Genomic DNA, 72089 nt, shown 5'->3' with positions numbered 1-72089 from the left:
CTCCGGCTACCTCGACGAACTCCGGCCATCCTCGGGTTCCATGCTGCTACAGTGCCCCGATCCGGATCCAGATCTGGAACCCTAACCTCGGTTGACTTTTGCCCTAATTTCAGTAATTTTATGCATTTTTCATCGCATCATATCTCTGCAATCGTTGCTCCGTTTCAGGCGTGTAGCGTATCAAATTGTTCGTCTCGATGAGTACTTCATTTCATCTCATTGCATCATGTTCATTTGAGCTCATCTTGATGCCCTAAATGTTGTTGGAAGAGTGCTAGTTTATATTAGTTTCAGATTCTTATCAGTAATTGGACATTTGTCATTTTTGCCATGATTAATGTGTGCCTCCTATGAACTTGAGCCCTACATGAGTTTTGAACTATGCCATGCCATCTTTACAGGGGTGTATGCCATGTATTTTTGTGATCTTTGTGGTGACTAGCACAAGCATGCAAAGTAGCCCTCGTAATGTTGCTGATTTCAGGGACTTAGAAATCTTCTAAGTCATTGCCCTGATAATATTTTTATGCCATGTATTCATGTTGCTACATATTGATCCATGCCTCTTTTGAGCATGATCAGTAATGATGTTTTGTAGATATTGTGGTGCTCTATCCATCCATGTCTTTGTTTGCAATTATGGAGCACCCTAGGTTGACTCAATCGAGCTCTACTTTTGCTATAAAATGTTCCTGACAGAATGTTTACGTGTTAAGCATTTTGCCGAGGTTGTTGTAGTTGATCCGTGCATGCTATGAGGTTGTTCTTGCCATGTTTAGCTTCTATGCCACGTCCATTTGTTGGGTGTATGCTTAGTTTGTCATGCAATGCCTTGTAGTGAGTGCATCGAGCTTGTAAACATGCCTACTTAATATCTGTTTTTCCATGTTCCCGTTTTCTACTAAGTCTGAATCTGTTAACGATAATTGCTATGTTCACATGGATGCCATTGTATTTTGTGATCCCTTTTGGCTTATGGTCAGTAAGGGGCTTTTGTTGTATACTTTGAGTATATTCATGTCATTCCTTGCTTTGCCATGATATGTTCCTGCAGCATATTGTTGCCTTGCTCTAAACATTGCTTCCTGATTTTAAATTGCTGACATGTTGTTAATTTCACCAAGTCTGTAACCTGATATCTTTTGCACTTTTGCCATGCTTGTTCGAACCTGCTATTGAGTGAATTAGCCGTAGCTCAGTGTTCATCTTTTGTCAAGCATCTTGAGTGGATCCCTGCCATGTATTTTGTTGCTATGTTAGAGTGTTGTAGCATGTTGTTCTTGATGCATTTAGATGGCCTCGTGCTGTTAATCGCAGATCGGTGCCATATTTGTTTTGCTTGTCATTTCCAAACCGTGCATCCGATTCCGGCGATCTTTATATCGATTTTGACCGAAATCAACTCACCTTTCCAGTGGCACTCTTGGTTTTCCAAGTTGTAGCCATGTTCAATCTTTCCTTTCCGAAACATGCATATGCATCGCATATCATATCCCGCATATCATGCCATGTTTTGCATCATGATGCTTGTGCATTGCACGTGGTTGATTGTGTCTCCCTTTGCTTTTGTTCTTGCTTTGGGTAGAGCAGGGAGACGAGTACGTGATCGAGGAGCCCGTTGAGTACGTTTACGAGGATCAAGCTAACATCAACTCGGAGAACTTTGCAGGCAAGATGACCATACCCTCGAAATCACTTCTATCTTTGCTTGCTAGATGCTCGCTCTTTTGCTGTGCCTATGCTACGATACCTACCACTTACTTATCATTCCTCCCATATTGCCATGTCAAATCTCTAACCCACCTTGTCCTAGCAAACCGTTGTTTGGCTATGTTACCGCTTTGCTCAGCCCCTCTTATAGCGTTGCTAGTTGCAGGTGAAGTTTGGAGTTTGTTCCTTGTTGGAACATGTTTATTGTTGGGATATCATTATTATATCTTGTCTACTTTAATGCATCTATATACTTGGTAAAGGGTGGAAGGCTGGGCCTTATTCCTGGTGTTTTGTTCCACTCTTGCCGCCCTAGTTTCCGTCATACCGGTGTTATGTTCCTTGATTTTGCGTTCCTTACACGGTTGGGTTATAATGGGAACCCCTCGATAGTTCACCTTGAATAAAACTCCTCTAGCATGGCCCAACTTTGGTTTTACCATTTGCCACCTAGCCACTTTTTCCCTTGGGTTCCGCAGACTCAAGGGTCATCTTTATTTTAAACCCCTGGGCCAGTGCTCCTCTGAGTGTTGGTCCAACCTGTCAGCTGCCGGTGGCCACCAGGGGCAACTCTGGGCTGGCCTATCGGAACCTTGGACAATCTGGTGTGGCCTGAGAACGAGATATGTGCAGCTCCTATCGGGATTTGTCGGCACATTCGGGTGGATTTGCTGGTTCAGTTTTACCATTGTCGAGATGTCTTGTAACCGGGATTCCGAGTCTGATCGGGTTGTCTTGGGAGAAGGAATATCCTTCGTTGACCATGAGAGCTTGTGGTGGGCTAAGTTAGGACACCCCTGCAGGGATTTGATCTTTCGAAAGTCGTGCCCGTGGTTATGGGCAGATGGGAATTTGTTAATGACCGGTTGTAGAAAACCTAAAACTTAACTTAATTAAAATGAATCAACAGAGTGTGTGGCCATGATGGTCTCTTTTCGGCGGAGTCCGGGAAGAGAACATGGTCTCGTGTTATGCTTGAACGTAGGTTGTTCTAGGATCATTTCTTGATCATAGTTCATCGACCGTGCCTTTGCCTTCTCTTCTCGCTCTCATTTGCGTATGTTAGCCACCATATATGCTAGTGCTTGCCGCAGCTCCACCTCATACCTTTTACCCTTCCTTTAAGCTTAAATAGTCTTGATCGCGAGGGTGTGAGATTGCTGAGTCCCCGTGACTCACAGATTACTTCCAAAACCAGATGCAGGGACCGATGATACCACTCCAGGAGATTCAACTGAGCTCAAGTGGGAGTTCAATGAGGACTCAGGACGATACTACGTTTCCTTTCCAGACGATCAGTAGTGGTGCCCAGTTGGGGCGATCGGGGGCTTTGTCGCATTTGGGGTTGTTCTTTATTTTGGTTCCGTAGTCGGACCTCGAGTGTATCTGGATGAATGTAATGTTATTTATGCTTTTGTGTGACGTGGCGAGTGTAAGCCAACTATGTACCTCTTTTCCTTATTCATTACATGGATTGTCGTGAAGATTACCTCACTTGCGACATTTCTTACAATGCGGTTATGCCTCTAAGTCGTGCTTCGACACCTGGGAGATATAGCCGCATCGTGGGCATTACAGAAGCGCACAATTCTCTTCTTTCCATTCATCCAAGCGGTTCGAATATGTACCATGACCTCAAGCAATCATATTTGGTGGACTCGAATGAAGCGAGAGATTTCTCAATTCATGAATGAAAGTGATGTCTGTCGAAGGGTGAAAGTAGAACACCAATGACCAGCTGGTCTCCTCCAACCTCTTGTTATTCCAGAATGGAAGTTTGATCATATCGAAATGGATTTTGTCACTGGATTTCCCAAGTCCAAGCATGGGAATGATGCTATCTTCATTGTCATTGATAAGCTTACAAAAGTGGCTCATTTCCTTCCAATCAAAGAATCTATCACGGCAGCTCAGTTGGCAGAGCTATACACCTCTAGAATGGTCTCGTTGCACGGTATTCCGCAATTGATCTCTTCAGACCACAGAAGCATTTTCACTTCTAAGTTCTGGGACTCCTTCCAGAAGGCCATGGGCACCAACATTTGCTTCAGCACGGCTTTCCATCCTCAAACAAGTGGCCAAATCGAGTGAGTCAATCAAATCCTCGAAGACATGCTCAGAGCTTGTGTCATCTCTTTCGGTATGAAGTGGGAAGATTGTATCCCATATGCCGAATTCTCCTACAACAACAACTTCCAAGCAAGTTCGGGCAAGGCCCCATTCAAAATTCTATATGGCAAAAAGTGTTGTACTCCTCTCAATTGGTCTGAGACTAGTGAACGCCAACTTCTTGGCAATGACTTGATCACAAAAGCTGAAGAAATGTGTAAAGTCATCCATGAGAATCTCAAAGCCGCGCAATCGCGCCAGAAGAGTTACTATGATAGCAAGCACCGTGACTTGGCTTTCGAGATCGAAGACCATGTCTACCTCCACGTCTCTTTAATGAAAGGCACTCAACGCTTCGGTATCAAAGGGAAGCTTTCCCCTAGATACATGGGTCCTTTCAAGATCATTGGCAAAAGAGGCGACCTCGCCTATCAACTCCAGCTTCTGTCTAACTTCGCAAATGTGCACGAGTGTTTCACATGTCACAGCTTCGCAAGTGCTTCGATGAGATTGACCTCCAAGAATATTTGTCTTATCATGAGCATCCAGTTGCTATTCTTGAAGAAACCGAGCGCAAAACTCGCAACAAGTCGATCAAATTCCTGAAAGTTAAGTGGTCTCACCATTCCGACCGAGAAGCCACCTCGGAGCGCGAGGATCACCTCCGTTCCGAATATCCGAAGTTCTTTCAGTCCTAGATCTAGGGTCGAGATCCTATTGTAGTGGTGGAAAGTTGTAACACCCCGGATGTATGATCAATGAATTTGGTAGAATGTACCAACATTCAAAAAAATTGTAACTCCAACTCTTGCCATTTCCGGCTATGTGATATATTTTTTTCCTTCGTGGTTGTGTTTTGTATTCGTTTTGCACTTTGTTCATGTCATGCATTTCATCTCATGTCATCATGTGAATCTCATTTGCATTCGTGTTCGTCTCATGCATCTGGTTATTTTCTCCGTTGTCCGTTTCGGAATCCAACACTCCCACATGCACCCGTTGCACCTCTCAGATCTCGTTTCGTGAGTGGGAGAAAAACGTTCTCGAAGTGGGTCGAGATTTTTCGAGTGGCCTTGGTACATCACCAGTAGGTCGCCTATCAAATTTTGTTCCATTTGGAAGTCCTTTGATGCCCCAACGGTTAACCATGTAACCGCAAAAGCCCCTCTTTCTCATTGCAGCCCAGCACCCCTCCAAAACAGCCCACTAGCCCATCTAAACCCCCTACATGCTCCCCGTCAGTGTATCATGATTGTGTGGGCGAAAACCGCACCTCATTTGGACTCTCCTAGCTCCCCCTACCTATAAATATGCCTCCCCTCCTCAAAATCCAGGTGAAACCCTAGCCCCACCCTCCTCCGCGCCGCCGGACATGTCCGGGCGACGCCCTGGCCAATCCCGTCGCGCCACATGGGCCACTCCGCCGCCCCGCCGCCGAAGCCTGCCGTGGCCCGCGGGAGGCCCTCCCAGCCCGCTCGCTCGTCACCGCCTAGTGCCCCGCGCCGCCTCCGCCCACCGGCGACGCCATCGCCCATCGCCGCCCCGCCGCCAACTGTCATCGCCACCGCGTGCCTCGCCGCTGCTGCACGCGCCCGACGCCGCCGCCCGTCGCCGCCGCCGCCTCGCCGCGGATCCGGTCGGGCCGGACCGGATCCGGCGCCCCCGAGCCTCGCCGACCCTCTCCTCCAGCTCCGGCTGCCGTCTCCTCCAACTCCGGCGACTTCTCCAGCCGCCTCGTAATCCGCGCTGTCTGAAACCCTAGATCCGGAGGGGTATAATTTTTCTCTAAGTCCTAGAATTTTTCATCTCATGTGCTCATCTTTCACAAGTCATATCTCCATGCATATAGCTCCGATTTGCGCATATGATATATCGAAATGTTCATCTCATGATGCTCCCAATGTTTGTGTCATTTGCATGCATGTTACTGTCCATATTGATGCCCAAATCTTTGTTGCAATAGTGCTATATGATGTTGTCTGCTGGAATTCATCATAACTTGCTGATTTGTCATTTTCATTGCATTTTGTGTGTGCATCCTATGAGCATCATGTCTACATGTTTTAGAAGCATCTCCATGCCATCTTTACAGTGGTGCAAGCCTTGTACTTTTATGATCTCTGTGGTGACTAGCACAATCATAAAAAGTAGGCTATATGATGTTACTGATTTCAGACATTTAGTAATTTTGCTGTCTTTTCCTGTTACATTATGATGCTATGTTGTCTTGTTGCCACAAGTAGATCCATCCATATTTTGATGAACTTCAATAAGAGTGTTTTGAAGATATGGTTATGCTCTATCCATTCATTCCTCTGGTTGCAATTATGGAGTACTCTAGTTTGTCATCACCATGCTCTATTTTTGATAAATATTGTTGCTGGCAGATTGTTAACATGAAGTTCATTTTTGCCATGTGTCTTGCTAGTGATCCATGCACCCTGTGAACTTGCTCTTGCCATGTTTAGCTTCATAAATGTGTCTAGTTACTGTTGGGTACCTTGTGATGCCATGAAATGTTTTGTGGTGAGTGGCATGAGCTTGTAAAGTTGCTATCATGAATCTGTTTCTGCCATGCTATGTTTTTATTCGAAGTCTGAAACTGATCATATCACTTGCCATGTTTGCTTTGATGCTACCATCTTTCCTGTGCATTTTTGGCTAAAGTTCAGTAAGGGAGTTTTTTTATTTGTCTTTAGTACTAGCATGCCATGCCTTTGTTTGCCATGATATGTTCCTGTAGCATGTTGTTTGCTATCTCTAAACATTGCTACCTGATGTTGTTTATGACATGTTTAGTATTTTCACTAAGTCTGTGAAGTTGTTATCATTCGCATTTTTGCCTTGCTATTCTAGGCTTGTTCTGGTGGGTTCTAGCGGGAGCTCAGTGTTCATGATTTGTAGAGCTTCACCTATAATTCACTGTCATGTGCTTTGTTTCTATGTTGGAGTGCTGTAGCATGATACGTCTCCGTCGTATCTACTTTTCCAAACACTTTTGCCCTTGTTTTGGACTCTAACTTGCGTGATTTGAATGGAACTAACCCGAACTGACGCTGTTTTCAGCAGAATTGCCATGGTGTTATTTATGTGCAGAAACAAAAGTTCTCGGAATGACCTGAAACTCCATGGAGCGTATTTTTGGAAATAATAAAAAATACTAGCAAAAAATCAATGCCAGGGGGCCCACACCCTAGCCACGAGGGTGGGGGCGCGCCTGCCCCCCTGGGCGCGCCCCCCTACCTCGTGGGCCCCCTAGAGCTCCTCCGACCTCAACTCTAACTCTATATATTCATGTTTGGAGAGAGAGAAAAATCAGGGAGTAGGATTCATCGTGTTTTATGATACGGAGCCGCCGCCAAGCCCTAAAACTCTCGGGAGGGCTGACCTGGAGTCCGTTCAGGGCTCCGGAGAGGGGAATCCATCGCCATCGTCATCATCAACCTTCCTCCATCACCAATTTCATGATGTTCACCGCCGTGCGTGAGTAATTCCATCATAGGCTTGCTGGACGGTGATGGGTTGGATGAGATTTATCATGTAATCGAGTTAGTTTTGTTAGGGTTTGATCCCTAGTATCCACTATGTTCTGAGATTGATGTTGCTATGACTTTGCTATGCTTAATGCTTGTCACTAGAGCCCGAGTGCCATGATTTCAGATCCGAACCTATTATGTTTTCATCAATATATGAGAGTTCTTGATCCTATCTTGCAAGTCTATAGTCACCTACTATGTGTTATGATCTGGCAACCCTGAAGTGACAATAATTGGGACCACTCCCGGTGATGACCGTAATTTGAGGAGTTCATGTATTCCTTATGTGTTAATGCTTTGGTCCGGTACTCTATTAAAAGGAGGCCTTAATATCCCTTAGTTTCCGCTAGGACCCCCGCTGCCACGGGAGGGTAGGACAAAAGATGTCATGCAAGTTCTTTTCCATAAGCACGTATGACTATATTCAGAATACATGCCTACATTACATTGATGAATTGGAGCTAGTTCTGTGTCACCCTAGGTTATGACTGTTACATGATGAACCACATCCGGCATAATTCTCTATCATCGATCCATTGCCTACGAGCTTTCCATATATTGTTCTTCGCTTATTTACTTTTCCGTTGCTATTGTTACACTCACTACAAAATACCAAAAACATTACTTTTGATATCATTACCTTTTGCTACCGTTACCACTACTATCATATTACTTAGCTACTAAATACTTTGCTGCAGATATTAAGTTTCCAGGTGTGGTTGAATTGACAACTCAGCTGCTAATACTTGAGAATATTCTTTGGCTCCCCTTGTGTCGAATCAATAAATTTGGGTTGAATACTCTACCCTCAAAAAATGTTGCGATCCCCTATACTTGTGGGTTATCAAGACTATTTTCTGGCGCCGTTGCCGGGGGGCATAGCTCTATTCTTTGAGTCACTTGGCATTTATATCTGCTTATAATTATGAAGAACTTGAAAGATCCAAGAACCAAGATCTATCCCTCAACTACGAGGGGAGGTAAGGAACTGCCATCTAGCTCTGCACTTGATTCACCTTCTGTTTTGAGTAAGCTTGTGACACCTAAACCTGCTTCTGTTATTCAATCTGATATGTCGCATGTTATTGATGATGCCACTTCTGCTATGCATGATACTTATGATGAAACTACTTCTATGCTTGATACTACTGTGCCACTTGGTGAATTTCTTGATGAACAACTTGCTAGGGTTAGAGAGAATGAAATTATTGAAACTGATAATATTGATGAAAGTGATGATGAAGACTCTCCCCCTAATAAATATGAATTGCCTGTTGTTCCTGAGGGTTATTTTATGGATGAAGAAGCTACTAGAGCTATTTTAGCTTGTAATGATAGAAGTGATCTTAAGAAGTTATAAGCTAAATGGAAGCAGCAATCCCTTAATGCTAGAATGAAACCTGACCCTGCTTTTGCTACTTCACATATCTGTGTTACTGATAAGGATTATGAATTCTCTGTTGATCCTGATATAATTACTTTGGTTGAATCTGATCCTTTTTATGGCTATGAATCTGAAACTGTTGTGGCACATCTTACTAAATTAAATGATATAGCCACCCTGTTCACTAATGATGAGAGAACTCGCTACTTTTATATCCTTAAAATATTTCCGTTCTCATTAAAGGGTGATGCTAAGATATGGTTTAATTCTCTTGATCCTGGTTGTGTGCGTAGTCCCAAGGATATGATTTATTACTTCTCTGCAAAATATTTCCCTAGTCATAAGAAACAAGCTGCCTTAAGGGATATATATAATTTTGTGCAAATTGAAGAAGAGAGTCTCCCACAAGCTTGGGGGGGGCTTCTCCAATTACTTAATGCTTTGCCTGATCATCCTCTTAAGAAAAATGAAATACTTGATATCTTTTATAATGGATTAACCGATGCTTCCAGAGATTACATGGATAGTTGTGCTGGTTCTGTTTTCAGGGAAAGAACACCGGATGAAGCTGAAATTCTATTAAACAATATGTTGACTAATGAAAATAATTGGACAGTTCCTCAGCCTATTCCTAAACCAACTCCAAAGAAGAGATGTGTTCTATTTCTCAGTCCTGAAGATATGCAAGAGGCAAAGAAATCCATGAAAGAAAAGGGTATTAAAGCTGAAAATGTTAAGAATTTACCTCCTATTGAAGAAATACATGGTCTTAATTTACCACCTGTCGAATAAATGCATAATTTTAATCCATCTCCTATTGAAGAAATACATGGTCTTGATAACCCGACACAGGTAGTAAAGGTAAATTCTCTCTATAGATAAGATAAAGCTGAAATCCCATTTACTAAGTTTGCTAGCCCATGCTTAGATGAGTTTGATAAATTTATGGTTAAGCAAGAAGACTTCAATGCTTATTTTGGTAGAGAATTAAAACGCGGTGCTGATATGCTTGAACACTTGGGTGATTATATGGCTAATGTCAAAGGTGAACTTAAACTTATTAGTAAGCATGCTTCTATGGTTACCACTCAAGAAGAACAAGTACTTAAAGCTCAAAATGATTTGCTCAATGAATTGAATAGAAAGAATAATGATTTTGCTGTTAGAGTGGCTACTATAACTAGTAAAATGACTCAAGAACCTTTGTATCCTAAAGGCCGCCCTAAGAGAATTGAGCAAGATTCTGAGAGAAATAATATAGATGCACCTAGTCCTTCTAAAAGGAAGAAAAAGAAGAATGATAGGACTTTGCATGCTTCTACTGAACCTATTACTGAAACACCTGAGAATCCAAATGATATTTCTATTTCTAATGCTGAAACACAATCTGGTAATGAACCTGAAACTAGTGATAATGTTAATGATAATGTTCATGTTGATACCCAACCTAGCAATGATAATGATATAGAAATTGAACCTGCTGTTGATCTTGATAAGCCACAATCAAAGAATCAACGTTATGATAAGAGAGACTTTGTTGCTAGGAAACATGGTAAAGAAAGAAAAAGGATGACGAGGATTTTGAGCGCTTTGCTGAAATGATTAGACCTATCTTTTTGCGTATGCGATTAACTGATATGCTCAAAATGAATCCTTATGTTAAGTACATGAAAGAAATTGTTACTAATAAAATAAAGATACCAGGAGCTGAAATTTCCACCATGCTTGCTAATTATACTTTTAAGGGTGGAATACCAAAGAAACTTGGGGATCCAGGAATACCCACTATACCATGCTCCATTAAAAGGAATTATGTTAAAACTGATTTATGTGATCTTGGAGCCGGTGTTAGTGTTATGCCTCTCTCTTTATATCGTAGACTTGATTTGAATAAGTTGACACCTACTGAAATATCTTTGCAAATGGCTGATAAATCAACTGCTATACCTGTCGGTATTTGTGAGGATGTGCCTGTTGTGGTTGCAAACGTTACTATTTTAACGGACTTTGTTATTCTTGATATTCCTGAGGATGATAGTATGTCTATTATTCTTGGAAGACCCTTTTTGAATACTGCAGGGGCTGTTATTGATTGCAACAAAGGCAATGTCACTTTTCATGTTAATGGTAATGAGCATACGATACACTTTTCGAGGAAACAACCTCAAGTCCACAGTATCAATTCTATTGGAAAAATTCCATCGATTATTTTTGGAGGTTTTGAATTTCCTCTTCCTACTGTCAAGAAGAAATATGATATTATTATTGTTGGGGATGTGCATATCCCCGTTGAGGTAACCTAGTGTTATTCGAAAATTCTCCGGTTCCATGTTATTCAGAATGAGTTTGTTAACAAGACTTGATCAACCTTGTTAATGGATTCCTTTTGATGATCATGAGATGGATGAATTTAGAAAAACACAACTTTCTGCACCATCTTTTTACTTTCTGTTATTTATATTAAATAAAATAAAAATAGTATTTTCTGTCTGTTATCTGAATTATCCATGCAATATAAAAATACCTCGAAAATAAAAGTTCTCCAAATGCCCTGAAATTTAAATATGATTTTTTCTGGAATATTTGAGAATATTTGGCACTGAGAACACAGGAGGGGGGCATCCACCTGTCCATGACGGTGGAGGGTGCGCCCTACCCCCTGGGCGCGCCCCCTGCCTTGTGAGCCCACGGTGGACCTCGTCCACTTATTCCTGCACCCACACACTCCTTCTTCCTCCCACAAACACCATTATCCAGCTCAAGCACGAGTTCTAGCTCATTTTGCTGCGGTTTTCAATCTCCTTGCTCAAAGCACCTCTCACAAAACTGCTTTGGGGATTCTTCCTTGGTATGTGACTCCTCCAATGGTCCAATTAGTTTTTGTTCTAGTGCTTTATTCATTGCATATTTTTGCTGCCTAGGTGACCCTGCTCTTGAGCTTGCATGTCAAATTTATGTGGTTCCAAGTAGTTTTGATGCATGATATAGGCTCTAGGCACTCGTAGGAGTAGTTGCTATTAATTTTGTTGAGGTTGGTTCACTTTTATTTGAAGTTTCTAAAAAATTCAGAAATTTTTCAGAGGAGGCAGAAGAGTATAAGAGGAGAACTGAGATAGCTCGCCTCCAAGCTGCAGCCCACGATGCAATGACTGCTGCATCTCAGTACGACCCCAACTACAACTTTGGATATCCGCCAGGCCAGCCGTGGCCATAGACCAACTTAAGCCAAAAGCCTAAGCTTGGGGGAGTATGTATTTCTCACCGACATTACATTTATGTTCACACACTCATTGCTAGATGTCGGTGATCATACTTTTTCATTGTATCATCCATTGCTAGTTTATTTCCTTTTTATGCTTTCTTCTTGTGTGTTTGTTAAACCTTAAGAAAAACCAAAAAAAATAGTTGTAGCTTTTAGCTAGTTTTAATTTCCATGTTTGTAGTAGTAATTAAAAAGAAAACCCAAAAATATTTCATGTTCTTCTTTTGCTTGTTGGGAGCTTTCCCGTGTAAATAGTTTTATTTCATTTCTTTTCTTTCGGGGTCGATAGGAGAAGACCATGATTAAATTGTTGAAGTGGCTCTTATATGCATTATTGTTGATCTGACAAAAGAGCCCCTATTGCCTTGTCTTCTCCTGTTTATTGAATGCTTGCAGATTCCAGCTTAGTCCAATGCACATGCACTATTATTATTATCCACATCGTTCAGTCGTGCAAGTGAAAGGCAATTAGGACGATATATGATGGACTGACTGAGATGAGAAAAGCTGGTATGAACTCGACCTCTCTTGTTTTTGTAAATATGATTAGTTCATCGTTCCTGATTCAGCCTATTATGAATAAACATGTTTGCAATGACAACTAGAGATCATAGTTTCTTGTGCCATGCTTAATTAGCTAGGAGCCTATAATGGTTCACCTTGCGTGCCAACATGCTATTAAAATGGTTGTGATGTGGTATGATAGGGTGGTATCCTCTTTTGAACGATTCGAGTGGCTTGACTTGGCACATGTTCACGCATGTAGTTGAAACAAAATCAACATAGCCTCTATGATATTTATGGTCATGGTGCATTATATGCTACTCATGCTTGCATTTGGTGTTGATTAATTTTAATGCATGTTCATGACTGTTGTCGCCTTCTAGTTGGTCGCTTCCCAGTCTTTTTCTAGCCTTCACTTGTACTAAGCAGGAATACTGCTTGTGCATCCAACTCCATAAACCCCAAAGTTATTCCATATGAGTCCACCATACCTACCTATATACAGTATCTACCTGCCGTTCCAAGTAAATTTGTATGTGCCAAACTCTAAACCTTCAAATAAATATCTTGTTTTGTGTGCTCGAATAGCTCATGTATCAACTAGGGATGTCTGTATCTTCCATGTTAGGCGGGTTATTCTCAAGAGGAGTGGACTCCGCTCCTCACTCACGAGAAAATGGCTGGTCACCGGGATACCCAGTCCCATGCTTTATGCAAATCAAATCAAAATAATTGCAAACAAAACTCCCCCTGGGACTCTTGTTAGTTGGAGACACTCGTTGTTTCGATCAAGCCATGGATTGATGCTTGTTGGTGGAGGGGGAGTATAAACTTTACCATTATGTTTGGGAACCGCCTGTAATGTGTGTAGCATGGAAGATATTGCCATCTCTTGGTTGTTATGTTGACAATGGAAGTATACCGCTCAAAATATTATTCATCTCTATTTCAAAGCTGAGCTCTGGTACCTCTACAAATCCCTGCTTCCCTATGCGAAGGGCCTATCTATTTACTTTTATGTTTAGTCATCACCCTCTTATCAAAAAGCACCAGTTGGAGAGCACCACTGTCAGTTGCATTCATTACTGTTAGCTTACATTGAGTATGACTTGACTGGATCTCTTTTACCATGAATTACAATGTCTAGTAAGTCCTTGATCTTTAAAGGTGCTCTGCATTTATGTTTTGCGGTCTCAGAAAGGGCTAGCGAGATACCATCTTGTTATATCATATTATGATTGTTTTAAGAAAGTGTTGTCATCCGAGATTTATTATTATTGCTCGCTAGTTGATTATGCCATTGATATGACTGAACATGAGACCTAAGCATTATTGTGAATATGGTTAGTTTATAATCTTTGCTGAAAACTTGAATGCTGGCTTTACATATTTACAACAACAAGAGCAAACCGAATTTGTAAAAGTTTTTCTTTATCACTTTTAGTTTGTCACCTGAATTGCTTGAGGACAAGCAAAGGTTTAAGCTCGGAGGAGTTGATACATCTCCGTCGTATCTACTTTTCCAAACACTTTTGCCCTTGTTTTGGACTCTAACTTGCATGATTTGAATGGAACTAACCCGGACTGACGCTATTTTCAGCAGAATTGCCATGGTGTTATTTATGTGCAGAAACAAAAGTTCTCGGAATGACCTGAAACTCCACGGAGCGTATTTTTGGAAATAATAAAAAAATACTGGCAAAAGATCAATCCCAGGGGGCCCACACCCTAGACACGAGGGTGGGGCCCACCTGCCCCCCTGGGCGCGCCCCTACCTCTTGGGCCCCCTGGAGCTCCTTCGACCTCAACTCCAACTCTATATATTCGTGTTTGGGGAGAAAAAAATAAGGGAGTAGGATTCGTCGCGTTTTACGATACGGAGCCGCAGCCAAGCCCTAAAACCTCTCAGGAGGGCTGATCTGGAGTCCGTTCGGGGCTTCGGAGAGGGGAATCCGTCACCATCATCATCAACCTTCCTCCGTCACCAATTTCATGATGTTCACCGCCGTGCGTGAGTAATTCCATCATAGGCTTGCTGGACGGTGATGGGTTGGATGAGATTTATCATGTAATCGAGTTAGTTTTGTTAGGGTTTGATCCCTAGTATCCACTATGTTCTGAGATTGATGTTGCTATGACTTTGCTGTGCTTAATGCTTGTCACTATAGCCCGAGTGCCATGATTTCAGATCTGAACCTATTATGTTTTCATCAATATATGAGAGTTCTTGGTCCTATATTGCAAGTCTATAGTCACCTACTATGTGTTATTATCCGGCAACCCCGAAGTGACTATAATCGGGATCACTCCCGGTGATGACCGTAGTTTGAGGAGTTCATTTATTCACCATGTGTTAATGCTTTGGTCCGGTACTCTATTAAAAGGAGGCCTTAATATCCCTTAGTTTCCGCTAGGACCCCGCTGCCACGGGAGGGTAGGACAAAAGATGTCATGCAAGTTCTTTCCATAAGCATGTGTGACTATATTCGGAATACATGCCAACATTACATTGATGAATTGGAGCTAGTTCTGTGTCACCCTAGGTTATGACTGTTACATGATGAACCACATCCGGCATAATTCTCTATCACCGATCCATTGCCTACGAGCTTTCCATATATTGTTCTTCGCTTATTTACTTTTCCGTTGCTATTGTTACAATCACTACAAAATACCAAAAACATTACTTTTGATATCATTACCTTTTGCTACCGTTACAACTACTATCATATTACTTTTCTACTAAATACTTTGCTGCAGATATTATGTTTCCAGGTGTGGTTGAATTGACACCTCAACTGCTAATACTTGAGAATATTCTTTGGCTCCCCTTGTGTCGAATCAATAAATTTGGGTTGAATACTCTACCCTCGAAAACTATTGCGATCCCCTATACTTGTGGGTTATCATAGCATAGTTTCTTGTTGCATCTTAAGTACTATGATGTTGTTAAGCGCAGTTTTCCATCGTTCTTGTTTTGCTCGTCATTTGCAAACCGTGCATCCGTTTCCGGTTACCCTTATATCGATCTCAACCGAAATCACCCCATCTTTTCTAGTGGCATGCTTGTTTTGCCAAGTTGATGCCATGACCATATTTTCCCTTCCAAAGTACCCATATCCATTGCACATCATATCTTGCATTCCATGCCATGTCTTGCATCATGTTGCTTGTGCATTGCACCGTGATTGATTGTTGTTCCGTTGCTTGTATTCTTGCTTTGGATAGAGCCGGGAGACGAGTCCGTGAACGAGGAAACTGTTGAGTACGTTAACGAGGATCAAGATTTCGACAACTCTGAGAACTTTGCAGGCAAGATGATCATTACTCTTGATATCACTTCTATCTTTGCTTGCTAGTTGTTCGTTCTATCGCTATGTCGCGCTACCTACCACTTGTTTATCATGCCTCCCATATTGCCATGTCAAGCCTCTATCCCACCTTCCTAGCAAACCGTTGTTTGGCTATGTTACCGCTTTTGCTTAGCCCCTCTTATAGTGTTGCTAGTTGCAGGTGCCTTGCAGGTTGTTCCATTTTGGAACATGGATATGTTGGGATATCACAATATCTCTTATTTAATTAATGCATCTATATACTTGGTAAAGGGTGGAAGGCTTGGCCTTTTGCTCGGTGTTTTGTTCCACCTTTGCCGCCTTAGTTTCCGTCATACCGGTGTTATGTTCCTTGAATTTTGCGTTCCTAACACGGTCAGGGTGTTATGGGCCCCCCTTGTCTCTTCGCCTAAAGTAAAACTTTCCCGAGGAGATCCAATGTTGGTTTTACCATTTGCATAATAACAACTAAAATTGTGCATAGGGAGTAATTAACCTGTGAACTCTTAATCAACCCCCGGGCCAGTGCTCGACATGAGTGTTGGTCCACCTACCTAGCAGTCGGCGGTGCCGCTCTTTGGCTATCGTCCACTTCGCATGGACGGATGAGTCTGTAGATAGAGAGCGTGCGGCTCTGGACACGGATCTGACTCACCGGGAGATCTCCTTGGGATAGTTTTCCTTTCTTCGGAGAGCTTGTGCACCGGGATTCCGAGAATACTCGGTGTGTCCCGTGATGGAGGATTGTCTCCGTGGATCATGAGCTTGTCATGGGCTAAGTTGGGACACCCCTGCATGGTATAAAATTTCGAGAGCCGTGCATGCGGTTATGTGGCAGATGGGAATTTGTTAATATTCGGTTGTAGAGAACTTGACACTTGACTTAATTAAAATGCGCCAACCGTGTGTGTAACCATGATGGTCTCTTTCCGGTGAGGTTCGGGAAGGGAACACGATGGGGTTATGTATGAACGTAAGTAGTTCAGGATCACTTCTTGATCACTTCTAGTTTCTCATCTTACTCTTGTTCTCGTATGTTAGCCACCATATTTGCTTAGCGCTTGTTGCAACTCCACCTCATACCCACATCCTACGCATAAGCTTAAATAGACTTGATCTCGCGGGTTTTGAGATTGCTGAGTCCTCATGACTCACAGATACTACCAAAACAGCTGCAGGTGCCGATGATACCAGTACAGGTGATGCTACCGAACTCAAGTGGGAGTTCGACGAGGACCTTGGCTGTTACTACGTGGCTTTTCCTGATGATCAGTAGTAGAGCCCAGTTGGGACGATCAGGGGTCTAGCATTTGGGGTTGTCTTCTTTTCTTTTGGATTTGTCCATAGTCAGACTATGTGTGTACTTTGACTGATGTATGATTTATTTGATCATTGTGTGACGTGGCGATTGTAAGTAAACTATCTATTTATCTATCCTTGTTCTTGTACATGGGATTGTGTGAAGATGACCCTTCTTGCGACAAAACCAACATGTGGTTATGCCTCTAAGTCGTGCCTCGACACGTGGGAGATATGGCCGCATCTTGGGCGTTACATGGACGAGGCGAGTTCGACTAGGGAGTCCTTCTTCATGCTGCCCCAGACCCTGTAGTGGTCATGGATTTCAACAAGGTTCTTGCAGGCCAAGCCCGTAACACTGAGCGCGTTTACATCGTAGGTGGTTTCCACCATGGCAAACTTGTAGTCGGTGTTGTTGACAAACCTATTGAAATGGTCGCAAGGCTCTGTGGCCATGCAGTAGTGGTAGATGAGGACATGATGACGCACGAACAACTGGGCGATGGCAACCTTCTGATCTATGCCGAGACGACCGGCGGTATACTGGAGGTCGATGCCGACCACCTTGTACTTGTATCGAGCAAGCAACTGCTCAACGTTGTTGATGTAGTCGTCCACCACGGCCGGGTCAATGGTGTACACCACCGAGAGATCCGTCTCCCTCACGTGGGTCTGCACTCTATGCTCGCCGAACTCCATTGGAGCGCCGCTGGACATCCCCTCTCTACGTGTCGTCGTGGGTGTGCTTGTTGTGTTCTGGGACGCGGTCGAAAGGTTGAAGAGACTAAGGTTATAATGGCCGCGGGAATTAAAGGGGAAGCTGAGCGGCTAGGAATATCGGCAGGCTCTGATCGAAGTTCTAATTTGTAGCGCGTAACTCCATTGTGCCACACATAACTACATCATGTGGCAACGCGCGTGGGGCAACCGCATGCATAGGGGGCCCCCGACGTGATCGTCCGCACGCCCAACCGCTGGCAGAGAGCGTGCGGAGGGACGCGAGCAGAGCGCTCCGCGGTCGCCTCAACGACAATCAACCATATAATATATATATATATATATATATATATATATATATGCATATAGCAGTTGAACACGCAAGGAAAATTTGTCCACAAGACGAGCGCGCCGACGGACGCGAGCAGAGCGCTCCGCGGTGCCTAACGGCGAGCACAGCGTGCTGTGGCGCCTAACGGCGAGTGAGGGAGTCCTGGATTAGGGGGTGTTCGGGTAGCCGGACTATACCTTCGGCCGGACTCCTGGACTATGAAGATACAAGATTGAAGACTTCGTCCTGTGTCCGGATGGGACTTTCCTTGGCGTGGAAGGCAAGCTGGGCGATGCGGATATTCAAGATCTCCTACCATTGTAACCGACTCTGTGTAACCCTAACCCTATCCGGTGTCTATATAAACCGGAGGGTTGTAGTCCGTAGGCAATCAACTCCATACACAACAATCATACCATAGGCTAGCTTCTAGGGTTTAGCCTCCTTGATCTCGTGGTAGATCTACTCTTGTACTACCCATATCATTAATATTAATCAAGCAGGAGTAGGGTATTACCTCCATCGAGAGGGCCCGAACCTGGGTAAAACAAAGTGTCCCCTGTCTCCTGTTACCATCCGGCCTAGACGCACAGTTCGGGACCCCCTACCCGAGATCCGCCGGTTTTGACACCGACATTGGTGCTTTCACTGAGAGTTCCTCTGTGTCATCGCCTTTAGGCCCGATGGCTCCTTTGATCATCAACGACGATGCGGTCTAGGGTGAGATTTTTCTCCCCGGACAGATCTTCGTCTTCGGCGGCTTTGCATTGCGGGCCAATTCACTTGGCCACCTGGAGCAGATCGAAAGCTACGCCCCTGGCCATCAAGTCAGGTTTGGAAGCCTAAACTACACGGCAGACATCCGTGGAGATTTGATCTTCGACGGATTCGAGCCACAGCCAAGCGCGCCGCACTGTCTCATGGGGCATGATCTAGCTCTGTCGCCAAACAGTACCCTGGAGGCCGCAAACGCACCGGCTCTGACCCTTAATTCGGAGCCAGCTGCGCCAATCGAAGGTGAGCGGTTGGATGTCACCTCGGGGGATGTAATCTCAAAGGCGATCAAGCCAAACGCCAGCCCCGCACTCTGCACGGCCCGTGACTCCAAGGAGCCGGATTCCTCTCCGAACTCCGAACCCCTCGCGTCCCTGCCGATCGAACCCGATTGGGCGCCAATAATGGAGTTCACCGCCGCGGACATCTTTCAGCACTCGCCCTTCGGCGACATCCTAAATTCTCTAAAGTCTCTCTCTTTATCAGGAGAGCCCTAGCCGGATTGCGGTCAGCGAGGATGGGATACGGACGATGAAGAAATTCAAAGCCCACCCACCACCCACTTGGTAGCTACTGTCGAAAATTTAAACGACGTGCTCAACTGCGACTCCGGAGACATCGACAGCATGGATGACGATGCAGGAGATACCGACGAACCAACGCCCATAGGGCATTGGACAGCCACCTCATCCCATGATGTGTACATGGTGGATACCCCTAAAGGAAGCGACAACGAGGAAAAAGGGGATGGGACGGGAGATCGACCCCCCGAAAAGCAATCAAAGCGTCGGCATAAACGCAGACCCAAGCCCCGCCTCGACAAAAACCCAGCCATAGAGCAGGACGAGCCGGTAGACGACGAGCAGGCCTTAGAGCAACCGTCTGAACAGGGAAACACGGATAGAGAAACCGAACATCCCTCCTCCGGCGAAAACGGCATTCCAGACAACCTCACGCCGAATAAACCTATGGAGCAGAAGAATCTCCACGAGAGACTCGTTGCAACTGCACGCAGCCTAAAAAAGCAGAAGCGGAAGCTAAAAACAGCGGAAGATGCACTCCGGATTAGATGGAGCAAAGTAATCAATACCACAGATAAGTACGGCGGCAGTCGCCACACTAAAAGCTATCCGAAAAGAAAGCTACTGCCTGAATTCGATGAAGAGGCCCTAGAGCCCTCGCAGTCAAAAAATGAAAAATCCACACGGTCAGATAGACGACCCCATAAAGCGGCAAGCGACGCCGCACCTAAATCGGCATGTGACCCACTTAAGGATTCGCATAATGGCCCAGTCAGGTCCATTTATGGGCCAAGAAAGCAAGCTCTTGTAAGCAATGCTACGAAGCCATCATCAGAATCCGGCACACCCAAATACAGGGGCGCCGCACACCCCCTATGTTTCACCGATGAGGTCCTGGACTATAAATTCCCAAAGGGATTCAAACCCGTAAACATAGAGGCATATGATGGAACAACAGACCCTAGAATCTAGATCGAGGATTATATCCTCCACATACACATGGCTAGAGGAGATGATCTCCACGCCATAAAATATCTACCCCTTAAGCTTAAAGGGCCAGCTCGGCATTGGCTTAAAAGTCTTCTAGAAAACACAATTGAAGCTGGGAAGAGCTCGAGGATGCTTTCCGAGCAAACTTTCAAGGGACCTATGTCCGTCCCCCGGATGCAGACGATCTTAGTCACATAACTCAACAACCCGGAGAATCAGCTCGGCAGTTCTGGAATAGATTCCTCACTAAAAAGAATCAGATAGTCGACAGTCCGGACGCTGAAGCCTTAGCAGCTTTCAGGCATAATGTCCGAGACGAATGGCTCGCCAGACACCTCGGCCAAGAAAAGCCAAGAACAATGGCCGCACTAACAAGCCTCATGACCCGCTTTTGTGCAGGGGAGGATAGCTGGTTGGCAAGGTGCAGCCCCAGCAACCCAAGTACATCCGAAACTAGGGATGGAAACGGAAAACCGCGATGCAGCAAGGACCATCGCTGGACTAAGGACAAAAATCCGAAGAGCATGGCAGTCAATGCCGGATTCAAAGGCTCACGACAAAATCAGGAAAAATCGCCCCCCCCCCCCCAGGATAACAGGGACGATCCATCCAACCTAAATAAAATCCTGGACAGGATATGTCAGATACACAGTACTCCCCGGAAGCCTGCTAACCATACCCACAGAGACTGTTGGGTTTTCAAACAATCCGGCAGACTCAATGCCGAACACAAGGGGCTCGACACACCAAGCGAAGACGAGGACGAACCCCAAAAGCAGAGCACCAGGAAACAAAAGAACTTCCCACAAGAAGTAAAAACAGTGAATTCACTTCACATAACAAAACGTGCGGCACCCGTAAAGGTACGCACCACACGGCCCATCCCCAAAGGGTCCCGCCACTGGTTGTCAAAACCGATCATCTTCGATCAGCTAGATTATTCTAGGAATATCAAGAATGTAGGCTGGACTGCCTTGATACTCGATCCAATAATTGGCGAACTCCAGTTTTCAAATGTCCTTATGGACGGCGGTAGTGGACTAAACCTGATATATCAGGACACAATCCAGCACATGGGGATAAACCCAGCAAAAATCCACCGCAGCAGAACCTCCTTTCAAGGGGTAATACCTGGTCCGGACACCCATTGTATGGGTTTTCTCCGGCTCACAGCCACATTCGGCTCTGCCGATAACCCCCGCCGCGAAAAGCTGACCTTCCATATCGTCCCGTTTTCAAGTCGTTATCAAGCACTACTGGGACGCGAAGCTTTCGCTCGCTTCAACGCAATACCGCATTATGCATCTCTTACGCTTAAGATGCCCGGTCCACGAGGCATCATCTCTTTGAAGGGGAAGCACTAAAGTGCGCCTCCCCAAGCGGAGGACTGTGCGGCCGCTTTGACAGCCCCACAGCAAAACGGCCTCACCGGCCAGAAAACTTCGACATAGGTCATTAAAGACCACGAACGCGGATAGACGAGTTCGGTGCAAAATCATCATTGATGCAGGCCTAGAAGCCATATACCCCCGCACTAGGGGCTCCACTCATATACAATAAGAGACAATAATATATCTTACTTTATACTTTGTTTATTTTAAAAAAATTTCGGCACGACCCATTTTCAACTCAGCTCCTCTCTTTTACAGATGAACGTCGTGCGGCGCCCGTCCAGGATATGGCACAACGGAGACACAGGCGCAGACGTGCAGTAGGGACCCGTCCTAAAGGATTCTTTTTAGATTAAGACCCTGCGTAAATCTTTTTTACTGTCTCTTGTTGCTACACATCCCCTGGTTTTTTCTTTTTGATATAACCAAGGAGGAGGCTGGCATCTTGGCATGTGGCCACGTCAGAATTTTTGCACGTACCTGGACACTAGGGGCTTTTTTAATAAAGAGTGTCATTTTGCCCGCACTCATAAAGACCGAACACCTTAGGGAGTGTTCGGCGTCGCAAGTTTTGGCATTATATGCATCAGCTCCGAATCATGTCTTTGGTCAAATGTTGGGTTGCCCGGCTCCTGAGTTTGGCTACCTTACGTTCCGCTCTATCGGCTAAGGTAGCACCAGGAGAACTACTGCGATTGTGCCCCCGGTTCGGCCAGGGCGAGCACCTCAGTAGAGAAAGCCGAAAACTAACTGTCATGATGCAGCGTGAGACTGGTCAGCCACTCGATGACCTATCGGAATCTATCGGATTCCTCCGCTTTAACGAAGGGCCGCTTCCCAGTCAGGCATACACGCGCCCCGAATTCGGACAAGCGCAGTTGCCACCAAGGAGCTACCTAAAGAGTCTCATTGTGAAACACCTATGGCTAAGTGAAAGTGTTAAAGCATTATAGTCCGGTTGCCTAGCCCGCTGCGCTATCACCTCCTTTGTAGGACCAAGACGTTGGGTTAAGTGTGAAAATGCGCCTTCTGCGAGCACCCCCGCACTATGTGCGTGGGGGCTGAAGCCAACGACTGCCATCTTTCAGATTCTGTACATATATATATATATATATATAGCTTAAAACGGCCGCATAGAAGGTGTTCACAATACTTGAAGGCACAAGTATAAAAAAAGGCCACTACAGTTTATCAAAATACTACTTTTCAATTACATATGCTATCATAACATAGCACCTTTCGAGCACTGCGTCTCTATTACACGAGCGCCTTCAAGGACTTCCTGAAAATAGTGCTCGGAAGGTACTCGGATTTTGTCCGAATCTCGGGACGCAACAACGGTGGTCTCCATCTCTGCCCAGTATGTCTTAACACGGGCAAGAGCCATCCTTGCGCCCTCTATGCATGCTGACCTCTTCATTGCATTAATACGCGGCACCGCGTCAAGGAATTGCTGCACCAAGCTGAAATAACTCTTCGGCTCCGATCTCCCAGGCCACAGATGACCCATGACGTACTTCATGGCGAGTCCGGACAATCTATTCAGCTCGGCCCATTGAGCCAGGCGATCGTCCACTGCCAGTGGACGCTCTGGATTGTGGAACTGTGACCAGAAAAGCTTTTCCACTTCGCGATCTTTTAGATCTCGAAAGTGTTCGGTCGCATCAGCAGCACTTGCTGCCAAATCCAGATAGGTGTCCTCCACACTCCACATCCGGTCCAACAGAGCAAACTTCGGATCACAAAACTTCCTCCGCAGCATAAAGGGCTTTCCAGCCGCAATCTGTTCGGCCTGACGCAGCTCCTCCTTGGCAGCTCTCATCACAGAGCGAGCATCCTTGGCATCGGCAACGGCCTTCTCTAAATCCGTCTGTCTCGCCCGGTCTTCTTTCTCAAGAAGTTTGCAACGGTCTGCAGCGCTCTTTAACTTCTCGGCCATCTCTTCTTTGCTTCTGCAGTGAGCAGCCTGTTCGGCTCTCAGCTCTTCAAGGGCCTTCTCGGTAGCCGCATCGCTTTTTCTGCCTTGCTCCTTAGCTCGGGCAAGTTCTACCCTAAGATTCTCCACGGCGGCCGTACCATCTGCGTCAGGCACACACATTGTAAGACACTGGCATGAAGCTCCTCTTACCTGATGTCGCCCGAAGAATTAAATACCTTGAGCCTCATCAAGCCGCTTGTTGACAAGCGCGATGTCGGCATCTGCCACGTCCAGTTGCCGCTTTAGTTCGGCCACATCATCAGTTTCGCTTGATTCCGGACACCTCGCCACCTACATTCAAAGGCGACATCTTAGACCTGGGATTATGATCCTCTGCGTGCCATCATTTCTTGAAACCGCGCAGAGTCTCAGGGGCTACTATCTACACTGGGCGCATCTTACTTATGCGCAACTGACAAAAGTGTACATTATCTAACGTACCTCAAAACCCGTCAGTAAACTTTTGACGGCCTCATGCAATCCGCTTTCTGCGGATGAAATCCTTTCAATCACCGTGCCCATCAATGCATGGTGCTCTTCTGAGAGAGAAGCTCGCCCCAGCAGAATCCTTAATTCCTCCGGCCGAGCACCAGACGGTGCTGGACTTGTCCTATGGCCTCTTTCGAAGGCCGGACACGGAGAGCCTCGGGGGGCCACATAGCTATCTTCCGCCCCTACCGGATTCGGAGAAACCCTCCGCGACGACACCTCAGGGTCGCCCGCCTCGCTGGGCGGCACGGCAGGGGGAGGCGTTCCGCTCTCCATCATGTCCGGAAGATATAAAATCAAGGATTTCTCTCATCCCTCAAAAGGAAAATCTTTTCTCCACTTACGGCTCGCTGGAGGGCTGATCCCCTTGAGGGCGTAATCCGGCCAAGGAACTCCCTGGCGTCGGACCCTCTGACGAGGATTTTCTCCCCCGTTTTGAGGCCATGGTTTCCGGGTCATCAGAGGCGGCTCTCTTCTTCCCCTTAGGAGAGGAATTGTCGGTTCCTCCCTTCGGAGCATCCTCCTTCGAGGAGGCCATAGCTTCCTTGTCCTCCCCCTCCAAAGGCATTATCTCCAGCATCCTGACCAACACGAGATCCGGCCTGGTTTCAGGAAGGGGAGCCGGACACCTGATCAGCTTCGCCTTCGCTATCCACTCCTGTTTAAAAGGACGGCTCTTTTAGGGGCAAGTTTATGACAATTATACTGATAGAAGGTCCGGGCGCAGGGTTGCTTACTTGAGTATCCGGGCGATGGCAGCTTAGGCCTGCGTCCTCGGTTAAATCCGGACACATCTCTTGTGATCCGAAGAACATTCTATACATCTCCGCGGGCGTTGCGCCCATAAAATTCTAGAGAGCTCGCGGTCCCTCTGGATTAAACTCCCACAGGCGAAGGGGGCGACGTTTGCCGGGCAATATTCGGCGAATCAGCATGACCTGCGTCACCTTGACCAAACTGAGGTCTCCTTCCAAGAGATCCTTAATTCGGCCCTGTAATAGGGGCACGTCTTTGGGCAAACCCCAATCTAATCCTTTGTTGACCCATGACGCTAGCCGTGATGGGGGACCCAAGCGAAAGGCAGGAGGCGCCGCCCACTTGGCGCTCCTGGGAGCGGTGATATAGAACCATTCTCGTTGCCACAAGCCGAGCTCTTCTTGAAAGGAGCCCTCGGGCCATGGAGCATCAGCATTCTTACTTATGACAGCGCCTCCGCACTCAGCGTGCCGCCCCTCGATCATCTTCGGCTCCAATCCAAAAGTCTTGAGCCATAATCCGAAGTGAGGAGTAACACGGAGGAACGCTTTGCACACAATGATGAATGAGGAAATATGGAGGATGGACTCTGGAGCTAAGTCATGAAATTCCAGCCCGTAGTAAAACAGCAGCCCCCTCATGAAGGGATCCATCGGGAAGCCTAACCCCCGAAGGAAGTGACACATGAACACTACGCTCTCATCGGGCTGGGGACTGGGAATAGCCTGCCCTTGAGCAGGCAACCTATGTGGAATTTCGGCGGTCAAGAACTTAGCCTCTCTCAACTTTAGCACGTCCTCCTCTGTGACGGAGGAGGGCATCCATCGGCCTTGAAGGTCGGAACCGGACATTGTCGAAGGTCCGAAGCGCCTGGAATCTGGAGCCTGGGGGTGTTGGAACTCGAGGCGATGGGCGAACTCGTTTGAGATTGGAAAAAGGAGTAAGGCCTTGGTCTCTTTATAAGAGGTTGAATACCAGGAGCCCTCCCCATAACCGTTTGGGACTCGCCTTTAATCGAGAAAACATGCTAATGGGCACGATTGGGTTACCCACGTCCGTATTGATGAGAATCCCGTAAAAAGGGCACACTATCTCTGCTTTGACAAGACGTGCCAAGCAAACCGCCTCGCAAAACATGCTGAGGTGTTAAAGTAAAAACGATTCGAGTAAAGGACTTGGCTGTAGTGTGATGGCGCACTACAGAATACGTCAGCAGATTTGATTTGTGTCAATATTATTCTCTCTATGGCAATATGTGGAAACTTATTTTGCAGAACCGGACACTACTCTTGGTGTTTACAAATCTTCTATGAAGGACTTGGAGGAGGAACCCGCCTTGCAATGCCGAAGACTTGCGCGCCGGACTCGTCGTCATTGAAGCCTGGTTCAGGGGCTACTGAGGGAGTCCTGGATTAGGGGGTGTTCGGGTAGCCGGACTATACCTTCGGCCGGAGTCCTGGACTATGAAGATACAAGATTGAAGACTTCGTCCCGTGTCCGGATGGGACTTTCCTTGGCGTGGAAGGCAAGCTGGGAGATGCGGATATTCAAGATCTCCTACCATTGTAACCGACTCTGTGTAACCCTAACCCTATCCGGTGTCTATATAAACTGGAGGGTTATAGTCCGTAGGGAATCAACTCCATACACAACAATCATACCATAGGCTAGCTTCTAGGGTTTAGCCTCCTTGATCTCGTGGTAGATCTACTCTTGTACTACCCATATCATCAATATTAATAAAGCAGGAGTAGGATATTACCTCCATCGAGAGGGCCCGAACCTGGGTAAAACAAAGTGTCCCCTGTCTCCTGTTACCATCCGGCCTAGACGCACAGTTCGGGACCCCATATCCGAGATCCGCCGGTTTTGACACCGACAGTGAGTAGAGCTTGCCGAGGGACGCGAGAAGAGGCCGGCATAGTGATACGTGGCAAAGAAGACGAACTATGCAAGCGATGTCGTAGACATCAATCACGAATCAAATTAGAGTTGCGTGTGCGATACGTGGCATACAGTTGATCCATTCGAGCTGTTTGTGATGGAATAAGCCATGTGTGTTGCAGGCAAACGCTTGCTGGTATATACCCTTAAATTTAACCAAAAAAGTGTTAATGCCTATTACAAAAATTGTATAGCTGGAAACTATGTTCAAATACGACTCCAACGATATAATCTTTGGCGACATGCATTCGTATTTTATTAGTTAAATCCTACTTATAAACCAGGACGGGGGTATAGTAGCTAATTAAATCGCAAACGCTTTTTGTATTAACCGTATGTGTATGTGTCCTTTCGTCCTCCTCTCGCACATCTTGTCACCCCACTGCCGCACACGGCTTACAGCGCAAGCTTTCGCAGCGCGCGGGGGCGTTCTTTTGGCTAAACGGTAGCTCAAAGTGGCACCAATGAATCATTGGTGAGCCCGTTCCCGTGCAACCTCGCAGTTTCCCACCCAACTCGGTGAAATCCCCCAAAATCCCTATGCTTATCTGGGTGTTCTAACTAAAACGTTTGCGACGAGTGTTTTATATTTAAAAACCGTATTAAACTACAGCTTGGGCGCCACTAATGTAGACGGTGTGAGCAAGGCGGGCAGCCATGGAAGTCAAAGGGCTCCCTTCCCGGTGAGTCTACGCGGCGTACAGCTCGCACGCTTCCCGGTGAGCCTTCGCATTGGAGTACAGCTCGCACGCCTTCCGTTTAGTCAAGCACGCAAGCACTTGTCCGCACGGCACCTCCTAGCCATTAAAAGAGTGAGGCATGGCGTCACGTGAATGATCAACAGAACGCACACAATTTAAATTATATAAAATGTTTGAGATGTTACAGTGGCAGCTATTTGTTTCAAAATGCCTTTGTTGGCTGTTATTCGAGTGCGCCTTCTATCAAAATGGACAAGAAAAATACCATAGCATGTCGGGTGCCATTCCATTATAGCATGCCAAGTTTCATGAATTTTAGACGAGTTAGGGATTTACTAGAATTTAAAAACAAAGTATCTCAACGTTTTGCCGGCAATCAACAGCGCCCTGGTGTTTGAAATTCATTCCCATTTCTTGCATGGGACCTAAGCATGCGCCGAAGGACACAGATTTGATTTTTCAACCAATTTATATGCACTGGAGCTTGTGCATGTAGTTCAAATTTGAATTATGCACATGAAATGCCTAGAAAACCAAGTTAATGTATAAAAATGTCCAAATGAACCCCGAAAAATTCCAAAATTAAACACAACACTACTGTTGTTCTATGTTGACACTAGAAAATTTTTGAAAGCAATAAGAGGCAACAGATATCGTTTCGTCCCCAAAGGTGGCACGTTCCCTACCGAAACCATCACGCTTGTTGTGAGAAGCTCTGGTTTGTGAGAAGCTTATACCCAAACCTGCCCCAAATGGGACAAAAAATTTACCACGGCATGTCGATGCCGCTCCATGATAGCATGCCAAGTTTCATGAATTTCAGATGAGTTTTGGATTTACTAGAATTTAAAAACCACGTATCTCAATGTTTGCGGTCGAGTGACGGAGCTTGTGCATGTAGTTCAAATTTGAATTATGCGCATAAAATGCTTGGAAATTTTAGTTAATGTATAAAAATGTCCAAATGCACCCCGAAAAATTCCAAAATTAAACACAATACTCCTGTTGTTCTATGTTGACACTAGAAATTTTTTGAAAGCAATAAGAGGCAATAGATATCGTTTCGTCCCCAAAGGTGGCACGTTCCCTACTGAAACCATCACGCTTGTCATGAGAAGCTCTGGTTTGTGAGAAGCTTATACCCAAACCTGCCCCAAATGGGACAATTTTTTTACCACGGCATGTTGATGCCGCTTCATGATAGCATGCCAAGTTTCATGAATTTCAAACGAGTTTTGGATTTACTAGAATTTAAAAACCAGGTATCTCAATGTTTGCGGCCAAGTGACGGTGGCACGGTGTTTGAAATTCATTCACATTTCTTGCATGGGACCTAAGCATGCAACCAAGGACACATATTTGATTTTTTCAACCAATTTATATGCACTAGAGAGTGTGCATGTAGTTCAAATTTTAATCATGCACATAAAATGCCTGGAAAACCCGGTTAATGTATAAAAATGTCCAAACGAACCCCGAAAAATCCCGAAATTGAACACAACACTCTTGTTGTTCTAAGTTGGCACTAGAAATTTTTTGAAAGAAATAAGAGGCAACGGATATCATTTCGTCCCCAAAGGTGGCACGTTCCCTACTGAAACCATCACGCTTGTTGTGAGAAGCTCTGGTTGGTGAGAAGCTTATACCCAAACCGGCCCCAAATGGGACAAAAATTTTACCTCGGCATGTTTATGCCGCTCCATGATAGCATGCCAAGTTTCATGAATTTCAGACGAGTTTTGGATCTACTAGAATTTAAAAACCAGGTATCTCAATGTTTGCGGCCGAGTGACGGTGGCAGGGTATTTGAAATTCATTCCCATTTCTTGCATGTGACCTAAGCATGCAACCAAGGACACATATTTGATTTTTTCAACCAGTTTATATGCACTGGAGAATGTGCATGTAGTTCAAATTTGAATTATGCGCATGAAATGCCTGGAAAACCCAGTTAATGTATAAAAATGTCCAAACGGACCCCAAAAATTCCAAAATTAAACACAACACTCCTGTTGTTCTATGTTGACACTAGAAATTTTTTGAAAGCAATAAGAGGCAACAGATATCGTTTCATCCCCAAAGGTGGCACGTCCCCTACCGAAACCATGACGCTTGTTGTGAGAAGCTTATACACAAACCTGCCTCAAATGGGACAAATTTTTTACCCCGGCATGTTGATGCCGCTCCATGATAGCATGCCAAGTTTCATGAATTCAAGACGAGTTTTGGATTTACTAGAATTTCAAAACCAGGTATCTTAATGTTTGCGGCCGTGTGATGGTGGCAGGGTGTTTGAAATTCATTCCCATTTCTTGCATGGGACCTAAGCATGCAACCAAGGACACATATTTGATTTTTCAACCAGTTTATATGCATTGGAGAATGTGCATGTAGTTCAAATTTGAATTATGCACATAAAATTCCTGGTAAACCCAGTTAATGTATAAAAATTTCCAAACGAACCCCGAAAAATTCCAAAATTAAACACAACAATCCTCTTGTTCTATGTTGACACTCGAAAAATTTTGAAAGCAATAAGAGGGAACGGATATCGTTTCGTCCCCAAAGGTGGCACGTTCCCTACCGAAACCATCACGCTTGTTGTGAGAAGCTCTGGTTTGTAAGAAGCTTATATCCAAACCTACACCAAATGGGACAAAAAATTTACCATGGCATGTTGATGTCGCTCCATGATAGCATGCCAAGTTTCATGAATTTCAAACGAATTTTGGATTTACTAGAATTCAAAACCAGGTATCTCAATGTGTGCGGCCGAGTGACGGTGGCAGGTGTGTGACATTCATTCCCATTTCTTGCATGGGACCTAAGCATGCAACCAAGGACACAGATTTGATTTTTCAACCCGTTTATATGCACTAGAGCATGTGCATGTAGTTCAAATTTGAATTATGCACCTGAAATGCCTACAAAACCAAGTTAATGTATAAAAACATCCAAACGAACCCTAAATATTTCCAATTTTTTTACGACACGCCTATAGTTGCATGTTCACTGCAGATAAAAGTTCTAGCAATTCAAACACCATCCTTTGGAGCTGTGACCCCATTACGTAATTCAAATCAAGACGATAAATCAAGTAGATCGCACGCAGATTATTATCACCAACCATGTGAGATGCAGCACAAAATATGTTGGAGCACCGTCGGTGTATAGTACGCCTATGTCTTACGCGAGAAGGTGTGTCGGCTACAGTCCACAGTCGGCGTGTCAAGCACACTAGCTCACTCCCCAAATATCATTTCACTGTTCATTCATCGCTGATGAAAGATGGGGACGTGGACCCATGTCATGAGGGCAACTTCGATGGCCCACTCCGGCGAGAGTGTAGCCGCAGCCGCCAGGCGCGTGCTAACAAGCTTCGTGAGGGCAACCACAGTCTGCGTCCGGGCGGCCAAGGCAGCCCAAACGGCCGTTGTTGCTTCTCAGGCGGCGGCAGCAGCATCTGCCTCGGGGATAGCAACTGGCGAGAGCGGCACAGCATTTGTTCATTCCGCAGTGGCGGCCTTAGCCCTGATGGAGGCCGCCCACTACCATGTCGAGGCCGTCCACAACCAGCTCGTGGCGGTTACCGCACAAATCGAACGAAACTTCTCCGACAACGGTCGGCAACCCATGGACAAAGAGTTGGCAATCGCCGAGAGAGTTCGAGCAGCCATCCGTTCCTGCATGACATACCTTGCCACGGCGGAGCCCGCCAGAGCCCAAAATGCGGCCGCCCACGCCCAGCTCGTGGCGGCCTATTCCAAAGATATGGCGGACTCCCCAGGAGACCGTCGGGCGCGAGCTGGACATGGAGGCGGCGGCGGAGATCGACAAGCACCAGTCGTAGTAGTACTCATTGTTTTGTTTAATTAAGAGCGCCGGTCTTCAATTTGTTAGAGTAATGTTTAGGTCATCTAGCTCTGTTTAATTGTTGAACTTGCTCGATTAAGAAGTGTGGGTGTGTTGTAGTCTCCTTTGTGTACCCAAATTATGCAATGACGTGGATGACCACTGTAACTAGGGAAATTCGAACCAAAATTTTTGATGTAAAAACTCAACACATACGGGTTAAGCTATTTGAATCATTTGTGATGTTCACATATCGTACACAGTTCTGAATAAGGGACCGTGTCTGATGACACTTTGTGCACCAGTTTTTTCGCTGAAGCGATTTCAAATTTTTGGCTTCCGCGGAAATATCTACCTCCCCGCCCCCTCCCCCTTACCAAAGGCCACGTTTCCCCTGTTTCCGGCTTCCTTTCCAAGTTGAAACCTTCACTCCTTGTTTGCAGCGCCGCCTCCTCGCCAGTGACCCTCCTCCACGCTGCTCGGCCTCGCCTATCTAGGCAGGTAATCCACACCCGACCCCCATCCTCCTTCTCCTTCCACATCCCGCATGCCCCGACCACCGGTGCGACACCTTCCACCCAAATCACCGACCCCTCCACCAAATAAGCGCCGCCCTAAGCCATGGTGCATGCAGTATAGCCAGGATCCCAAGGACCATTTGGCAGCGGAGAAGCAAATCGTGACCGGACGCGCGGATGAGGTCGTGATGACCGCCATTCATGTCGACCCCTAGATCTTGGAGGAGCACCTCGCCGTCGAGGCCACCGTCGATGCCTCGCGCACCGACGATGCGACGCGTTTGGCTGTTTGGTTCAATTCTGCAATGCGATGTTCAATTGTTGTGGGTGCATTCTATTATTGGATACCATGTGAGGAATAAATTGAATTTGGCTGTAGTAAATACATGAGAAAAAATACAATTGCTATATTTCCAAGTTGTTAAGCATGCTTAGTTTGGTTAACTGTCTAATCTTCTATTAGGAGTATGTTATATTGTGCAACGTGGTGCTTAGTTAATGTTTGGTTCATTTGTTGTGGTGTTGAGCTAACTGCTTGGTTCAATTCTGCAATGCGATGTCCAATTGTCGTGGGTAGAATTTTGTATTGCTGTGCATGTGAGGAATAAATCGAATATGGCTACACTTAATACATGAGAAACATATACAAGTGCTATATTTCCTAATTCTTAATCATGCTTGGTTTGGATAAATGGGTTTTCCATGTGGCTTGAATTAATCTGATGAATCTGCAATGTGCTTATTTTTCATCAACATATTTTACGGATAGCATGTGAACCCTTACTTAACCTGATGACTAACTACCTTATATGTGTTGCAGGGGAAAATGGGAAGCACTGAGGTTTACAATCAAGGTTAGCACGTGCATGGTCCGTTGTCTAATAGCACATTATTGTGCAATTGCAGGAACCATTCTAATATTTAGGTTTTTAACAATTTGGTCTTGCACATGTAGGTCCTGCTGTCAGAGGTTTTGACACACTCTTCGACCCTTTTTGCATATGGGGAAATGAGTTGTCCATGAATATCAGTCAAGTCAAGAAACTCAAAAAGATTGTTAGGATAAAGAAATTAGCGAAAAAATAACAAGATCTTTGTCTACACAATGAAGAAGTCATCAGTTCACTACAGGATGGTACTAACTATTATACATTGCCTTTTTTATTCCTTTGCCCCATTTCCAATATAGAGAAGATATTTATGCACATCCTTGTTTTCAGGCCTTTCCAAAGTAGTTCACTGATGATTACCTCTCAAACCACCTCTATGTCCAGGAGGCGAGGAAGGTTTTCATACAACACCCACAGTTCAATATTGAAGTGTTCCTGAAGAGACGAAGGACTGACGGTCAATCATCCATAGGCACTGGCCTAAAGTTACAAAGACCTTCAACATGAATGAAGGCTCAATATTCACCTTTCGCTTCAGCAGTTTTCTAGATGAGATGCATCTATCTATATACCGTCTATCATGCTAATTTCAAAAGGTTCTACATGTTGCATGTGAAACTTGGTGCTGTTGCAGTTGTGTAATGGGGTAGCTGAGTGCTGAAGCTATATCATGTTGTACTCTGATGTATTTCAATTATGAAATTCTGCTCCTTAATATGGAAATGAAATATATTATGTGCTTAATATGAATGTTAATTAGATTAATAAATGGATTATTAATAATAGGGCAATTAGCCTGCTAATGGCAAATTAGCCTGCTAATTGGGTTTTGCTATTGCAAACGGTTATTGAAAAATTACCGTGGGCGATGACCTCAGGCAACGCACACAGTTTCTAGGAATAAACCGTGTTGGATCAATGAACAATCACACACGACTTTCTCTTAAAAACTGTTTGCATTAGGCCACCTTGCGCAAACATTTACCACATAAAAATTGTGTGTGATGAACAGCCTTTGCCACACAGTTTCTTCTATGGACCGTGTGTGACACATTCAATAACGCAAATGATTTAACGGGAAAAATTGTGTGTGATGTACCTGTGAACGGAAACATTTTCCTTGGAGCGACTGTGTGGGATGTACATACAAACGGAAACATTTAGTGGGGACTAACTGTGTGGGATGTACTTGCGACCAGAAACAATTTCGCCTATATAATTGTATTTTTTTAGTTCTACTGTACGTATTTCCATATTTGAGCGCTCACCGGTTGCACACGACCTCATTTTGCCAAGCGTGTGTGCCAGGAGGGCATATCCCCGATGGTTTCTGGGTCGTGTGGGAAGGACCCCCCCTATAGCCCACACTCACTAGGCGACGGTTCCAAATGTCGTCGTGGAAAGGGGTTAAAAACCGTTTCTAGCACCTCATTGTACTAGTGATGTCATTCCAAGGATTTATTGCAGCTACCTAGTTGACTTCGGCAAGGTCGTGCAATGCCCTTGTTAGAAGAAAAGGTTTTGAAGACCGTAAAAACGTTGAGCTCGGCATCTTCCGAAGAGTGCCTCTCCGAGGGAATGCTGGTGAGGATGGCCTCGCCGCTCTTAGCCACCTACCGGAGTACCCAACATGCCCGAAGGCTATGTGTTGGTTCGGTATTCGGTGTTGTGTGTATCTGACAAGGTTTATTGAGCAGGTCGTCAAAGACAGTTATGTGTCCCATAAAGGGCTTCACTTTTTTGTCCATGGTATGATGATCAGGTGCCCCATAAGGGTGCATCCTTTTTGTCCGTCCAGTGGGCTGCTTGAAGGCAGGAGGTTCCCACCGCGCTGTTTGTGCCCTGCAGGTGCTTTCCATTGCACTGTACTTTGGTATGATGTGTGCCAGATCTGCAAAGTGCAGTATGAGGCGGCAGTTGAGGGCGTTAAGGATTCCCTCATCCGTACAATTGCGGCAAAATATTGAAACTGCATCGTCGTCACGGCAGTCCTTGATCCTGTTTCTGACAAGGAGGAACCTGGCCCAAAAGTGGTGGACTGTTTCCTCAGGTTGCTACCGCATGTACATTAGGTCGCATACGTTTGGAGGACCTGAATTGTTTGGGGAATATTTCTTGGGGTGGGTGGGCGGGCTAAAATCTGAATCCTGGCCCATTATTGCATCCGAAGTTTGAAGAATTTGCGAAGTCACTGACCTAGTGTCTGGAGCGTCCTGGCGGTCTTCGAGCTCATTGCTCGGTTCTATGTTCGGAGGACATGAGGTCTCTTCCCAAAGATGGGTATCCGGCTTGTAGGACTTAGAAATTCGAACATAGCTTGTTCTTAACTTAGGGGGAGAAGTATCATTCGCTTGTTCCTCCATGACCGCTACCCGATGAGTGACCGGCGGGGACCTGATTTCCCTCTGATCGGGTTTAATACCAATCCGACCATAGTCTGTTGCTAACCCCAGGGCGGCGATGCGATAAAGTAGCTCGTTTAAGGACGAGACATCTGTTGGATCCATCTTTTCGGGGTGCTCAAGGCCGATGTGAAGGCGATGTTTAGCGATCTCGAGGGCTGCCCTTGGCTTAAAGGCTGCACGGGCGCCCATGGTCAAACCGCCGAGATGGAGGAGCTGTCCCGGAGCTAGGGTCTCTCCAGAGGTAATATTGTCGTTAATGACAAGGCGAGCCATTGATCCCACCGTGGACGGCACAGTGGAACTCTCAATGAAAGCACCAATGTCGGTGTCAAAACGGGCCGATCTCGGGTAAGGGGTCCCGAACTGTGCGTCTGAGGATCAAAGGTAACAGCAGACAAGGGAGACACGATGTTTACCCAGGTTCGGGCCCTCTTAATGGAGGTAAAACCCTACATCCTTCTTGATTGTATTTGATGAGTATAGGGGTTACAAGAGTTGATCTACCTCGAGATCGTAATGGCTAAACCCTAGATGTCTAGTCTATATGATTCATGTTAGCCTCTACGGACTAAACCCTCCGGTTTATATAGACACCGGAGGGGCCTAGGGTTGTACAGAGTCGGTTTACAAAGAAAGGAAACTACACATCCAGGCATTAAGCTTGCCATCCACACCAAGGAGAGTCCCACCTGGACACGGGGGAAGGTCTTATATCTTGTATCTTCATGGCCCATCAGTCCGGCCCATGCTACACAGCTTAGACACCCAAGGACCCCATAATCCAGGACTCCCTCAACTGGGTCAATAGGTTAGTCCCAAAAAATGATATAAAGTTGCTATAAAATGATTGTAAATCCAAGAATGATAATACAACAGCATGAATACTTCATAAATTATAGATACGTTGGAGGTGTATCAGTAAGCCACTAAAGAAACATCAAGACAAATATGCACTCGTTGAAAAAACTCTTTCATAGCACCCTTGGATAGATTAGTGCCATTATCAGTAATGATGCTGTGAGGGTAACCAAAGCGGAAGATCACCTTCTTAATGAATTGACCTGTTGTCGCCGCATCACACTTACTGACCGGCTCTGCCTCAACCCATTTGGTAAATTTATCAACCGCCACTAAGAGGGGGGTCTTTTTTTCCTTAGACCATTTGAAAGGTCCAACCATATCTGGCCCCCAGACTGCAAACGGCCAAGTAATTGGAATCATCCTCAATTCTTGAGCCAACACATGAGCTCGTCTAGAAAATCTGCATCAGCATGAGTCGTCAACCAATAAAACCCATGATGAAAAGCTTTAGCCACAAGAGATTTAGAGCCGGCGTGACGGCCACAATCACCTTCATGAATTTCCCTTAGAATCTCATGACCCTCTTCAGGATAAATACAACATTGGAACACACCTGTGACACTGCATTGGTGTAACTCGCCATTAACAATGGTCATAGACTTAGATCGCCGGGTTATTTGTCTGGCCAAAGTTTCATCCTCATGTAACTCACCTCGGGTCATATAAGCCAAATAAGGAACTGTCCAATCAGGGGTGGCATGAAGAGCCTCCACCAACTACGCCTCCGGGTCAGGAACAGCAAGATCTTCTTCAGAAGGCAACTTAACTGAAGGATTTTGCAGCACATAAGAAAAACATTAGGGGGCACCGGCTTACGTTGCGACCCAAGCTGGCTCAAAGCATCGGTCGCCTCATTTTTCCTTCGGTCCAGATGCTCCACCTGATAACCTTTGAGGTGGAGCAAAAGGATCAGGTGGGAAGCTTTGTTAAGGTCTATGTAGTCCACACACATACGCCAAGTGCCATTTTTCTTAAGTACTAGCACCGGGTTCGCCAACCACTCAGGATGAAAAACTTCAATGATGAACTCCACTGCTAAGAGCCGGGCCACCTCTTCACCAATGGCCTTACGTCTCTCCTCATTAAAATGATAAAGGAATTGCTTGACCGGCTTAAACTTGGGATCAATATTGAGAGTGTGCTCAACAAGTTCTCTCGGTACACCCGGCATGTCCGAAGGCTTCCATGCAAAGATGTCCCGGTTCTCACGGATGAACTCGATGAGCGCGCTTTCCTATTTTGGATCCATATTAACACTAATAGTGAATTGTTGACCTGAGTCGCCAGGGGTAAAGTCAACCTGTTTGGTATCATCTACCGATTTAAACTTCAACAAAGGGTTGTGCTCTGTGGTTGGCTTCTTTAATGGAGTCATATCAGCCGGGTCCACATTGTATTTATAAAACTTAAGCTCTTTTGTAGCACAAACAGACTCATAAGCAGCATCGCCTTCTTCACATTCCAAGGCTATCTTCCTGTCACCATGTATTGTGATGGTCCCCTTGCGACCTGGCATTTTAAGCTGCAGATACACATAACAAGGCCACGCCATAAACTTGGCGTAAGCCGGCCGTCCAAACAGAGCGTGATAGGGGATTTTGATTTTAACCACTTCAAAGTTGAAAGTCTTTGTCTTCTAGTCATACTCATTGCCAAAAGCCACTTCCAAAGCAATTTTACCAACTGGATATGACGACTTACCAGGCATTACTCCATGAAAGCCTGTAGATGATGGCTGCTACCTCTTTTAGCACTGCGTTGGTTTTCCCCGAAGAGGAAGGGATGATGCAGCAAAGTAGCGTAAGTATTTCCCTCAGTTTTGAGAACCAAGGTATCAATCCAGTAGGAGGCTATGCGCGAGTCCCTCGTACCTGCACAAAACAAATAAATCCTCGCAACCAACGCAAATAGGGGTTGTCAATCCCTATAGGGCCACTTACGAGAGTGAGATCTGATAGATATGATAAGATAATATTTTTGGTATTTTTATGATAAAGATGCAAAGTAAAATAAAGGCAAAATAAAATAGCAAAGTAAATAATGAAGTAGTAGGAGATTGATATGATAAAGATAGACCCAGGGCCATAGGTTTCACTAGTGGCTTCTCTCGAGAGCATAAGTATTCTACGGTGGGTGAACAAATTATTGTTGAGCAATTGACAGAATTGAGCATAGTTATGAGAATATCTAGGTATGATCATGTATATAGGCATCACGTCCGAGGACAAGTAGACCGACTCCTGCCTGCATCTACTACTATTACTCCACTCACCGACCGATATACAGCATGCATCTAGAGTATTAAGTTAAAAACAAAGTAACGCCTTAAGCAAGATGACATGATGTAGAGGGATAGACTCATGAAATATGAAGAAAAACCCATCTTGTTATCCTCGATGGCAACAATACAATACGTGCCTTGCTGCCCTTACTGTCACCGGGAAAGGACACCGCAAGATTGAACCCAAAGCTAAGCACTTCTCCCATTGCAAGAAAGATCAATCTAGTAGGCCAAACCAAACTGATAATTCGAAGTTACTTGCAAAGATAACCAATCATACATAAAAGAATTCAGAGAAGATTCAAATATTATTCATAGATAGACTTGATCATAAACCCACAATTCATCGGTCTCAACAAACACACCGCAAAAAGAAGATTACATCGAATGGATCTCCACAAGAGAGGAGGAGAACATTGTATTGAGATCCAAAAAGAGAGAAGAAGCCATCTAGCTACTAACTATGGACCCGAAGGTATGAAGTAAACTACTCACACTTCATCGGAGAGGCTATGGTGTTGATGTAGAAGCCCTCCGTGATCGATGCCCCCTCCGGCAGAGCTCCAGAACAGGCCCCAAGATGGGATCTCGTGGATACAGAAAGTTACGGCGGTGGAATTAGGGTTTTGGCTCCGTATCTGATTGTTTGGGGGTACGTGGGTATATATAGGAGGAAGAAGTACGTCGGGGGAGCAACAGGGGGCCCACGAGGGTGGAGGGCGCGCCTGGGGGGGGGGGGGGCAGGCGCGCCCCCTACCTCGTGGCCTCCTGTTAGCTGGCTTGACGTAGGGTCCAAGTCTCCTGAGTTGTATTCGGTGAGAAAATCACGTTCCTGAAGGTTCCATTCCGTTTGGACTACGTTTGATATTCCTTTTCTTCGAAACCCTAAAACAGGCAAAAAACTGCAATTCTGGGCTGGGCCTCTGGTTAATAGGTTAGTCCCAAAAATAATATAAAAGTGGATAATAAAGCCCAATAATGTCCAAAACAGTAGATAATATAGCATGGAGCAATCAAAAATTATAGATACGTTGGAGACGTATCAAGCATCCCCAAGCTTAATTCCTGCTCGTCCTCAAGTAGGTAAATGATAAAAACAGAATTTTTGATGCGGAGTGCTACTTGGCATAATTTTAATGTAATTCTTCTTAATTGTCGTATGAATATTTAGATCCGAAAGATTCAAGACAAAAGTTCATATTGACATAGAAAATAATAATACTTCAAGCATACTAACAAAGCAATTATGTCTTCTCAAAATAACATGGCTAAAGAAAGTTATCCCTGCAAAATCATATAGTCTAGCTATGCTCTATCTTCACCACACAAAATATTTAAATCATTCACAACCCCGATGACAAGCCAAGCAATTGTTTCATACTTTTGACATTCTCAAAACTTTTTCAATCTTCACGCAATACATGAGCGTGAGCCATGGATATAGCACTATAGGTGGAATAGAGTGGTGGTTGTGGAGAAGACAAAAAGGGGAAGATAGTCTCACATCAACTAGGCGTATCAATGGGCTATGGAGATGCCCATCAATAGATATCAATGTGAGTGAGTAGGGATTGCCATGCAACGGATGCACTAGAGCTATAAGTATATGAAAGCTCAAAAAGAAACTAAGTGGGTGTGCATCCAACTTGCTTGCTCATGAAGACCTAGGGCAATTTGAGGAAGCCCATCATTGGAATATACAAGCCAAGTTCTATAATGAAAAATTCCCACAAGTATATGAAAGTGATAACATGAGAGACTCTCTACTATGAAGATCATGGTGCTACTTTGAAGCACAAGTGTGGTAAAAGGATAGTAACATTGTCCCTTCTCTCTTTCTCTCTCATTTTTTTATTTGGGCCTTTTCTCTTTTTTATGGCCTCTTTTTTCGTCCGGAGTCTCATCCCGACTTGTGGGGGAATCATAGTCTCCATCATCCTTTCCTCACTTGGGACAATGCTCTAATAATGATGATCATCACACTTTTATTTTTCTTACAACTCAATGATTACAACTCGATACTTAGAACAAGATATGACTCTATATGAATGCCTCCGGCGGTGTACCGGGATATGCAATGATGCATGAGTGACAAGTATGAAAGAATTATGAACGGTGGCTTTGCCACAAATACGGTGTCAACTCCATGATCATGCTAAGCAATATGACAATGATGGAGTGTGTCATAAACGGAACGGTGGAAAGTTGCATGGCAATATATCTTGGAATGGCTATGGAGATGCCATAATAGGTAGGTATGGTGGCTGTTTTGAGGAAGGTATATGGTGGGTGTATGATACCGGCGAAAGGTGTGCGGTATTAAAGAGGCTAGCAAAGGTGGAAGGGTGAGAGTGCATATAATCCATGGACTCAACATTAGTCATAAAGAAATCACATACTTATTGCAAAAATCTACAAGTTATCGAAGCAAAGTATTAAGCGCATGCTCCTAGGGGGATAGATTGGTAGGAAAATACCATCGCTCGTCCCCGACCGCCACTCATAAGGAAGACAATCAATAAATAAATCATGCTCTGACTTCATCACATAACGGTTCACCATGCGTGCATGATACGGGAATCACAAGCTTCAACACAAGTATTTCTCAAATTCACAACTACTCAACTAGCATGACTTTAATATCACCATCTCCATGTCTCAAAATAATTATCAAGTATCAAACTTATCATAGTATTCAACACACTCATAAGATAATTTTTATTAATTCTTGCATACCAAGCATATTAGGATTTTAAGTAATTTACCATGCTATTTAAGACTCTCAAAATAATCTAAGTGAATCATGAGAGATCAATAGTTTCTATAAAACAAATCCACCACCGTGCTCTAAAAGATATAAGTGAAGCACTTGAGTAAAATTATATAACTCAAAAGATATAAGCGAAGCACATAGAGTATTCTAACAAATTCCAAATCATGTATGGCTCTCTAAAAAGGTGTGTACAGCAAGGATGATTGTGGTAAACTAACAAATAAAGACTCAAATCATACAAGATGCTCCAAGCAAAACACATATCATGCGGTAAATAAAAATATAGCTCCAAGTAAAGTTACCGATAGAAATAGACGAAAGAGGGGATGCCTTCCGGGGCATCCCCAAGCTTTGGCTTTTAGGTGTCCTTAGATTATCTTGGGGGTGCCATGGGCATCCCCAAGCTTAGGCTATTTCCACTCCTTGTTCCATAATCCATCAAATCTTTACCCAAAACTTGAAAAGTTCACAGCACAAAACTTAAAGTAGAAAATCTCGTGAGCTCCGTTAGCGAAAGAAAACAAAAGACCATTTCAAGGTACTGTAATGAACTTATTATTTATTTATATGGGTGTTATACCTACTATACTCCAACTTCTCTATGGTTTATAAACTAATTTACTAGCCATAGATTCATCAAAATAAGCAAACAACACACGAAAAACAGAATCTGTCAAAAATAGAACAGTCTGTAGTAATTTTAGCTAGCGCATGATATAGAACCACAAAACTCTAAAATAAATTGCTGGACGTGAGGAATTTATCTATTAATCATCTTCAAAAAGAATTAACTAAATATCACTTTCCAAATAAAAATGACAGCAGTTCTCGTGAGCGCTAAAGTTTCTGTTTTTTACAGCAAGTTCAACAAGACTTTCCCCAAGTCTTCCCAACGGTTCTACCTGGCACAAACACTAATTAAACTCAAAAAACACAACCAAAACAGAGGCTAAATAATTTATTTATTACTAAACAGGAGCAAAAAGCAAGGAATAAAAATAAAATTGGGTTGCCTCCCAACAAGCGCTATCGTTTAACGCCCCTAGCTAGGCATAAAAAGTAAGAATAGATCTAGGTGTTGCCATCTTTGGTAGGCAATCCATAAGTGGCTCTCATAATAGATTCATAAGGTAATTTAATTTTCTTTCTAGGAAAGTGTTCCATGCCTTTCCTTAACGGAAATTGGAATCTAATATTTCCTTCCTTCATATCAATAATTGCACCAATCGTTCTAAGGAAAGCTCTACCAAGAATAATAGGACATGAAGGATTGCAATCTATGTCAAGAACAATAGAATCCATGGGCACATAATTCCTATTTGCAACAATAAGAACATCATTAATTCTTCCCGTAGATTTCTTAATAGTGGAATCCGCAAGGTGCAAGTTTAGAGAGCAATCATCAAAATCACGGAAACCTAACAAATCACACAAAGTCTTTGGAATCGTGGAAACACTGGCACCCAAATCACATAAAGCATAGCATTCATGATCTTTAATTTTAATTTTAATAGTTGGTTCCCACTCATCATAAAGTTTTCTAGGGATAGAAACTTCCAATTCAAGTTTTTCTTCATAAGATCGCATCAAGGCATCAACGATATGTTTAGTAAACGCTTTATTTTGACTATAAGCATGAGGAGAATTTAGCACGGATTGCAACAAGGAAATACAATCAATCAAAGAGCAATTTTCATAGTTAAATTCCTTGAAATCCATAATAGTGGGTTTAGCAACATCTAGGGTTTTAATTTCTTCAATCCCACTTTTATCAAATTTAGCATCAAGGTCAAAAGATTCAGAATTCTTGGAACACCTTCTAGGTAAAGGTGGATCATATTCAGTCCCATCATTATCAAGATTCATATTGCAAAACAAAGATTTAATAGGGGACAAATCAATAACTTTTAGATCTTCATCATTATTTTCATAGGAACTAGAAGAACACGCTTTTATAGAGGCATCTTTCTTAGCACGCATCCTAGTGGTTCTTTCTTTGCACTCATCAATGGAAATTCTCATGGCTTTGAGAGACTCATTGATATCATGCTTAGGTGGAATAGATCTAAGTTTCAAAGAATCAACATCAAGAGCAATTCTATCAATGTTCCTAGCCAAATCATCAATCTTAAGCAATTTTTCTTCAATCATAGCATTAAAATTCTTTTGCGAAGTAATAAATTCTTTAATATTAGAATCAAAATCAGAGGGCATCTTATTATAATTTCCATAATAATTCTTGTAGGAATTACCATAATTATTAGAGGGATTACTAGGATAAGGCCTAGGATTGAAATTTCCTCTATATGTGTTGTTACCAAAATTGTTCCTACCAACAAAATTCACATCCATAGATTCATTATTATTCTCAATCAAAGTAGACAACGGCATATCATTAGGATCAGAAGAAACACTCTTATTAGCAAATAATTTCATAAGTTCATCCATCTTTCCACTCAAAACATTAATTTCTTCTATCGCATGCACCTTTTTATTAGTAGATCTTTCAGTGTGCCATTGAGAATAATTAACCATAATATTATCTAGGAGTTTAGTAGCTTCTCCTAAAGTGATTTCCATAAAAGTGCCTCCCACGGCCGAATCTAAAAGATTTCTAGAAGAAAAATTCAGTCCGGCATAAAAATTTTGTATAATCATCCACAAGTTTAAACCATGAGTAGGGCAATTACGTATCATTAATTTCATTCTCTCCCAAGCTTGTGCAACTTGTTCATGATCAAGTTGTTTAAAGTTCATAATATCGTTTCTAAGAGAGATGATTTTAGCGGGAGGAAAATACTTAGAGATAAAAGCATCTTTGCACTTGTTCCATGAATCAATACTATTTTTAGGCAAAGACGAAAACCAAGCTTTAGCACGATCTCTAAGCGAAAAAGGAAATAGCTTCAATTTAACAATATCATTATCCACATCTTTGTTCTTTTGCATGTCACACAAATCGACGAAGCTATTAAGATGGGTAGCGGCATCTTCACTAGGAAGGCCGGAGAACGGATCTTTCATGACAAGATTCAGCAAAGCAGTATTAATTTCACAAGATTCAGAATCGCTAAGAGGAGCAATCAGAGTGCTAATAAAATCATTGTTGTTGGTATTGGTGAAGTCACACAATTTAGTATTATCTTGAGCCATCGTGACAAGCAAGCAAACTAACACACAAGCAAACAAAAAGCAAGCGGACAAAAAGGGCAAATAGAGAAAGAGGATAGAGAGAGAGGGCGAATAAAACGGCCAGGGTGAATTGGGGGGAGAGGAAAACATGAGGCAAATGGGAGATAATGTAATGCGGGAGATAAGGGTATGCGATGGGTACTTGGTATGTTGACTTTTGCGTAGACCTCCCCGGCAACGGCGCCAGGAATCCTTCTTGCTACCTCTTTTAGCACTGCGTTGGTTTTCCCCGAAGACGAAGGGATGATGCAGCAAAGTAGCGTAAGTATTTCCCTCAGTTTTTGAGAACCAAGGTATCAATCCAGTAGGAAGCTACGCGTGAGTCCCTCGTACCTGCACAAAACAAATAAATACTCGCAACCAACGCAAATAGGGGTTGTAAATCCCTATAGGGCCACTTACGAGAGTGAGATCTGATAGATATGATAAGATAAGATTTTTGGTATTTTTATGATAAAGATGCAAAGTAAAATAAAGGCAAAATAAAATAGCAAAGTAAATAACTAAGTAGTAGGAGATTGATATGATAAAGATAGACCCGGGGGCCATAGGTTTCGCTAGTGGCTTCTCTCGAGAGCATAAGTATTCTACGGTGGGTGAACAAATTACTGTTGAGCAATTGACAGAATTGAGCATAGTTATGAGAATATCTAGGTATGATCATGTATATAGGCATCACGTCCGAGGAAAAGTAGACCGACTCCTACCTGCATCTACTACTATTACTCCACTCATCGACCGCTATCCAGCATGCATCTAGAGTATTAAGTTAAAAACAGAGTAACGCCTTAAGCAAGATGACATGATGTAGAGGGATAGACTCATGCAATATGAAGAAAGCCCCATCTTGTTATCCTCAATGGCAACAATACAATACGTGCCTTGCTGCCCTTACTATCACCGGGAAAGGACACCACAAGATTGAACCCAAAGCTAAGCACTTCTCCCATTGCAAGAAAGATCAATCTAGTAGGCCAAACCAAACTGATAATTCGAAGAGACTTGCAAAGATAACCAATCCTACATAAAAGAATTCAGAGAAGATTCAAATATTATTCATAGATAGACTTGATCATAAACCCACAATTCATCAGTCTCAACAAACACACGGCAAAAAGAAGATTACATCGAATAGATCTCCACAAGAGAGGAGGAGAACATTGTATTGAGATCCAAAAAGAGAGAAGAAGCCATCTAGCTACTAACTATGGACCCGAAGGTCTGAAGTAAACTACTCACACTTCATCGGAGAGGCTATGGTGTTGATGTAGAAGCCCTCTGTGATCGTTGCCCCCTCCGACGAAGCTCCAGAACAGGCCCCAAGATGGGATCTCGTGGATACAGAAAGTTATGGCGGTGGAATTAGGGTTTTGGCTCCGTATCTGATCATTTGGGGGTACGTGGATATATATAGGAGGAAGAAGTACGTCGGTGGAGCAACAGGGGGCCCACGAGGGTGGAGGGCACGCCTGGGGGGCAGGCGCGCCCCCCTACCTCGTGGCCTCCTGTTAGCTGGCTTGACGTAGGGTCCAAGTCTCCTGAGTTGTATTCGGTGAGAAAATCTCATTCCCGAAGGTTTCATTCCGTTTGGACTCCGTTTGATATTCCTTTTCTTCGAAACCCTAAAACAGGCAAAAAACAGCAATTCTGGGCTGGGCCTCCGGTTAATAGGTTAGTCCAAAAAATAATATAAAAGTGGATAATAAAGCCCAATAATGTCCAAAACAGTAGATAATATAGCATGAAGCAATCAAAAATTATAGATACGTTGGAGACGTATCAATGGCTTAAGATCTTTATCAGTTAAATTCGTGCGGCGAAAAGTGTCATAATAAAGGATATTGATATTGTGCTACCTCCGTCCATGAGCACCTTAGTGAACTTTTAATCTCCCACTTGAGGGGCTACCACTAAAGCCAGTTGACCCGGATTGTCAACCCGGGGCGGGTGATCCTCACGACTCCATACAATTGGCTGCTCTGACCACCGTAAGTATCAGGGCATTGCCGGTTCAACAACGCTCACCGCTCGTTTATGAACTTTTTGATCCTGCTTGCACAGGCTCATGGTGAAGACATGGTACTGGCCACTATTAAGCTGCTTTAGATTGCTCTGATACCCTGACTGCTGCTGCTGATTACCCTGATTGGGTTGCTGGTTATAATTGCCCTGACCTTGAAATCCAGAATTTGATCCACCGCCGCCAAACCTGGGTCCATGAGAGCCGGATCCTGACCCACCGTGCGGGCCATTATTTTTATTGTGGTCCTGGTGAGAACCGGAATTCTTAGATTCCTTCATGATAAAACAATCCTTCCATAGGTGAGTCGACGATCTATCTTGGTAGCTGTGTTTTGGGCAGGGCTGGTTCAACATTGCTTCAAGGTCGAACTTTGGTCCTCCCGCCCGAGGAAATGGTTACCCTTCTGACACCGACCATTACTCTATGCATTAGTATTAGCCATGAAATCTGACCCGCCGTCAGGGTGTTTGCGCTTACCATTACTACCCTAGTTATGACCTGTCATGTTTGACTGCTGCCCTTTTCCGTTGTCGTTATTCTTCCCTTATTGGACCTCTCCTCATCAGACCCAGGATCCATAGTATTGTCAGAATTGACGTATTTGATGAGAGCCGCCATGAGCTCTCCCATGTCGTTTCAATGATGTTTAAGCCGCACTAACTTTTGCTAGAGAGGGGTGAAACGGAAATTCTTCTCCAGAATTAAAGCAGTAGAGCCAGCATTGATGATATTCGATGAGTGGATAATAGCCGAAACCCGACGAACCCAATGGTCGACCGACTCATCCTCGCGCTGGACACAAGCATCTAGGTCGATGATCGACAGCGGTTGTTTGCATGTGTCTTTGAAATTCTGAATAAAACGCGCTTTCAACTCAGCCCAAGAATTGATAGAATTAGGGGGCAATCCCTTGAACCAGGTTCGGGTCGGCCCATCCAACATCATGGTGAAAGTACTTGATGCACACAACATCATTGACATCTAACATCTCCATAGCTAACTCATAGCTCTCAATCCAGGCCTCAGGAGGCTGATTAGCAGTATAATTGGGTACCTTTCAAGGGCCTGTGAAGTCCTTAAGTGCTACCTCTTGAGCACTGCGTTGGTTTTCCCTTGAAGAGGAAAGGGTGATGCAGCAAATTAGCGTAAGTATTTCCCTCGGTTTTTTAGAACCAAGGTATCAATCTAGTAGGAGGCCATGCGCGAGCCCCTCGCACCTACACAAACAAATAAAATCCTCGCAACCAACGCAATAAAGGGGTTGTCAATCCCTTCACGGTCACTTACGAAAGTGAGATCTGATAGATATGATAAGATAATATTTTTGGTATTTTTATGATAAATATGCAAAGTAAAGAAAGTAAGATAAATGGAAAAGGAAATAGCTTGTTGACGGAAGATTAATATGATGGAAAATAGACCCAGGGGCCATAGGTTTCACTAGTGGCTTCTCTCGAGAGCATAAGTATTACGGTGGGTAAACAAATTACGGTTGAGCAATTGACAAAATTGAGCATAGTTATGAGAATATCTAGGTATGATCATGTATATAGGCATCACGTCCGAGACAAGTAGACCGACTCCTTCCTGCATCTACTACTATTACTCCACACATCGACCGCTATCCAGCATGCATCTAGAGTATTAAGTTCAAGAGAACAAAGTAAAGCTTTAAGCAAGATGACATGATGTATAGGGATAAACTCATGCAATATGATATAAACCCCATGTTGTTATCCTCGATGGAAACAATACAATATGTGCCTTGCTGCCCCTACTATCACTGGGAAAGGACACCGCAAGATTGAACCCAAAGCTAAGCACCTCTCCCATTGCAAGAAAGATCAATCTAGTAGGCCAAACCAAACTGATAATTCGAAGAGACTTGCAAAGATAACCAATCATACATAAAAGAATTCAGACAAGATTCAAATATTGTTCATAGATAAACTTGATCATAAACCCACAATTCATCGATCTCAACAAACACACCGCAAAAAGAAGATTACATCGAATAGATCTCCACAAGAGAGGGGGGAACTTTGTATTGAGATCCAAAAAGAGAGAAGAAGCCATCTAGCTAATAACTATGGACCCGAAGGTCTGAAGTAAACTACTCACACTTCATCGGAGAGGCTATGGTGTTGATATAGAAGCCCTCTGTGATCGATGCCCCCTCCGGCGGAGCTCCGGAAAAGGCCCCAAGATGGGATCTCACGGATACAGAAATTTATGGCAGTGGAATTAGGGTTTTGGCTCCGTATCTGGTAGTTTGGGGCTATGTAGGTATATATAGGAGGAAGAAGTACGTAGGTGGAGCAACGTGGGCCCCACGAGGGTGGAGGGCGCGCCTGGGGGGTAGGCGCCCCCCCCCCTACCTCATGCCTTCTTGGTTGATGTTTGACGTAGAGTCCAAGTCCTCTGGATCATGTTCGTTCCGAAAATCACATTCCCGAAGGTTTCATTCCGTTTGGACTCCGTTTGATATTCTTTTTCTGCGAAACTCTGAAATAGGCAAAAAAACAGCAATTCTGGGCTGGGCCTCCGGTTAATAGGTTAGTCCCAAAAATAATATAAAAGTGTATAATAAAGCCCAATAATGTCCAAAACAGGATATAATATAGCATGGAACAATCAAAAATTATAGATACGTTGGAGACATATCAAGCATCCCCAAGCTTAATTCATGCTCGTCGTCGAGTAGGTAAATGATAAAAACAGAATTTTTGATGTGGAATGCTACTTGGCATAATTTCAATGTAATTCTCTTAATTGTGGTATGAATATTCAGATCCAAAAGATTCAAGAGAAAAGTTTAATATTGACATAGAAATAATAATACTTCAAGCATACTAACTAAGCAATCATGTCTCTTCAAAATAACATGGCCAAAGAAAGTTGTCCCTACAAAATCATATAGTCTGGCGATGCTCCATCTTCACCACACAAAGTATTTAAATCATGCACAACCCCGTTGACAAGCCAAGCAATTGTTTCATACTTTTGGTGTTCTCAAACTTTTTCAATCTTCACGCAATACATGAGCGTGAGCCATGGACATAGCACTATATGTGGAATAGAATGGTGGTTGTGGAGAAGACAAAAAGGGAGAAGATAGTCTCACATCAACTAGGCGTATCAACAGGCTATGGAGATACCCATTAATAGATATCAATGTGAGTGAGTAGGGATTGCCATGCAACAGATGCACTAGAGCTATAAGTATATGAAAGCTCAACAAAAGAAACTAAATGGGTGTGCATCCAACTCGCTTGCTCACAAAGACCTAGGGCATTTTGAGGAAGCCCATCATTGGAATATACAAGCCAAGTTCTATAATGAAAAATTCCCACTAGTATATGAAAGTGATAACATAGGAGACTCTCTATCATGAAGATCATGGTGCTACTTTGAAGCACAAGTGTGGTAAAAGGATAGTAGCATTGTCCCTTCTCTCTTTTTCTCTCATTTTTTTATTTATTTGGGCCTTTTCTCTCTTTTTTATGGCCTCTTTTTTTTTGTCCGGAGTCTCATCCCGACTTGTGGGGGAATCATAGTCTCCATCATCCTTTCCTCACTTGGGACAATGCTCTAAAAATGATGATCATCACACTTTTTTATTTACTAACAACTCAACAATTATACCTCAATACTTAGAACAAAATATGACTCTATGTGAATGCCTCCGGCGGTGTACCGGGATGTGCAATGATGCATGAGTGACATGTATGAAAGAATTATGAATGGTGGCTTTGCCACAAATACAATGTCAACTACATGATCATGCAAAGCAATATGACAATGATGGAGTGTGTCATAGTAAACGGAACGGTGGAAAGTTGCATGGCATTATATCTCGGAATGGCTATGGAAATGCCATGATAGGTAGTTATGGTGGCTGTTTTGAGGAAGGTATATGGTGGGTGTATGATACCGGCGAAAAGTGTGCGGTATTAGAGAGGCTAGCAATGGTGGAAGGGTGAGAGTGCGTATAATCCATGGACTCAACACTGGTCATAAAGAACTCACATACTTATTGCAAAAATCTATTAGTTATTGAAGCAAAGTACTACGCGCATGCTCCTAGGGGTATAGATTGGTAGTAAAAGACCATCGCTCGTCCCCGACCACCACTCATAGGGAAGACAATCAATAAATAATTCATGCTCAAACTTCTTCACATAACGGTTCACTATACGTGCATGCTACGGGAATCACAAACTTCAACACAAGCATTTCTCAAATTCACAACTACTCAACTAGCACGACTCTAATATCACCATCTCCATATCTCAAAACAATTATCAAGTATCAAACTTCTCATAGTATTCAACACACTCATAAGAAAAAAATTAATCTTGAATGCCTAACATAATTAAAGAAAATTACCACGCTGTTTTGTAGGACTCTCAAAATAATCAAAGTGAAGCATGAGAGAACAATAGTTTCTATAAAACAAATCCACCACCGTGCTCTAAAAGATATAAGTGAAGCACTAGAGCAAAAACTATATAACTCAAATGATATAAGTGAAGCACATAGAGTATTCTAACAATTTCCGAATCATGTGTGTCTCTCTCAAAAGGTGTGTACAACAAGGATGATTGTGGAAAACTAACAAATAAAGACTCAAATAATACAAGATGCTCCAAGCAAAACACATATCATGTGGTAAATAAAAATATAGCTCCAAGTAAAGTTACCGATGGAAGTAGACGAAAGAGGGGATGCCTTCCGGGGCATCCCCAAGCTTTGGCTTTTAGGTGTCCTTAGATTATCTTGGGGTGTCATGGGCATCCCCAAGCTTAGTCTCTTGCCACTCCTTGTTCCATAATCCATCAAATCTTTTACCCAAAACTTGAAAACTTCACAACACAAAACTTAAAGTAGAAAATCTCGTGAGCTCCGTTAGCGAAAGAAAACAAAACACCACTTCCAGGTACTGTAATGAACTCATTCTATATTTATATTGGTGTTAAACCTACTGTATTCCAACTTCTCTATGGTTTATAAACTATTTTACTAGCCATAGATTTATCAAAATAAGCAAACAACACACGAAAAAAGAATCTGTCAAAAACAGAACAGTCTGTAGTAATCTGTAGCTAACGCAAGTTCTGGAACCCCAAAAATTCTAAAATAAATTGCTGGACGTGAGTAATTTATCTATTAATAATATTCAAAAATAATTAACTAAACATCACTTTCCAAATAAAAATTGCAGCAATTCTCGTGAGCACTAAAGTTTCTGTTTTTTACAGCAAGATTAAAAAGACTTTCCCCAAGTCTTCCCAACGGTTCTACTTGGCACAAACACTAATTAAACAAAAAAACACAACCAAAACAGAGGATAAATTATTTATTACTAAACAGGAGCAAAAAGCAAGGAATAAAAATAAATTTGGATTGCCTGCCAACAAGCGCTATCGTTTAATGCCCCTAGCTAGGCATAAAAGAAGGATAGATCTAGGTATTGTCATCTATGGTAGGCAATCGATAAGTGGCTCTCATAATAGATTCATATGGTAATTTAATTTTCTTTCTAGGGAATTGTTCAATGCCTTTCCTTAATGAAAATTGGAATCTAATATTCCCTTCCTTCATATCAATAATTGCACCAATCGTTCTAAGGAAAGGTCTACCAAGAATAATAGGACATGAAGGATTGCAATCTATATCAAGAACAATAAAATCTACGGGCACATAATTCCTATTTTCAACAATAAGAACATCATTAATTCTTCCCATAGGTTTCTTAATAGTTGAATCCCCAAGGTGCAAGTTTAAAGAGCACTCATCAAAATCACGAAAACCTAGCAAATCACACAAAGTCTTTGGAATCGTGGAAACACTAGCACCCAAATCACACAAAGCATAGCACTCATGATCTTTAATTTTAATTTTAATAGTAGGTTCCCACTCATCATAAAGTTTTCTAGGGATAGAAACTTCCAGCTCAAGTTTTTCTTCATAAGATTGCATCAGAGCATCAACGATATGTTTGGTAAAGGCTTTATTTTGACTATAAGCATGAGGAGAATTTAGCACGGATTGCAACAAGGAAATACAATCTATCAAAGAGCAATTATCATAATTAAATTCCTTGAGATCCAAAATAGTGGGTTCATTGATATTTAAAGTTTTGACTTCTTCAATCCCACTTTTAACAATTTTAGCATCAAGATCTAAAGACTCTGAATTTTTGGAACGTCTTCTAGGTAAAGGTGGTGTCGGGGAACTAACCCACGAGCACCTATGGGACCGGCGGACCGAGTCCCTTTTGGTTCGGCGGGGGCGAGGGTCGCACGAAGAGCGGATCGAGGCAAAGCACACGAGCAGTTTACCCAGGTTCGGGCCGCACGGATGCGTAAAACCCTACTCCTGCTTTGTGGTTTGTATTGAGTTCTTTCTCGGGAGCGCGGAGTGCTACAGTACACCCCAGCCGCTAACGAGACCGAGCGTGAGTGTTCCCTTCCTCCCCCCCCCCCTACGTTGCGCATGCGCCTCCTTTTATATGCTCAAGGGGTCACCGACAGGTGGCAACGTAGACAAGGGTAAAAATGGAAAGGTGTTGCGGTTGGTACAGCTACCTGCTACAGTGTATCATACCTAACCCTGACGGCAGGGGACCAGGGCATTAAATGCCTGTCTGTGTCGCTCAAATAGTGCAAAAGGGACTGTCAGGGACGCCACCGCTTGCCACGATGGCAATCTTGTCAGCGCCGCTTGCCACCGCGCACCGCTGGCTGCACAGCCTCCCGCCACGTACGCCTGGAAGGGTCCCAGAGAGACACGTTGGTGGATGTGCTGGAGCGCGGACACAGAGTGGTGGCTTGCCGCGGCAAGCGCCTTGCCGCGGTCGTTGTCTTGTCGCGTCTGGGAGCTTGTCGCTCACCGGGCCTTGCCGGGACGCGTGGCGCGTCGCGGCAAGTTCCTTGAGATGCCTTGGTTGGCCTTCCCGGCAAGCTCCTCTTGCTGGGGTCTTGTCTCCTTGGCTTGGATACTTTGTCCTTGAATGGCTCCAAAGGAACCACGGAGGACCTTGGCGGTCACCCGGCAAGCCTTGCCGCGGGATGCTACGACTGCCCGTGCACAAGTTCGGGATACTAGGGTACCCCTACTCTAGTACACCGACAGGAGCCCCCGGGCCTGGGCCATACACGGTGCCGAGCGCTATTGGGCCAGGCCCAAAACAGGGCACGGGCATGCGTGGCCTGGGTTACGCCGTATCTCTCCCCGTATCTACCGCGCCCTCCCCGAACGGCACGCGTTGAATGCGGCGTCGTGGGATAGATCGTGGGTGGTTTCTTTATTCGGAAAGGCGGAACGTCCGCCCCCTCCCTCTTTATAAGCATGGGAAACAGAGGTAGTTCGCCCCTTCGCCGGTTGCTACTCCAATCTCGGAAACCTCCGCCGCTCCCTCGTCTTCCCAAAGTTGAAAGAGAGCAGCGCCCCGCCCCCCATCGCCACCAGCACCACCAACGCCGTCGACCTCCTCCACCACTTCCGCCATGGCTCCGAGAGCCGACAAAGGGAAGGTTGTGAAGTCAACCGAGGCGCAGCGGCTTGCGGCGCTGCGAAAGGAGCGGGCAATCTCCCCCCCAAGCTCGCCGCGAGGGAGCTGAGGGAGAATTACTACCTCTTCTGGTCGACGGAGACGCGAGCGCATCCGCGCACGAAGGTACTTCCAGCCGCCGCTTGGAAAATGGCTCCAAACGGATATCCTTTCTTCGCCTTGTTCTTCTACTGCGGGCTCTGCCCGCCCTTCTCTGAGTTTTTCTGCGATATTATGAACACCTACGGGTTCCGCCTCCTTGACTTCACCCCCAATGTTGTTCTGACCATGGCAGTTTTCGCACATCTCTACGAAAACTTTGTCGGAGTCTATCCCAATGTAGCCCTTTTTCGCCACTTCTTTATGCCCCGAGTAGAGAGAGGAGAGCCTTTATTCAGCGGAATCGCCTGGATCTCGACGGCCGGCAAGAAGGACACTTATCTGGAGGGAGAGTTCCGCGGCAAGTGGGAGGAATGGAGAGCAGACTGGTGCTGGATTGTCGAGGAGAACCCGCAGCCGTTTACCGCCCGGCGCCAAGCCCCAGTAGCACGCGGCAGCGATTGGAGTGACGTGGCCCCGAAAGATGATAGGCTTAAGATTGCCGTCACCCGGATCCAACGTCTCAGGCTTGCCGGGCTCACTGTAGGCGCTGTTGGCGCAGATTTTCTTCGCCGCCGTATCGCCCCCCTGTAGGAACGGAGGAGACCCGCCTGGGAATTCAAGAATGCGGCGGATATCATGAGGCTGCGTCCGGGCCTCAACTTCAACTTCACTGTTCTGGAGCTTAACGCGATGCTCCAGGAGCTGTTCAAGTACGACCCTCAACATCCCGAAGTGTTCAGGTTGCCGAAGGGTGTCGTTCCGCTGTGCAACAACTCCGCGCTCGACCGCATCCGTGCGATGATGTCGCTGTGTGATTCGCATGGAATTGTCCCAACTTGGCAAGAGCCTGCAGACGACGTCGTGCAGGAGTTCTTTGACGGCTTGGTAGAAGTGCCGGTCCGCTCCGACGAAAAGAATAGCCTCACCCGCGACACCACCGATGCGGAGACGCAACGCATCGCCACCAGGCTAGAAGAGGCGGCGGCAGCCGCAGCCGGGGCGAGTTTGGATTCACCATGGAGGAGGCAGAGGCAACAGAGGCGGCAAGCCGTATCGAGCGAGATGGGCTTGCCAGCGGGGAAGAGCTTGCCGGGCATGACGTCGAGTCGAGCGAGCCCGCCGAGGATACGAGCGGCTCGCTGGAGATCGACTCCTCTTCCTCCTCATCTTCAGGCAGCTCGCCGCAAGCAGAGCCTCCATCCCCACCAAGAAGGCGTCTCCGCAAGGCCGGGGACGTAGCGGGGCAGCGGGCGAGTGAACAGTCGCCGCGCCGCGCGACACGCTCCACCGCGGCAAGCACTGTTGCTGCGGGAGCACCTCACGCTGCTGCGGCAACTGGAGCGGGGTCCACCCGGACCACCGCTTCTGCTCCTGCCGCTTCTCACGCCGCGGCGGCAGCCGGAGCGGGGTCGTCTCAGACCACCGCCACTGTTCCCGCCAAGCGGCCAAGGGAAACTACTCCTCCGCCTCCTCACGCCGGACGTGAGCCGGACTTCGACTTCTCCGCGTTCAGCTCCGACGAGGAAGAAGAAGAGTAAGATTCTCTTGTTGTACTTGTAGTTCTTCAATTCTTGCTGTTTTGTCTTGTATCTCATTTGCTTTACTCTGAACTTATTCCTTTTTAGGACTCTGGCCCAGAGAGCAGCAAAGAGAGCCAAGGTCCCGGTGATTTTCATCGAGGACGAACCATCCGCGACAGCAGGGGGTGCATCCGAGACAACCTTGCCAGACCCGGCAACTGTTCTCCAGAGCAGCCCCCAGCGTAAGTATATGGTTCGCTTTCCGCTGCTAGGCGCGCATGGATACTCTTTCTTTGCTGACATCTAACTGTTGGTTTGTGTAGGAGCGTAGCAGCCCCACCAGGAGCGCCCAGAGGCCGCCCCCGAAATGCCAAGGGAGAGTCCTCCGGCAAGGGAGAGTTCTCCGGCAAGGGACAGCACCAGCGTCCCCCCGGCGGCGGAGACTACGACTGCCGAACCCAGTACAGGTAATCTTCTCTTCAAAGCTTCCCTTGGGTTCTTCTTCTTTTTGGGTATTTGCTTGACCTTTCTCACTTTTCCGGCCATCAGACCCATCTGCTGCGGAGCCGATGGAGACCGAGGTTGCTGCCGACGACGCCGCTGCCACTGAAGAAGCAGCCGGCGCTGATGATCCCGCCGGCGACGAGGCCACCAAAGCTGCCGCCGCAGCAGCTGGCGAGGAGTCTGGCGATCGCACTGACGGCCCTGAGGCCGCAGGAGCGCCAAGCGCTACGTCGACCGCCGACCCGTCCACCGCTGCCGCAGCGCCAGGCTCCGAAGAGCCCCAGCCAGGCGTCTACTTGAAGGCCGGCGATGGCCTCTTCATCAACCTCCCCTGGGCGTCAAGCTCCAGGGCGCCGGTCGAGGGAGAGAGCTTTGATGGAGAGGTGCTCGCCTCCGCTGGGCTGACGCTAGTTGATGCGCCGAGCAGCAGCAGCGGCGAGCTTGAGGAGGAGCGGCTGCTGCGGAAGCTGTTGTCGCTCTACCGCGCGCGGCAAGCCAAGCTGGAATCCCGCGAGGCGCTTGTCGCGAAGGCGGGAGTGGACATCGAGAAGCGCATGGAGGAGCTCCGGGGTCTCAACCAGGAAGCTCTCCGGTCCCTAGCAGAGGAGCGGGAGCAACTCGCCGAAGAGCAGAAGGCCTTCTTCCTCGAGAAGGCCGAAGTTGAAGAGCAACAGCGGCTTGCCGCTGAGAAGCTGTCTGCGCAGGAGGGCGAGCTGGTGCAGCGGAATGTTAACCTCGACAGCCACGAGGAGGAGCTTGCCGCGCGTGAGCAAAAATTTGGCGGAGCCGTTAAGCAAGCAGAGGATGCTGCCGCAGTTGCCGAGGCCGCCAAGAAGGAGCTGGAGACGAAGGTGGCGTAGCTGGAGGCCGATCTCAAGGCGAGTGGTGAAGAGCTTGCCGCGCTCAAGCGTGAGCGGGAGAAGGACGCCCACAGCAACTCAGAGCTGCAGGTTCGTCTCGCCGAGAAGGGCAAAGAGCTTAGCGCCGCCAAGGACTCCAACGCAGATCTTGAGTTGAAGCTGACCACTTTGACCAAGACGCTGGACGGTGCTAGGGAGCAGGAGGTAGCCTTGAAGGAGGAGATCAAGGGCGACAAGGCGCTGCTGGCGAGTGCTGCCGCCGCCCAGAATGCTTTTAGGGAGAAAGTGGAGCGCTGGACGGAGGGTCTCGTGAATGCTGCCGCAGATATCGACAGGGAGCTGGCGCAGCTGGGGGTGGAGGATCTCGGGTATCCCTCTGATGAGAACCTCCAATCCAGCGCCAAGCTCACCTTGTTCTTCAAAGGCGTAGCGACGGCCCTCCAGCGGCTCCGGGAGAAGATCCCAAAGCAGCTGGCCGACGAGTCGCGCAAGATCTGCGCGGGAGCTCTTCAAAAGGTGTTGGTGAAGGTGGCCTTCCGCAACCCGGGCCTCAACCTCACCAACGTCCTCAAGACCCTGCCGCCGAATGCTGATCTGGAGGCGCTCAAGACCCTTGTCGCACCCATTGTGGATAAGGTGAGCGGGATCAAGAGGATTGAGGGCGATCGCGTAGACTAGGCCGCCCGTTTCCTTCTTTTCTTGTCACTACTGGTCATGTTATGAGAACAATCTGTTAGAGCCGCGACAAGCTACCTTGTAATATAACTCTATTCCGGGTAATGATTGCAATGTTATTCCCTTTACTTGATTCCTCCCTTTGTATGTTTTTGCCCTATGCTTTTAGGGAACTTGCCGGTGCAGGCACCTTAGCCGCGAGCGCTGAGTGCGGGACGTCAGCAGCCTGCTGGCGGTGCCGCTACCGACAAGAAACCTTGTCGCAACTAGTCGCAGCTCACTTAAGTTGTTGAGCGGACTCAAAACAAAGTAAGGGCGCAACTAGCTACGAGTTGGTTCCTCCGCGCACAGGTTTTCCATACAAAGTGCGGTCGTTCAAGGGAGATAACTTAAAAATTTTAAAAAAAAATCTGATTGCTCAAACTTTGGCAACTTAGCTTTTCTGTTGTTTGCTTCCCGGTAAGGCGAAACTTTCTTGAACAACGCCTGGTCCATACCATTGTCTTCTCCTTTCCCCCCCAGCAAACTTGTGGGCGAGGGAACCTTCCTTTCCTTGAGAAAAAAGAAAGAGGAGAAAATAAAGATATGGAGCCTTACGGCTCTTTATTGCTTACCGGGGAGTAGGTGCTGCACAAAGTGTCAGATCACATATGCAAAAAATAGAAAGCATGAAATTGACAAGATGTGCTGAGCATATGAGCTTTACTTATACATGGGGTCTGCGCCCGGCTTTGTACAAAGGATTACATGCAACAGCGGCAAGACTTGTACAAAAGGTGGTTGCCGGAATAGGTTCCGGCAACCGTGCCTTACGGGTAAAACTTACGAAGATGCTCAATGTTCCAGGAATTGCTCACCGGAATGCTATCTTCGGTCTCAAGGCGGACAGCGCCAGGCCTAGTGACTCACCCGGTAAGGGCCTTCCCACTTCGGCGTCAACTTGTTGGAATTCTTGGCGGACTGAACACGCCGAAGAACAAGGTCGCCTTCCTCGAGACTTCTGGCGTTAACTTTGCGGCTATGGTAGCGGCGCAAAGCTTGCTGGTAGCGAGCAGCTCGTACAGCAGCCTGAAGACGGTCTTCCTCAAGGAGTAGCGCGTCATCTTGTCGCAGCTACTCTTGCTCAAGCTCATCATAAGCGAGCACTCGAGGGGACCCGTATACGAGTTCCGTGGGGAGAACTGCCTCTGCTCCATAGACTAGAGCGAAAGGTGTCTGGCCAGTGGCTCGATTTGGCGTCGTCCTGATCGACCAAAGAACCACCGGCAGCTCCTCGATCCAGTTTCTTCCGCACTTGTGCAGCCTGTCGAAAGTCCTGGTCTTGAGCCCACGCAGCACTTCAGCATTTGCCCTCTCCGCTTGACCGTTGCTTCTTGGGTGAACAACAGAAGCAAAGCAGACCTTGGCGCCAAGATCTTGGACGTACTGCATGAAGGTGCGGCTCGTGAATTGTGTACCATTGTCGGTGATTATCCTGTTAGGGATCCCGAAGCGGCAAACAATCGACCTGAAGAACTTGACTGCTGACTGTGCTGTCACCTTCCTTACTGCTTCCACTTCCGGCCACTTTGTGAACTTGTCGATTGCAACGTACAAGTACTCAAAGCCCCCGACTGCTCGGGGAAAGGGGCCGAGGATGTCGAGCCCCCAGACCGAAAATGGCCAGGATAAAGGGATCGTCTGGAGAGCTTGAGCTGGTTGGTGTATCTGCTTGGAATGGAACTGGCACGCTTCACACTTGGTTACTTGTGCAGTTGCATCCTGGAGGGCTGTCGGCCAAAAGAAACCTTGCCGGAATGCTTTGCCGGCAAGTGCTCTTGCTCCAATGTGGTGACCACATATGCCTCCATGTATCTCTGCCAACAGCTTTTGTCCGTCTTCCCGGTGAATACACTTCAATTTCACACCGTTGAGTCTTCTTCTGTACAGTGTGTTGTCGACAAACTGGTACATACTTGACTGCCGGGCTACTCTTTCCGCTTCTGCTTGCTCTTCGGGAAGTTCTCATGTCTGAAGGAAACGGACAATCTGCTGTGTCCATGCTGGAGCTTGTGGCTCGACAACAAGGACTAAAGGCAAATCTGCTGCTGCGGGAACATCCGCTTCTACGGCGAGAACCTGCGGCTCTGCCGGAGCTTGACGTTCCCCCCCGGCAAGCTTGCCGGAGCAAAACTTGTCGGGATTTTGTGCTTCAACGGAACAAACCCTAGGGCTTGCCGGAGCAAACTGCTCCTCAGCACTCTTGGCGTTGATCTTGGGGACCTTCTTGGCTGCGGCTTCGGGAAGCTCTGCCGGAAGATAGTCACCAGAAATCAACTTCCTCTTCTTGCTCTGTCCAGTTGATGGCGTTACAGACGGTTGAGTCAGCTTGAGCACAAAGATCCCTGGTTCCACAGGTAACTTAAGTGCGGCACACTTTGATAGGCCATCGGCAATGGCGTTCTGAGCTCTTGGAACATGCTCCATCTGTAGGCCGTCAAAGTGCTCTTCTAGCTTTCTCACTTCGTCGACGTAGGCTTCCATCAACGTACTCTGATAGCTCTTGTTCACTTGGCGGACGACAAGCTGCGAGTCACCCCTGACAATGAGCTTCTTGATCCCAAGGTCTGCCGCGATCCTAAGACCGGCAGGCAAGCCTTCATACTCTGTAGTATTGTTTGTTGCTTGCTCCTTGGGAAAGTGCATCTGGACTACGTACTTGAGGTGCTCTCCGGTGGGTGCGACAAGCAGCACGCCAGCGCCGGCGCCTTGCAGCGAAAAGGCACCATCAAAGTACATCAGCCACTCTTTGCTTGCTTCCTCGACGGGGATGCTTGTTTCTGGAATTTCTTCATCTGGTGTTGGCGTCCATTCTGCTATGAATTCTGCCAATGCTCTGCTTTGGATAGTTGAAGTACTCTCAAACTTGAGGCCAAAGCTTGACAGTTCCAATGCCCACTCAACAATCCTGCCTGTCGCTTCTGGATTCTGTAGTATCTTCTTCAGCGGAAAACTAGTGACAACTGTGATCTCATGTGCTTGAAAGTAATGGCGCAGCTTTCTCGAGGCCATGAGAAGGCCGAAAAGCAATTTCTGCACGCCAGAGTACCTTGACCTAGCCCCCTGCAGAAGGGAACTGACAAAGTAAACTGGGCGCTGTACCATTCTCTTCTGTATCTCCTCGCGCGTCTGCGCAGATCCATCCTTGTCGGGACCAGAGCTTGTCGGGGAAGCCCCCTGCTTGTCGCTGGATGCGCCTGCCGTGGTTGCTGGCTCGTCATCTGCCTCCCTCTCTGCTACTAACGCAGCACTAACCACTTGATTGGTTGCCACTATATACAGCAGCAACTTCTCTTGTGGCTTAGGTGCGACAAGTGTTGGAGTGGAGGACAGGTATCTCTTCAAGTCTTGCAGCGCAGCCTCCGCTTCCGGAGTCCATTTCATTGGACCTGCCTTTTTCAATATTTTGAAAAACGGCAGGGCGCGCTCAGCAGACCTAGAGATAAACCTGCTGAGAGCAGCCACGCAACCGGCAAGTCTTTGTACATCCTTGACGCGCTTTGGTGCTTCAATCTGCTCAATGGCCTTGATCTTGTCGGGATTGGCTTCGATTCCCCACTGAGACACGAAGAACCCGAGAAGCTTGCCGGAGGAGACTCCAAACACACACTTCTCGGGGTTGAGCTTGAGGCTGATCTTGCGCAGATTTGCAAAGGTCTCGTCTAAATCTTGAATCAGAGTTGCCTTGTCCTTGCTCTTGACCACTATGTCATCCATGTAGGCTTCCACATTTCTGTGTATTTGTGGCTCAAGAGCGACATGGACTATCCTTGCAAATGTTGAACCAGCATTTTTTAAACCGAAAGGCATCCGTATGAAACAGTACGTGCCACATGGAGTGATGAATGCGGTCTTCTCCTCATCCTCTTCCGCCATGAAGATATGATGGTATCCTGAGTATGCGTCAAGAAATGAAAGCAAGTCACATCCGGCCGTGGAGTCAACAATCTGGTCAATGCGCGGCAAAGGAAATGGGTCTTTGGGACAAGCTTTGTTAACATCGGTAAAGTCGATACAAAGTCTCCATTTCCCGTTCGCCTTGCGCACAACTACAGGATTGGCCAACCACGTAGGATGGAGCACTCCTCTGACAAGGCCTGCTGCTTCCAACTTCTTGATCTCTTCTGCGATGAATTCTTGGCGCTCCACTGCTTGCTTCCTGACCTTCTGCTTGACGGGCCGCGCATGAGGACAAACGGCAAGATGGTGCTCAATTACTTTCCTGGGTACACCGGGGATGTCAGACGGTTGCCACGCAAACACGTCGACGTTCGCCCGTAGGAAAGCAATGAGCGCGCTTTCCTATTTAGGGTCGAGAGTGGCACTGATGGTGAAGGTACCACCAGTGCCGTCCTCCTTGGCGGACACCTTCTTGGTCTCTGGCGGAGCTGCCATTGTCTTCTTACACTTGCCGGTGGAGCTCGATGGTGCGTCCTCGATGGCAGCGCAGCACTCCGAAGAGGTGCGCTTGCCGGAGTGGGCATCAGAACTCTTGCCGGACTTGGTCTTCTTCTTCCCCCCGGGAGCTTCAACGGCAGGTGACTTGCGATCTGTTGCGGCTGCCGCTTCCCGGTAGATCTTGTCGGCGCAGATAAGAGCATCCTTCTTGTCGCCAGGGACAGAGATGACGCTTATCAGGCCTGGCATCTTCAGCATGTTGTATGCGTAGTGAGAGGCTGCCATGAACTTGGCGAGTGCTGGACGGCCGAGTATCCCATTGTAAGGAAATGGAAAATCGGCAACGTCAAAAGTGACCCTCTCAGTCCTGAAGTTCACCTTGTTGCCAAATGTTACTGGCAACGTGACCTTCCCCTTCGGCTTGCTCCTTCCCGGGTTGATTCCTTGGAATGTGCCGGTCTCTTCAAGCTCGCTGTCAGGGATCTGGAGTCTCTGGAGTACAGCGGAGGAGATTAGGTTCAAGCCGGCCCCGCCGTCAACTAGCATCTTAGTGACCTTGAGGTTGCGGATAGTTGGTGAAACCAACATCGGCAAGCACCCGATCGCAGTTGTGCGATCAGGGTGGTCCTCAATATCAAAGATGATAGGCGTGCTGGACCATTTCAGAAGCTTGCGTGACTCGACAGGTGGTTCCGCCGCATTGACTTCCCGCACCCACTGCTTGAGTTGGCGGTGCGAAGTATGCAGAGAAGCACCGCCGTCAACGCACAAGACCTCTGTGGCTTTCTAGAACTCCTGCTCACTGGTCTCGACACCATCCATGTCTTCGTCGTCGTCGTTATCTTCATCCTTGTTGCGGCCGCGGGGAGGTCTGTCTCCTTGCCGCTGCTTGGCCTTGCCACGGCGTCCTCCCCGGCCGGCGCGCTTCTTGCCGGATTCTCCAGCGCTTCCTTGGGCCCTCTCCTTGTCGCGTTGCTCGTATTCAGCCTTTTGCTGCTGGACAAGCTGCTCGACCTTCTTGCAGCTCTGGAGGTCATGGCCCTTGGTGCGGTGGATCTTGCAGTACTGCTTGTCGGTGACCGCCACAGTCTGGCAGTTGGTGCATGCGGCAATCTCCTTGCCGGAGCTACCAGCTTTGGCTTTCTTGGCGCCACCTTCATTGCCGGACTGCTCAATGACTAGCACATCTTTGCCTTTCTTCTTCCTGTTGTTCCGCCGCCGGTTTTTCTTTGCCGGGGCAGCATCCTCGCTGTCAAATCCTCCTGCTCCTATATTCTCTCCGGGGAGTTTCCTCCCTTCCTCAGCACATGCACACTTGTCGGCCAGGGCATACAGCTCACTGACGTCTCTGATCTTGCACATCGCCATCTCCTCCCGCATCCTGCGGTTACGCACGTTCTGATGGAACGCGCTGATGACCGCGGCAGGATGGACATCTGGGATGTTGTGCTGTACACGGCTGAATCTCTAAATGTACTTGCGCAGGGGCTCTCCTTCCTTCTGGGCGAGCAGATGAAGGTCACTCTCTTGGCCATGAGGTATTGTGGCCGCCTGTAAAGGCGCCGACAAACTGATGGCATAGGTCTGCCCAGGAGGATATGGAGTTGTCCGGCAAGTGCATGAGCCAGGACCTGACGTTGGGCTTGAGCACCAGCGGGAAGTAGTTGGCAAGGATCTTGTCGTCCCGCCCCCCGGCAGCCTGCACCGCGATGGTGTAGATGCTGAGGAACTCCGACGGATGCGACTTGCCGTCGTACTTCTCTGGTACGTCTGGCTTGAAATTCTTCGTGCTGGGCCACTAGACTTGCCGCAGCTCATGAGTAAACGCAGGGCAACCTGCCGCGTACGGCAAGTCGCCTGGTTCCCCTGGCGCATGCATGTCGACAGAGGGCCCAGCGCGCTGGTCCGATTGACGTCGCGCTTCTCTTCGGCGCTCAATGCGAGTACGAGCGTCTTCTTGCTGTCGTTCGTGAAGAACTTGGCGCTGATCGCGACGAGCTCGTGGATCCGATGACGCGGTGGAGTCGCTTTCGAGGTGGATCCGGCGAGTCGGCGATCTTGGCCTTCGGGGCGGAGAGTGCACAGTGGTTGCACCCCCACCGGTCTTGTCGCCACCGGCTCGTGCCTGGCTGACTTGCCGCGGCTGCGACGTGCTCGGCTGCCGTTGAATGTCGCCGTTGGCGAAGCCGATGAGACTCTGAATGGTGGCCCTCCAGTCGTCGATCTTGTCTGCCGTTGGAGGGTAGTCCAGGAGCAGTTGAGCTCACGCCAAAGCTTCTGCTGTAGTTGCGGGTGGCGGTGGCGAACGGTGCGAGGAGCGGGATATGCTCGGACTTCTAACTATGTTAGAAGGAGCAATATCCCGTCCAGGCGACCGTGCCTCGCTCGTGCCAGCATGTTGGCGTGCATGCTGGTCTTGAGCACTCCGAGATCCACCAGCTCGATCTTGGTCCAGCAAATGCATGGTACCGTGAGTACCATGACGCTGCCGGTCCCGCGCCTCCTGAGATGGGCGCGGTGCATGTACGGATGCCGAGGTCTTGGAGTGCGCCCGGTCGTTGTGGGAGCCGGCTACGCCGCCGATGGGCAGCGCAGCCTTGTCCTTGGACCTGGCAGCACCGTGAGCTCCCTTGTCGACGCCCGTTCTTCCGCCGGCGTCTGCCCCATCAGCCGTTTGCTCCGGCGGTGGTGGGTTCGGCGCGGACGGAGCAGCCGCCTCCGAAGCCTTCTTCTTCGGCGGCATGTCGATGAAGATGATGAAGATCTAGCTCGTGTGAACGCCGGATCTGGTTCACACAACCTCGACACCCCTACTTGGCACGCCAAGGATGTCGGGGGACTAACCCATGAGCACCTATGGGACCGGCGGACCGAGTCCCTTTCGGTTCGGCGGGGGCGAGGGTCGCACGAAGAGCGGATCGAGGCGAAGCACACGAGCAGTTTACCCAGGTTCGGGCCGCATGGATGCGTAAAACCCTACTCCTGCTTTGTGGTTTGTATTGAGTTCTTGCTCGGGAGCGCGAAGTGCTACAGTACACCCCAGCCGCTAACGAGACCGAGCGTGAGTGTTCCCTTCCTCCCCCCCCCCCTACGTTGCGCATGGGCCTCCTTTTATATGCTCAAGGGGTCACCGACAGGTGGCAACGTAGACAAGGGTAAAAATGGAAAGGTGTTGCGGTTGGTACAGCTACCTGCTATAGTGTATCATACCTAACCCTGACGGCAGGGGACCAGGGCATTAAATGCCTGTCTGCGTCGCTCAAATAGTGCAAAAGGGACCGTCAGGGACGCCACCGCTCGCCACGATGGCAATCTTGTCAGCGCCGCTTGCCACCGCGCACCGCTGGCTGCACAGCCTCCCGCCACGTACGCCTGGAAGGGTCCCAGAGCGACACGTTGGTGGATGTGCTGGAGCGCGGACACAGAGTGGTGGCTTGCCGCGGCAAGCGCCTTGCCGCGGTCGTTGTCTTGTCGCGTTCGGGAGCTTGTCGCTCACGGGGCCTTGCCGGGACGCATGGCGCGTCGCGGCAAGTTCCTTGAGATGCCTTGGTTGGCCTTCCCAGCAAGCTCCTCTTGCCGGGGTCTTGTCTCCTTGGCTTGGATACTTTGTCCTTGAATGGCTCCAAAGGAACCACGGAGGACCTTGGCGGTCACCCGGCAAGCCTTGCCGCGGGATGATGCGACTGCCCGTGCACAAGTTCGGGATACTGGGGTACCCCTACTCTAGTACACCAACAGGTGGATCATATTCAGTCCGATCATTATCAAGATTCATATTGCAAAACAAAGATTTAATAGGGGACACATCAATAACTTTTAGATCTTCATCTTTATTATCATGGAAACTAGAAGAACACGCTTTTATAAAGCAATCTTTCTTAGCACGCATCCTAGCGGTTCTCTCTTTGCACTCATCAATGGAAATTCTCATGGCTTTGAGAGACTCATTGATATCATGCTTAGGTGGACTAGATCTAAGTTCCAAAGAATCAATATCAAGAGAAATTCTATCAACGTTCCTAGCCAACTCATCAATATTAAGCAATTTTTCTTCAATCAAAGCATTGAAATTCGTTTGCGAAGTAATAAATTCTTTAATATTAGATTCAAAATCAGAGGGTATCTTATTAAAATTTCCATAAGAATTGTTGTAGGAATTACCATAATTATTAGAGGAATTACCAGGATACGGCCTAGGATTAAAGTTTCCTCTATACGCGTTGTTACCAAAATTATTCCTACCAACAAAATTCACATCCATAGATTCATTATTATTCTCAATTAAAGTAGACAAAGGCATATCATTAGGATCAGAAGAAACACTTTTATTAGCAAATAATTTCATAAGTTCATCCATCTTTCCACTCAAAACATTAATTTCTTCTATCGCATGCACTTTCTTATTAGTAGATCTTTCAGTGTGCCATTGAGAATAATTAACCATAATATTATCTAGGAGTTTAGTAGCTTATCCTAAAGTGATTTCCATAAAATTGCCTCCCGCGGCCGAATCTAAAAGATTTCTAGAAGCAAAGTTCAATCTGGCATAAAAAATTGTATAATCATCCACAAATTCAAACCATGTGTAGGGCAATTACGTACCATTAATTTCATCCTCTCCCAAGCTTGTGCAACATGTTCATGAGCAAGTTGCTTAAAATTCATGGTATTGTTTCTAAGAGAGATGATCTTAGCAGGAGGAAAATACTTTGAGATAAAAGCATCTTTGCACTTATTCCATGAATCAATACTATTTTTAGGCAAAGATGAAAACCAAGCTTTAGCACAATCTCTAAGCGAAAAATGAAATAGCTTCAATTTAACAATATCATTGTCCACATCTTTCTTATTTTGCGTATCACACAAATCAACAAAGTTGAGAAAACGGATCTTTCATGACAAGATTCAGCAAACCAGCATTAATTTCACAAGATTCAACATCGGTAAGAGGAGCAATCAGAGTGCTAATAAAATCATTGTTGTTGGTATTGGTAAAGTCACACAATTTGGTATTATCTTGAGCCATCGTGACAAGCAAACAATCCGACACACGAGCAAACAAGAGACGGGCAAAAAGAGGCAAATAGAGAAAGAGAAGGAGGACGAAGAGAGAGGGCGAATAAAATGGCAAGGGTAAAGTGGGGGAGAGGAAAATGAGAGGCAAATGGCAAATAATGTAATGCGGGAGATAAGGGTTTGTGATGGGTACTTGGTATGTTGACTTTTGTGTAGACTCCTCGACAACGGCGCCAGAAATCCTTCTTGCTACCACTTGAGCACGGCGTTGGTTTTCCCTTGAAGAGGAAAGGGTGATGCAGCAAAGTAGCGTAAGTATTTCCCTCAGTTTTTGAGAACCAAGGTATCAATCTAGTAGGAGGTCACATGCGAGTCCCTCGCACCTACACATACAAATAAAATCCTCGCAACCAACGCAATAAAGGGGTTGTCAATCCATTCACGGTCACTTACGAAAGTGAGATCTGATAGATATGATAAGATAATATTTTTGGTATTTTTATGATAAAGATGCAAAGTAAAGAAAGCAAGATAAACGGAAAAGGAAATAGCTTGTTGACGGAAGATTAATATGATGGAAAATAGACCCGGGGGCTATAGGTATCACTAGTGGCTTCTCTTGAGAGCATAAGTATTATGGTAGGTAAACAAATTACTATTGAGAAATTGACAGAATTGAGCATAGTTATGAGAATATCTAGGTATGATCATGTATATAGGCATCACATCTGAGACAAGTAGACCGACTCCTTTCTGCATCTACTACTATTACTCCACACATCAACCGCTATCCAGCATGCATCTAGAGTATTAAGTTCAAGAGAACAGAGTAATGCTTTAAGCAAGATGACATGATGTAGAGGGATAAACTCATGCAATATGATATAGAACCCATCTTGTTATCCTCGACGGCAACAATACAATACGTGCCTTGCTGCCCCTACTGTCACTGGGAAAGGACACCACAAAATTGAACCCAAAGCTAAGCACTTCTCCCATTGCAAGAAAGATCAATCTAGTAGGCCAAACCAAACTGATAATTCGAAGAGACTTGCAAAGATAACCAATCATACATAAAAGAATTCAGAGAAGATTCAAATATTGTTCATGGATAAACTTGATCATAAACCCACAATTCATCGGTCTCAACAAACACACCGCAAAAAGAAGATTACATCGAATAGATCTCCACAAGAGAGGGGGAGAACTTTGTATTGAGATCCAAAAAGAGAGAAGAAGCCATCTAGCTAATAACTATGGACCCGAAGGTCTGAAGTAAACTACTCACACTTCATCGGAGAGGCTATGGTGTTGGTGTAGAAGCCCTCCGTGATCGATGCCCCCTCTGGCGGAGCTCCGGAAAAGGCCCCAAGATGGGATCTCACGGATACAGAAATTTACGGCGGTGGAATTAGGGTTTTGGCTCCGTATCTGGTAGTTTGGGGGTACGTAGGTATATATAGGAGGAAGAAGTACGTCGGTGGAGCAACATGGGCCCCACGAGGGTGGAGAGCGCGCCTGGGGGGGTAGGCGTGCCCCCCTACCTCGTGCCTTCCTGGTTGATGTCTTGACGTAGGTTTCAAATCCTCTGGATCATGTTCGTTCCGAAAATCACGTTCCCGAAGGTTTTATTCCGTTTGGACTCCGTTTGATATTCTTTTTCTGCGAAACTCTGAAATAGGCAAAAAAACAGCAATTCTGGGCTGGGCCTCCGGTTAATAGGTTAGTCCCAAAAATAATATAAAAGTGTATAATAAAGCCCAGTAATGTCCAAAACAGGATATAATATAGCATGGAACAATCAAAAATTATAGATACGTTGGAGACGTATCATTAAGCAACCGCTCATTGCGAAGAGCCGGTGCTACGCATGGCACCCCTACTGTCCTAGAAATCATCCCGGCTTCTACAGACGACGAAGGGTTACGCTGGAGCTGTTAATGAGCTGCTAACTGAACCGCCACCTCCTCCTCTTGATGTGCCCTAGCCTGATCCATCAAAGCCTGAACATTGTTATCATCACGCGGCAGATCATGCCCACGCGGTTTGTTTCTGACGCCGCTTGCTGCTGGAAACCGTCGGCGACTGAATGCGACGGCTATAACTTCGGCTGGGGTGTGGAGTTGAATGAATTCGCTCACGGCTGTATGAGTAAGCCGCATGTTGGACTACCGATGTTTGAAGAAGCTCCACTTCTTTTCGGGTCTCGACCGCAGCGGGAGACTTGCCTTCCACTGGAAGAGCTGCCAGCCGCGAAGCCGCGGCAATCATGTTATCCAGAGGGTTGGAAAAATGACCTAGAGGTGTTAACACTTGCCGAGGAAGGGTTGTGTTCAAACGAGGCGGGTCTGTAACACGCGGTTGAGCTGTTACCCTGGTTACCGGCGCTTCGGCAGCCCGGGTCACACCGGGCAGGTTACTCGGTCCTTCCCCGGGTGTATTGAAAAGATTTCTTTCCTCGAATTGTGAAGGTAGACGCTCTGTTATCTGCGTAAGACAACATTTGATGCATTTTGGTCCAAATTTAACCAGAAAGCTTCTGCTTGAATCTTTTGTGACTCAGTTTCCAATCTGGCTCACTCTGTTGCCATCCTAGCACTCTTAGCATTAAGATCCTCCTTAGCCTGAGCTACCTCATCCCACAATTTCGTGACTTCCACCTTATGTTGTGCTTCAGTCTCCAGGGTTACTTTTGCCACTAAGAGAGTCGCCAAAGCATCCAAGAGCTCAGATAAGACCTGAGCCGGCGGGTGCACAGGGCCGCTCACCCCGGCCATCGCCGCAGCCTTTGAACTAGAGGCTAGAGCTGTAGTAGTCAATGAATTCAACATCTATTGCGTACTGGCCATGAAGATAGCAACCCTGCTCGGCGGTTCATAGGGGTCTGAAATATTGTCGCCATCAAAACAACCCCCAAGGCCGTCATCTTACAATTGATAGATCGATTTGGTTTCACCAGTTGAGGACTCATCACCTGAGTAGATGGTTGTCTCTCCACCTGACATTGAACCTTCTTCGAGATCTGCTCCATGAATAAAGCCCATGAAGGCTCTCTTCCGGCCGGGCTGGACCTTGGCGGGTCTCGAGCGTCGAACTATCTCAATGGTGTCGATGCAGACGTTCGGCTCAGGCCCAGACTCACCAATCTTACCGATGAAAATGTGGATTCCGCCGAAGGGGACCCGGTACCCGTATTCGATTGAATCTCCTTCTGGGATCCATCCAGCAACGTCGATGTAGATCTTGCCGCGGTGACTCTTGGTCATCCGGCCCACGGTGTATCCCTTGATCCCTGAGAAGCTGCCCTTCAAGAACTCGAAACCACTGTGCTCTGGCCCCACAGTGGGCGCCAACTGTCGTGGATTTGTCGCGATAGATGCCCTAGTGAAAGGACTTAGGTGTGGAGCCATCACAACTAGGTTAGCTTGAAGGGATCAAACTGGATAAAGGACACAAGGAGTTTACCCAGGTTCGGCCCCTCTCAACGAGGTAAAAGCCTACGTCCTGCTTCTAGTTGTATTGCTTGAGTTTCGATTACAAGGGAGCGAATACGCTTGACCTAGTTCTCGATTGCTTGTTTCTTGAGTTAACCCGCCGTCGGGTCTCACCTTTATATACACAAGTAGAGACCCGGAGGTTTACAGAGCCCCGGTCGGCTCACACAACGTGGCTGGCTCGGTTTCTACTTAATCATGCCTTACAGAGCAAATCTTCCTACGGCGGTTCACAAGCCCAGGCCTTGGGCCCTTACCGGGCCTGCCTTTTATGGGCCACCATCTTCACACCTCTCCTTGGGCCTCCCTAGAATTTCTTCATGTTAAGTCGCCAATGGTGTAACCCGGCCCCTCCTGGGCGGGTCACACCTCGAAGCTATATCCCCAACACCAGCTGATACGTCCATTTTGCACCATGATTTCCTCTGTTATTTATAATGTTTTATGCATAATAATGCTTTATGGAGTAATTCTAATGCATTTTCTCTCATAATATGCAAGGTTTACATAAAGAGGGAGAATGCCGGTAGCTGGAATTTTTGGACCTGAAAAAGCTACGTCAAAGTTACCTATTCTGCACATATACAAATGAGCTGAAAATTTACGAAGAATTATTTTGGATTATAAAAAATACTGGAGCAAATAACTACTGGAGGGAGGCCACCTGGTGAGCACAAGACACCAGGGCGCGCCTAGGGGGTTGTGCTCAGCCTAGCCCACCTCCGGTGCCCCATCTTCTGGTATATGTAAGTCATTTTGACCTAGAAAAAATGAGGATAGGACTTTTGGGATGGAGCACCGCCGTCTTGAGGCAAAACTTGGGTAGGAGCACTTTTCCCCTCCGGTGGAGCGATTCACCGGGGGAACTTCCCTCCCGGAGGGGGAAATCGAAGCCATCATGATCACCAACAACCCTCTCATCTTTGGGAGGCCAATCTCCATCAACATCTTCAACAACACCATCTCCTCTCAAACCCTAGTTCATCTCTTGTGTTCAATATTTGTACTGGAACCTTAGATTGGTACATGTGGGTGACTAGTAGTGTTGATTACATCTTGTAGTTGATTACTAGGACAAAGAGTTGATAAGAAATTAAATGTTATCCATTATAATAGTAAAACTCTAGACAGTGCCCAAAGAAATTATGCTACTATTGAAAAAGAATTTTTAGCAGTTGTATTTGATTGTGACAAAATTAGATCTTATATTGTTGATTCCAAAGTAATTGTTCACACTGATAATGCTGCTATTAAATATCTTATGGAGAAGAAAGATACTAAACCTAGACGGTGGGTTCTTTTGCTACAAGAATTTGATTTACATATCACTGATAGGAAAGGAGCTGAGAACCCCGTAGTTGATAACTTGTCTAGGTTAATTAGAGAATATTCTTGATGACCCA

This window comes from Triticum urartu, chromosome 2A (genome assembly GCF_056163025.1).
Source record: "Triticum urartu cultivar PI428250 chromosome 2A, HENAU_Tu73, whole genome shotgun sequence".
NCBI lineage: Eukaryota > Viridiplantae > Streptophyta > Magnoliopsida > Poales > Poaceae > Triticum > Triticum urartu.
Note: the sequence above shows the minus strand (reverse complement) of the source record.